The sequence below is a fragment of the Coregonus lavaretus genome (assembly GCF_964263955.1).
Source record: "Coregonus lavaretus genome assembly, chromosome: 1".
Lineage (NCBI taxonomy): Eukaryota > Metazoa > Chordata > Actinopteri > Salmoniformes > Salmonidae > Coregonus > Coregonus lavaretus.
This window is the reverse complement of record NC_139988.1, coordinates 57993025-58065113: the sequence shown is the minus strand read 5'-3', so window position 1 is coordinate 58065113 and position 72089 is coordinate 57993025. Positions and strand designations below refer to the sequence as shown.

At 44.2% G+C, this 72089-nt stretch overlaps 1 protein-coding gene across 2 annotated transcripts; it reads left to right on the top strand.

Moving 5' to 3' along the window:
- The first annotated feature begins 30167 nt into the window (after positions 1–30167).
- Positions 30168–53830, top strand: LOC311098759 (uncharacterized protein). 2 transcript variants are annotated; one of them, XM_084139323.1, is made up of 6 exons: positions 30168–30445; positions 34662–35125; positions 43384–43548; positions 45218–45342; positions 45663–49791; positions 49935–53830. In XM_084139323.1, exons 2-6 carry the CDS (start codon positions 34682–34684, stop codon positions 49944–49946), a joined length of 4875 nt encoding a protein of 1624 aa, XP_083995449.1. In that variant the 5' UTR covers positions 30168–30445; positions 34662–34681; the 3' UTR covers positions 49947–53830. The 2 variants fall into 2 exon arrangements, with proteins under 2 accessions (XP_083995449.1, XP_083995448.1); XM_084139322.1 differs by having other exon boundaries at positions 45663–53830.
- The last annotated feature ends 18259 nt before the right edge of the window (positions 53831–72089 follow it).

The window sequence follows — 72089 nt, the reverse complement described above, 5'->3', positions numbered from 1 at the left end:
GGAGACAAATGATATTTCAGAATGTGGGGGACATGTCCCCTGTCCCCCGTCCCCCCGTCCCCCGTCCCCCATCCCCAGTGAAAGTTAAGCCGCTGGGGAAAGGAAAACACAGGTAATGTTTTGTCTGCACTGTTTCCCCTTATCAGTGAACAATGTGTGGGGAAATAATTTAGATATGACTTAGCAGGATCAACAAGCTGCTTTGTGAGCTCAAGAGAGTTGGGTTAAGGGGGAGGGGAAGTAGATATTACAAATAGTTAACACATTGCATCATAATGTGTGCACACAACACCTGATCTCCGGCTAAGCTATTCGGTTTCTCTTACTGTTCTGGATAGATTTTGTATCCTACTCTGTTCTTTATGCTGTACACATGAAACATGACCTAATTAGACTGTTTGGGAGCATGTACAGTGCCTTCGGAAAGGATTCAGACCACTTTACTTTTTCCACATTTTGTTACGTTACAGCCTTATTCTGAAATTGATTAAATTGTTGTTGTTTTTTTCTCATCAATCTACACACAATACCCTATAATGACAAAGCAAAACTTACTTTAGTGCCTTATTGCAAACAGAATGCATGTTTTGGAATATTTTTATGCTGTACAGGCTTCCCTTTCACTCTGTCATTAATGTTAGTATTGTGGAGTAACTAACATGTTGTTAATCCATCCTCAGTTATCTCCTATCACAGCCATTAAACTCTGTAACTGTTTTAAAGTCACCATTGGCCACATGGGGAAATCCCTGAGCGGTTTCCTTCCTCTCCGGCAACTGAGTTAGGAAAGGCGCCTGATTCTTTGTAGTGATCCATCCAAAGTGGAATTGACAACTTCATCATGCTCAAAGGGATGTTCAATGTGTGCTTTCCTGAGGGACCTTACAGATAATTGTATGTGTGGGGTACAGAGATGGGGTAGTCGTTTAAAAATCATGTTAAACTCTATTGCATACAGAGTGAGTCAAAACTGTAACTGTAAACATTGTAAACATTTCTAAAAACATAATTCCACTTTCCATTATGGGGTATTGTGTGTAGATCAGTGACACAAAATCTCAATTTAATCCATTTTAATTCAGGGATATCCTCTGTCATAGGGGACCAACTGGTAGGATGACCTACTTCTCTTTTCTTCCTCTTTTGGATTGTCTTTGCTATATGAGAAGATGGCTACGGGCTGTTGGTGGGAGATGGTTGGGAGGCTTGTGTCACGACTTGCTCCGAAGCTGCCTCCCCTCCTTGTTTGGGCAGGCTTCGGCGTTCGTTGTCACCGGCCTTCTAGCCACTGCCGCTCCATATCTCATCATTCCATTTGTCTTGTCTTGTCAATTACACACACTTGGTTCATATTCCCTCATTAGTACGTGTTTAAGTGTTCCCTCTGCCCCCCTTGTCCTTGTGGGTGATTGTTCATTGTGAGGATTAGTAGCTCGGTTGAGCTCAGTATTTTGTATTGCCGGGGTATTTTCCCCGTGTGCATGTTTGTTCCTGTGCGCCTGTTTTGCGCACTGGACTGGTTACGCTGGATTACGGAATAAACTCTGTATACTGTGATTTACCCTCCTGCGCCTGACTCCTTCAAATTACGCATCACAGCTTGACCAAATCTGTACATTCAATTGTATTTCTCTTTTGTGATTTACCATGGGCTGGATCTGCTTGTATGACATTGTGTGGTGTTGACTGTGTTTGTTATACTTGTTTTGTTTGTTGATGTTCTTTTTTTAATCACAAAAAAAATACATTAGTACATCAGTACTGAGAGAATACAACTTTAGCAGTGTGCTAAAAGGGTACAGTGGTTACCTGCAATGTGACTTTAGCCTGCTCCTCTATACCCTTCCTTACACATTTTTCATGTTCTATGATCCTCTAAAGCCCCATTTCCATTGGCACTTTGAAGTCAACCCGGGTTGGGCTGGCCTTAGTGGGCTAGCTCGAATTGGGTTTCCGCTGCTTCCTGAAATTAGAAATGATCTCATGTTGCTAGGTAGCCCTGACTGTGCAGCTGCTAGGTAGCCATGACTGTGCAGCTGGCTTCGCTAATGTTGCTAGCTAGCTAGCAAGATGTTGAAGAATTTAATTCAACCTCACCATGCTGTAACTAACATTACCCCATACTCCTGCCACTGCCAGCCAGACTCAGAGCAGGTTTGATATGATGAAGCTAGCTAGCTTTCAATGAGACCTGGCCAGCTAAAATTCCTGCTAGCTAACTTTAGCTAGCTAGCTTTTTTCAACTCTGATTTGCTAGCTAACGTTAGGTAGCTAGCATTCTAGGGCTGACTGTTCTCATAAAAGTTTATTGTGTAGTGCAAAAATGAATGAAGGATCCAGCTGTGGTGGTAATTGTCTAACTACTGCAGTACTGCTTGTCCATGTGCTAGCAAACAGCAACAAGCCCTGACGAGCTAGCAAAACGTGGTGTCAGCATCCAGCAGTGATCAGCTGGTGGTTGCATACTAATCGACCTGGCACCAGTTTTGAAAATGGGCTGCGCTGGCCTGGGTTTCCCCACAACCGAGCTCGAATTTGAGAATTCCATTCCAGTCAGCTCGAATTTGGCCCTAATTTTAAGTGCCAGTGGAAACTGGCCTTTATTCAGCTTAACGAAGGCCTTCTGCTGCTATATAAACACACACACACAGACTCGCACACAGTCACGCACACACGCATACATTTTTTTTCCTGTTAATCTTGGAACTATTGACTCCAGTTGTTTCTTACCTCTCGCTGGCATCGCTAATGCTCTTTCTGGAGCTGCTCCACCTCCCCATTCAGGCTGAGGGAAAACCAGGGGTGCAACTTTGGTTTTAGAAGACACATATTTATTTTATTTTTATCTGGTTGGATAAACACTCCAAACAGCCTACCCGACCACTCGGAGGCGTCCGCATGTTCCTAAAGCACACCGTTGCCTCGATTTGTGTCACATTCCAATGATACATCTGGGGGAGACAAAAATGATATTTCAGAATGTGGGGGACATGTCCCCTGTCCCCCGTCCCCCCGTCCCCCGTCCCCCATCCCCAGTGAAAGTTAAGCCGCTGGGGAAAGGAAAACACAGGTAATGTTTTGTCTGCACTGTTTCCCCTTATCAGTGAACAATGTGTGGGGAAATAATTTAGATATGACTTAGCAGGATCAACAAGCTGCTTTGTGAGCTCAAGAGAGTTGGGTTAAGGGGGAGGGGAAGTAGATATTACAAATAGTTAACACATTGCATCATAATGTGTGCACACAACACCTGATCTCCGGCTAAGCTATTCGGTTTCTCTTACTGTTCTGGATAGATTTTGTATCCTACTCTGTTCTTTATGCTGTACACATGAAACATGACCTAATTAGACTGTTTGGGAGCATGTACAGTGCCTTCGGAAAGGATTCAGACCACTTTACTTTTTCCACATTTTGTTACGTTACAGCCTTATTCTGAAATTGATTAAATTGTTGTTGTTTTTTTCTCATCAATCTACACACAATACCCTATAATGACAAAGCAAAACTTACTTTAGTGCCTTATTGCAAACAGAATGCATGTTTTGGAATATTTTTATGCTGTACAGGCTTCCCTTTCACTCTGTCATTAATGTTAGTATTGTGGAGTAACTAACATGTTGTTAATCCATCCTCAGTTATCTCCTATCACAGCCATTAAACTCTGTAACTGTTTTAAAGTCACCATTGGCCACATGGGGAAATCCCTGAGCGGTTTCCTTCCTCTCCGGCAACTGAGTTAGGAAAGGCGCCTGATTCTTTGTAGTGATCCATCCAAAGTGGAATTGACAACTTCATCATGCTCAAAGGGATGTTCAATGTGTGCTTTCCTGAGGGACCTTACAGATAATTGTATGTGTGGGGTACAGAGATGGGGTAGTCGTTTAAAAATCATGTTAAACTCTATTGCATACAGAGTGAGTCAAAACTGTAACTGTAAACATTGTAAACATTTCTAAAAACATAATTCCACTTTCCATTATGGGGTATTGTGTGTAGATCAGTGACACAAAATCTCAATTTAATCCATTTTAATTCAGGGATATCCTCTGTCATAGGGGACCAACTGGTAGGATGACCTACTTCTCTTTTCTTCCTCTTTTGGATTGTCTTTGCTATATGAGAAGATGGCTACGGGCTGTTGGTGGGAGATGGTTGGGAGGCTTGTGTCACGACTTGCTCCGAAGCTGCCTCCCCTCCTTGTTTGGGCAGGCTTCGGCGTTCGTTGTCACCGGCCTTCTAGCCACTGCCGCTCCATATCTCATCATTCCATTTGTCTTGTCTTGTCAATTACACACACTTGGTTCATATTCCCTCATTAGTACGTGTTTAAGTGTTCCCTCTGCCCCCCTTGTCCTTGTGGGTGATTGTTCATTGTGAGGATTAGTAGCTCGGTTGAGCTCAGTATTTTGTATTGCCGGGGTATTTTCCCCGTGTGCATGTTTGTTCCTGTGCGCCTGTTTTGCGCACTGGACTGGTTACGCTGGATTACGGAATAAACTCTGTATACTGTGATTTACCCTCCTGCGCCTGACTCCTTCAAATTACGCATCACAGCTTGACCAAATCTGTACATTCAATTGTATTTCTCTTTTGTGATTTACCATGGGCTGGATCTGCTTGTATGACATTGTGTGGTGTTGACTGTGTTTGTTATACTTGTTTTGTTTGTTGATGTTCTTTTTTTAATCACAAAAAAAATACATTAGTACATCAGTACTGAGAGAATACAACTTTAGCAGTGTGCTAAAAGGGTACAGTGGTTACCTGCAATGTGACTTTAGCCTGCTCCTCTATACCCTTCCTTACACATTTTTCATGTTCTATGATCCTCTAAAGCCCCATTTCCATTGGCACTTTGAAGTCAACCCGGGTTGGGCTGGCCTTAGTGGGCTAGCTCGAATTGGGTTTCCGCTGCTTCCTGAAATTAGAAATGATCTCATGTTGCTAGGTAGCCCTGACTGTGCAGCTGCTAGGTAGCCATGACTGTGCAGCTGGCTTCGCTAATGTTGCTAGCTAGCTAGCAAGATGTTGAAGAATTTAATTCAACCTCACCATGCTGTAACTAACATTACCCCATACTCCTGCCACTGCCAGCCAGACTCAGAGCAGGTTTGATATGATGAAGCTAGCTAGCTTTCAATGAGACCTGGCCAGCTAAAATTCCTGCTAGCTAACTTTAGCTAGCTAGCTTTTTTCAACTCTGATTTGCTAGCTAACGTTAGGTAGCTAGCATTCTAGGGCTGACTGTTCTCATAAAAGTTTATTGTGTAGTGCAAAAATGAATGAAGGATCCAGCTGTGGTGGTAATTGTCTAACTACTGCAGTACTGCTTGTCCATGTGCTAGCAAACAGCAACAAGCCCTGACGAGCTAGCAAAACGTGGTGTCAGCATCCAGCAGTGATCAGCTGGTGGTTGCATACTAATCGAGCTGGCACCAGTTTTGAAAATGGGCTGCGCTGGCCTGGGTTTCCCCACAACCGAGCTCGAATTTGAGAATTCCATTCCAGTCAGCTCGAATTTGGCCCTAATTTTAAGTGCCAGTGGAAACTGGCCTTTATTCAGCTTAACGAAGGCCTTCTGCTGCTATATAAACACACACACACAGACTCGCACACAGTCACGCACACACGCATACATTTTTTTTCCTGTTAATCTTGGAACTATTGACTCCAGTTGTTTCTTACCTCTCTCTGGCATCGCTAATGCTCTTTCTGGAGCTGCTCCACCTCCCCATTCAGGCTGAGGGAAAACCAGGGGCGCAACTTTGGTTTTAGAAGACACATATTTATTTTATTTTTATCTGGTTGGATAAACACTCCAAACAGCCTACCCGACCACTCGGAGGCGTCCGCATGTTCCTAAAGCACACCGTTGCCTCGATTTGTGTCACATTCCAATGATACATCTGGGGGAGACAAAAATGCTATTTCAGAATGTGGGGGACATGTCCCCTGTCCCCCGTCCCCCCGTCCCCCGTCCCCCATCCCCAGTGAAAGTTAAGCCGCTGGGGAAAGGAAAACACAGGTAATGTTTTGTCTGCACTGTTTCCCCTTATCAGTGAACAATGTGTGGGGAAATAATTTAGATATGACTTAGCAGGATCAACAAGCTGCTTTGTGAGCTCAAGAGAGTTGGGTTAAGGGGGAGGGGAAGTAGATATTACAAATAGTTAACACATTGCATCATAATGTGTGCACACAACACCTGATCTCCGGCTAAGCTATTCGGTTTCTCTTACTGTTCTGGATAGATTTTGTATCCTACTCTGTTCTTTATGCTGTACACATGAAACATGACCTAATTAGACTGTTTGGGAGCATGTACAGTGCCTTCGGAAAGGATTCAGACCACTTTACTTTTTCCACATTTTGTTACGTTACAGCCTTATTCTGAAATTGATTAAATTGTTGTTGTTTTTTTCTCATCAATCTACACACAATACCCTATAATGACAAAGCAAAACTTACTTTAGTGCCTTATTGCAAACAGAATGCATGTTTTGGAATATTTTTATGCTGTACAGGCTTCCCTTTCACTCTGTCATTAATGTTAGTATTGTGGAGTAACTAACATGTTGTTAATCCATCCTCAGTTATCTTCTATCACAGCCATACCCCATACTCCTGCCACTGCCAGCCAGACTCAGAGCAGGTTTGATATGATGAAGCTAGCTAGCTTTCAATGAGACCTGGCCAGCTAAAATTCCTGCTAGCTAACTTTAGCTAGCTAGCTTTTTTCAACTCTGATTTGCTAGCTAACGTTAGGTAGCTAGCATTCTAGGGCTGACTGTTCTCATAAAAGTTTATTGTGTAGTGCAAAAATGAATGAAGGATCCAGCTATGGTGGTAATTGTCTAACTACTGCAGTACTGCTTGTCCATGTGCTAGCAAACAGCAACAAGCCCTGACGAGCTAGCAAAACGTGGTGTCAGCATCCAGCAGTGATCAGCTGGTGGTTGCATACTAATCGAGCTGGCACCAGTGTTATGTATGGTACAACGTGCTGTACGTCGTACTGTACGTTGTTATGGTTTACGACAGTGTGCTGCTTTACGGATGACTGGGTTGTCAGAATGTGTGGCACATGTCATTAAACGACAGAGTGATGTACAATGTGAAACTGTGCAGATGTCCGTTCTTCTACAGCTAGGCTAGATATAACATTGGCGACGAAGATGGCTGAATTCAGTTTACCACCGCCAGCACCATTCCTCGCCGTGCCTGGCGATCCTCCAGTCCCGTGGAATAACTGGCTTGAAAGTTTTAACACTTATCTCGAAGCTATGGACTTTTCTACAATCTCCGACAAGCGGAGGACAGCACTGCTCCGTCACTGCCTTGGTACAGAGGGACAGAGGATTTTCAGAGCGCTTGGATCGGCTCCTACATTCACTGCTGCAGTCAGCCTCCTACGGAACCACTTCGCCGGGAAAGAGCGAGTGCTCCTCCGACGCTACCGGCTACGGAAGAGACACCAACGGCCGGGTGAGTCCATTCAAAGCTACGTGGCTAATCTGAGGGATTTGGCTAGCTCTTGTAACTACGGGACACTTCAGGACGAGATCATCAGGGATCAGTTGATAGAGGGGACGTTATGTGAAAAGACAAGGGAGAAACTGCTTTTGGAATCGGATAATTTACAACTAGATGGAGCTATTAAAATAGCACTCCAGGTTGAAGCGGCGTTGGAATGCTCTTCTATGCTAACAGACAGCTCTGCAGCATACACTCGGCCCCCAGCCATTCTCACACAGCAGCTTCAGCCCGAGCAGGCGCACTACAACGATCACGTGCTGCGCACGCCCTCCCACGTCGATAGCTGCATGGACACAGACACCGGCATGCCCGTGCAGCAGGCACACAGACAAACAAACAGAAGTAGCTGTGGCAACTGTGGGGCTAGCTCTCACAATTCAAGGGCTTCAAACTGCCCAGCCCGTGGGAAAATATGAAAGAACTGTTCAAAATACAATCACTTTGCGAAAGTGTGTCGTTCTGCACCTGCTACTAGCTCCACCCAGAACAGGCCCTTCGTTTCATCTCACTCTCAACATGAACACACGGAAATCCGAACCGTCTCCACCAACCATGTGTCATTCAGGACATGCACTGTGCAGCTGGGTGAGGTGGGTTTGCCTTTGCTGCTGGATACTGGCGCTGCGGTGTCGTTGCTCAACCTTGCCACCTACTACAAGTTTTTCAGTCACCTACCACTCCAACAGCCCTCCACTGCCCTGTGTGGGTACGGTAGATCCAAGATAGACATTGTAGGCACCCTCCAGGTCCCAGTACACTACGGCACCAAACATCTGCCATCATTCACATTTCATGTTGCAAAGCGGGGTGCCAACCTCCTGGGCCTCGACCTCTTCACAGGCTTGGGATTCACACTGAGAGATGACAGTGGGTCAGCTATCTACCAGGTTACCTGCACATGGCAACAGAACTGGCCGACTCTGTTTGATGGACTGGGCTGCCTCACAGACTTTACTCACAGGCCCCTAGTGAATCCGGAAGTGACCCCAGTCATGCAGCCCCTGCGGCGCATTCCCTTTGCACTGCGTGATGACGTCACAAAAGATCTCCAGTCACAGTTGGATGCAGGCATCATTGAGCCAGTAAATGCTGCTCCCTGGATTTCAAACTTGGTCATTGCAACCAAAAAGTCAGGTGGAATCCGGACCTGTGTGGATCTCCGTGCTGTGAACAAGGCCGTTGTGTCACGGTTTCGGCCGAGGCTGCTCCTCCTCCTGGTTCGGGCAGGCTTCGGCGGTCGTCGTCCCCGGAGTACTAGCTGCCACCGATCGATGTTTCATGTTCGTTTGGTTTTGTCTTTATGTTGTACACCTGTGTCTTGTTAGTCCTCGTTAGTGTCCTATTTAGTTCTCGTTGGTTGTGTTTGTCTTTGTGTGTGATTGCTCATCTGTTTTCGTGTTGGAGCTACGTACTTCCCTCCAGTGTTTTGGAGAGGGTTTTCGCACATGTTAGTGCGCCGTTTGTTTGATGCCTGTGTGCGCCGTGATTGCGCCTTCAGGCTTATTGTGCTTATTTTCTACGTGATTATTGCACTAAAGTCTTTTGGACTGAGCTTCTGCGTCCTGCGCTTGATTCATGCACCACACCCACCTTCAGCACCCCTTGACAGAATCACACACCAGAATGGAATCAGCAGGATCTGCAGTTATGCCTGAGTCGCTCGAGGAGCATGTCCGCGGCCAAGATGACCAGATACGACAACTGGGGACCGCTCTACAGGACGTCATCAACACCTTGCACCGATGGGAGGCCAGCGGGGTACCCACGCCTCCACCTACTCTGCCAACCCCATCGGCCGGTCCACCAGTCCCAGGTCCGGAACCCAGGGGGATTCGGCTCTCGCTCCCGAGGGCGTATGACGGAACAGCTGCCGGGTGTCAGGGGTTCCTCCTGCAGGTGGAGCTCTACCTGGCCACTGTACACCCGGTGCCCTCGGGACACGAGAGCGTTTCCGCCCTCATCTCCTGTCTCACGGGCAAGGCGTTGGAGTGGGCTAACGCCGAGTGGAGGAAGATGGACGCCAACACCATCTCCTACGCCGAGTTCTCCCGTCGCTTCAAGGCCGTGTTCGACCATCCACCTGAGGGCAAAGCGGCGGGGGAGCGTCTAGTCCACTTGAGACAGGGGAGGAGGAGCGCACAGTCGTTTGCTCTAGAGTTCCGGACTCTAGCGGCGGACGCAGGGTGGAATGAACGGGCCCTCATTGACCATTTTCGATGTAGCCTACGGGAGGACGTTCAACGTGAGTTGGCCTGCAGGGATACCCATCTTACCTTCGACCAGTTGGTCGATATGTCCATCCGTCTGGACACCCTGCTGGCCACCCGTGGACGTCCCGAGGGGGGTCCGTCCATTCCGCCCTCCGGCACCTCCGAGCCGAGCCCTATGGAGCTCGGGGGTGCCGGCGCTAGAGAAAGGAGGAGGAGGAGCCCGAGGGGGCCTGTCTCCTGCACCAAGTGCGGTCGTGGAGGGCACACTGCGGCCAGGTGCTGGGGAGGGTTCTCCGGGGGAGAAGACAACAGGCCACGCACTGGGGGGGCCTCCCAGGTGAGTAGACGTCCCACTTACCCAGAGCTTTCTGTTGCGCACTTTTGTATACCTGTTTGTTTTCCACAGGTTGCACCTCATTCCCAGCATAAGGCGCTAGTAGATTCAGGCGCAGCTGGGAATTTTGTTGATCGGAAGTTTTGTATAGATTTAGGGATCCCTCTCCTACCTGTTGACAAACCTTTTCCCGTTCATGCCTTAGAAAGCCGCCCGTTGGGGTCGGGGTTGATTAGGGATATCACAGCACCACTTAGGATGTGTGCGCAGGGGGGTCATGAAGAGACTATACAGCTGTATCTGATCGACTCTCCTGCGTACCCAGTGGTGCTGGGAATTCCCTGGTTAAGCACCCATAACCCTGCTATTTCGTGGCAACAGAGGGCTCTCGATGGGTGGTCTGCTCAGTGCGAGGGGCGATGTCTGGGTGTTTCCGTGGGGGCGACTTCGGTGGAAAGTCCAAACCAAGTGCCCGCACTGCACATTCCGCCTGAATATGGGGATTTAGCTCTCGTGTTTAGCAAGACTAGGACGACGCAGTTGCCTCCTCATAGACAGGGGGATTGTGCGATTGATCTCCAGGCAGGAGCAGCGCTCCCACGGAGCCATGTGTATCCTTTGTCTCAAGAGGAGAGAAAAGCTATGGAGACTTACATAGCCGAATCTTTGAGACAGAGATACATTCGGCCCTCCACTTCTCCCGCCTCCTCAAGCTTCTTTTTTGTGAAAAAGAAAGATGGAGGGTTGCGCCCGTGCATTGATTACCGTGGTCTCAATCAGATTACTGTGAAATACAGTTATCCACTCCCTCTGATTGCGACCATGACGGAGTCATTGCATGGAGCGCGGTTTTTCACAAAACTGGATCTCAGGAGCGCGTATAACTTGGTGCGCATTAGGGAGGGCGACGAATGGAAGACAGCGTTTAGTACCACGTCAGGTCATTTCGAGTATCTTGTCATGCCATATGGGTTGATGAATGCTCCATCAGTCTTCCAATCCTTCGTAGATGACATTTTCCGGGATATGCAGGGACAAGGGGTGGTCGTGTACATTGATGGTATTCTGGTGTACTCGTCTACCCGAGCCGAGCATGTAACCCTGGTGCGTCGTGTATTGAGGAGGCTGTTGGAGCACGACCTATATGTCAAGGCAGAGAAATGTCTGTTTTTCCAGGAGTCGGTCTCCTTTTTGGGTTAACGGTTGTCCGCGTCAGGGGTGAGAATGGAGGTGGATCGTGTGTCCGCTGTGCGTAATTGGCAAACCCCAACCACTGTAAAAGAGGTGCAGCAGTTCTTGGGCTTTGCGAATTACTACCGGAGGTTTATCCGGGGTTTTGGACAGGTGGCAGCTCCCATCACGTCCCTTCTGAAAGGGGGTCCGGTGCGCCTGCAGTGGTCAGCTGATGCGGACAGGGCCTTTGGGAGACTGAAGGACCTGTTTACGTCGGCTCCGGTGCTGGCGCATCCGGATCCCGCATTACCCTTTCAGGTTGAGGTGGACGCCTCTGAGGCAGGTATAGGGGCCGTTCTCTCTCAACGGTCCGGCTCGCCACCTAAACTCCGCCCCTGTGCTTTTTACTCAAAAAAGCTCAGCCCGGCGGAGCGTAACTATGACGTTGGGGACAGGGAACTGTTAGCTGTAGTTCAAGCCCTTAAGGTGTGGAGGCATTGGCTTGAGGGGGCTCAACACCCTTTCCTCATTTTGACTGACCATCGGAACCTGGAGTACATCCGGGCAGCGAGGAGACTGAACCCTCGCCAGGCTCGATGGAGTATGTTTCTCACCAGGTTCGTATTTAAAATCACGTACATCCCTGGGTCCCAGAATGGTAAGGCAGATGCACTGTCCCGGCGGTATGACACGGAGGAGAGGTCCGTTGAGCCTACTCCCATACTACCGGAGTCTTGCCTTGTGGCACCGGTGGTGTGGGAGGTCGATGCCGAAATCGAGCAAGCGTTGCGTACCGACCCCAGCCCTCCACAGTGTCCTGAGGGTCGGAAGTACGTTCCGCTTGAGATTCGGGATCGACTCATTTACTGGGCTCACACGTCACCCTCCTCTGGACATCCGGCTATTGGCCGGACAGTGCATTGCCTTAGCACTAAATACTGGTGGCCTACTTTGGCTAGGGATGTGAGGGTTTATGTCTCCTCCTGCTCGGTGTGCGCCCAGTGTAAGGCGCCCCGACATCTGCCCAGGGGTAAGTTACAACCCCTGCCCGTTCCACAACGACCATGGTCCCACATCTCGGTGGATTTTGTGACAGACCTTCCCCTCTCTCAGGGGAATACCACCATCCTGGTCGTTGTGGACCGGTTCTCAAAGGCCTGTCGTCTTCTCCCTATGTCGGGTCTTCCTACTGCCCTACAGACTGCTGAGGCCCTATTTACCCACGTCTTCCGGCATTACGGGGTACCCGAGGATATAGTGTCTGATCGAGGCCCCCAGTTTACCTCCCGTGTTTGGAGAGCGTTCATGGAGCGTTTGGGGGTCTCGGTTAGCCTTACCTCAGGGTACCACCCGGAGAGTAACGGGCAGGTAGAACGTGTCAACCAGGATGTGGGTAGGTTTCTGAGGTCGTATTGCCAGGACCGGCCGGAGGAGTGGGCACGGTACATTCCCTGGGCCGAGATGGCCCAGAACTCTCTCCGCCACTCCTCTACCAACCTAACCCCCTTCCAATGTGTGTTAGGTTACCAGCCAGTTCTGGCACCGTGGCAGCAGAGCCAGATCGAGGCCCCTGCGGTGGATGATTGGATGAGGCGCTCGGAAGAGACGTGGAACGCTGCCCAAGTCCACCTGCAGCGGGCCGTCCTTCGTCACAAGGCGAGCGCCGATCTCCACCGCAGTGAGGGGCCGGTGTACGCACCTGGAGATCGAGTCTGGCTCTCTACCAGAAACCTACCCCTCCGCCTTCCCTGCCGGAAGCTGGGTCGGCGGTTTGTGGGGCCCTTTAAAGTCCTGAGAAGATTGAACGAGGTGTGTTATAGGTTACCTGTTGAGTATAAGAATATTAACCCCTCGTTCCATGTGTCTCTTCTCAGGCCGGTGGTAGCTGGTCCACTCCAGGACAATGAGATAGGAGAGACTCCTCCGCCCCCACTGGACATCGAGGGGGCTCCGGCGTACACCGTTCGGTCCATCTTGGACTCCAGACGCCGGATGGGGGGTCTCCAGTATCTCGTGGAGTGGGAGGGGTACAGTCCGGAGGAGCGGTGCTGGGTGCCGCGGAGGGACATCCTAGACCCATCTCTCCTGTCGGAGTTCCACCGGGACCATCCCGCGCGCCCTGCTCCGCGTCCTCCTGGTCGTCCCCGAGGCCGGGGTCGGCGCACGGCTGGAGCCTCGCGTCAAGGGGGGGGGTACTGTCACGGTTTCGGCCGAGGCTGCTCCTCCTCCTGGTTCGGGCAGGCTTCAGCGGTCGTCGTCCCCGGAATACTAGCTGCCACCGATCGATGTTTCATGTTCGTTTGGTTTTGTCTTTATGTTGTACACCTGTGTCTTGTTAGTCCTCGTTAGTGTCCTATTTAGTTCTCGTTGGTTGTGTTTGTCTTTGTGTGTGATTGCTCATCTGTTTTCGTGTTGGAGCTACGTACTTCCCTCCAGTGTTTTGGAGAGGGTTTTCGCACATGTTAGTGCGCCGTTTGTTTGACGCCTGTGTGCGCCGTGATTGCGCCTTCGGGCTTATTGTGCTTATTTTCTATGTTATTATTGCACTAAAGTCTTTTGGACTGAGCTTCTGCGTCCTGCGCTTGATTCATGCACCACACCCACCTTCAGCACCCCTTGACACGTTGTCCCGGATAAGTACCCCTTGCCTACAGCTGAGGAGCTGACCGCACAATTCCATGGCTCCACGATCTTCACGAAGCTTGACCTTCGTCAGGGTTATCTTCAGGTACCCCTCCATGCAGCTAGCAGAGACCTCACGGCCTTTGTCATACATGCTGGTGTGTTCAGATATACACGCATGCCTTTTGAACTTAGCTCCGCCCCCAGCTGCTTCCAGAAGGTGATGAGCACCATCCTCGCTGGAATACCTGGGGTGGCGGTCTATCTGGATGACATCGTGGTCCACGGCCCTGACCTCCACATCCATGATTATCGACTCCACAGAGTATTCAGTGCTCTACTGCGGAACAACCTGACCCTTAACGGTGGTAAGTGCACCTTTGCAGCTCCAGCCGTCGAGTTTGTGGGCTTCCGCCTGTCGGCCAAAGGCATTGCCCCACTCATGTCGAACATTGAAGCCGTCCACCGGATCCCGGAACCGACCTCAGCCTCTCAGGTGGCCTCATTCTTGGGCATGACAGCTTACTACCTCCGGTTTCTGCCCCACTACTCGCAGACCACAGCGCCCCTTCGCCAATTCCTCAAGAAGGATGAGCCATGGGCCTGGACGGCGGCCTGCTCAGACGCGGTCCGCTCACTGAAGAGCCAGCTCACCACAGCCCCAGTCTTGGCTCACTTTGACCCCGTCTGCCACACCATTGTCACATGTGACGCCTCAGCTGGAGCACTAGGAGCTGTCCTCTCACAGCTGCAGAATGGCATTGAGAGGCCCGTCGCCTTCGCCTCAAGGGCCCTGAGCCCCACAGAACAACGGTACTCTGTGGGTGAACGAGAAGCACTGGCCTGTGTCTGGGCATGCGAAAGGTGGCACCTCTACCTATATGGCCATCTGTTCACACTCCGAACCGACCACCAGTCCCTCACAACGCTACTGTCAGCATCAGGAACTGGCCACAAGCCACTTCGGCTGCACAGATGGGCCGACCGCCTCAGACAGTATGACTATCAGCTGAAGTTCACTCCGGGGAGGGATAACGTGGTGGCAGACCTCCTCTCACGCTCCTTTGACGCTCCTACTCCGACCGTCTTGCCAGACGACAACGAAACAGAGCTTGTACAAATGCTCTACGCTCCTCTTCAGTCAGTCGTCTCACTGGAGGAGCTGAAGCAAGCATCGGAACAGGATCCCACACTGTCTACCCTGCGCACCTACATACGCACTGGATGGCCAGCACATGTGCCGGAAGAGCTGGCGACTTTCGCCAGGGTGAAGCACGAACTTTCTTGCTGGGAAGAAGTCTGTGTCTCTCGAGGGTTTTGCACTGTGGTCCCGAGTGGCCTGCGTGCGCATGTTCTATCCATGGCGCACGAGGGTCACTTGGGCATAGTGAAGGTCAAACAGCGATGTCGAGACCTTGTGTGGTGGCCAGGCATCGACCACGACATTGAAGCCCTGGTCAGGGATTGTGCTGCATGCCTCCTCAGTGGGAAAACAGGACAGTCCGCCCCACCCCCCCAGCAGCCTCTCACATGGCCGTCCCACCCCTGGGAGCACATCCAACTGAACATCTGTGGCGAGATCCATGGACACGCAGTCCCTCACCATCAGCGCTTCCTGGTGGTGGTGTATGACCTCCACTCTAAGTGGCCAGAAGTGGTTCCTGTCGGAACTGTCACAGCATAGGCCATCGTGGACATCCTAGACAGCCTGTTCACAAGGTGGGGCCTACCCCTCACCCTTACCACGGACAATGGGCCCCAGCTAACCTCTGCCGAGTTCTCCTCATATCTCAGCAACAAGGGAATCAAACACATCCGCACGGCCTACTACAACCCACAAGCTAACGGAGGGGTGGAACGCTTCAACCAAACGCTGAAGAACGGCATCAGAGCGCACCTGGTCCAGGGGTGCACGTTCCAAACTGCTTTGAATCAAACGCTAATGCACTACAGAGCAAGCAAACATACAACAACACAGGTCTCCCCGGCATCCCTCATGCTAGGTCGTGAGATGGAACTGCCACTGGACAGACTCAGAACACAGAGAGTAGCAGAACCGGCGACTAGGCGCACCCAAGAACAGCAGGCAGTGACCAGACACCAAAGAGCAATGAAACAGCGTTTTGACAAGGCACACAGGGTGAAGAAGTCGATCATCCAAGTGTCAGACTGGGTCCGAGCCCGACGGCCTCAGCGGTGCAACAAAATGGCCTCATTCTGGTCGGACCCCTTGCAGGTCAGTCGACAACTGGGGCCCGCCACATTCATGATGAGCAATGGATCACGCTGGCACGCCTGCCCCTCAAGGAACACGAAGGCACACAAAACAGACATGCAGGCCAGAGACGCCACCGGATGGACCTCCTCCACCACTACCACCCGAGCCCCAGCCTCTGTGGGCTCCCCAAGGGCCAGAGCCACAAGCGGTGGCGGTTGAAGAAAGGCCTATGCGGGCACGAACTCGCCCTGCTTATCTGGGGGACTACTTAACCTCTTTTCATTCTTAGGCTCCGTTAGGTCTTAGTCAACCTCCAGGTTAATGGACTGAACTGGCTAGTTTGGAGAGTCCATCCGTTTAAGGGTTAATGTTTATTTCTTACAGGTATCACTCTAGGTTATTGCCCTATGGACATGTTATATATGGTACCAGTCCCTGGTTTTGGAAAGGGGGGGAAATGTTATGTATGGTACGACGTGCTGTACGTCGTACTGTACATTGTTATGGTTTACGACAGTGTGCTGCTTTACGGATGAATGGGTTGTGGCACATGTCATTAAACGACAGAGTGATGTACAATGTGAAACTGTGCAGATGTCCGTTCTTCTACAGCTAGGCTAGATATAACAACCAGTTTTGAAAATGGGCTGCGCTGGCCTGGGTTTCCCCACAACCGAGCTCGAATTTGAGAATTCCATTCCAGTCAGCTCAAATTTGGCCCTAATTTGAAGTGCCAGTGGAAACTGGGCTTTATTCAGCTTAGCGAAGGCCTTCTGCTGCTATATATACACACACACACAGACTCGCACACAGTCACGCACACACACATACATTTTTTTTCCTGTTAATCTTGGAACTATTGACTCCAGTTGTTTCTTACCTCTCTCTGGTATCGCTCATGCTCTTTCTGGAGCTGCTCCACCTCCCCATTCAGGCTGAGGGAAAACCAGGGGCGCAACTTTGGTTTTAGAAGACACATATTTATTTTATTTTTATCTGGTTGGATAAACACTCCAAACAGCCTACCCGACCGCTCGGAGGCGTCCGCATGGTCCTAAAGCACACCGTTGCCTCGATTTGTGTCACATTCCAATGATACATCTGGGGGAGACAAAAATGCTATTTCAGAATGTGGGGGACATGTCCCCTGTCCCCCCCCCCCCCCCGTCCCCCCCCGTCCCCCGTCCCCCATCCCCAGTGAAAGTTAAGCCCCTGGGGAAAGGAAAACACAGGTAATGTTTTGTCTGCACTGTTTCCCCTTATCAGTGAACAATGTGTGGGGAAATAATTTAGATATGACTTAGCAGGATCAACAAGCTGCTTTGTGAGCTCAAGAGAGTTGGGTTAAGGGGGAGGGGAAGTAGATATTACAAATAGTTAACACATTGCATCATAATGTGTGCACACAACATCTGATCTCCGGCTAAGCTATTCGGTTTCTCTTACTGTTCTGGATAGATTTTGTATCCTACTCGGTTCTTTATGCTGTACACATGAAACATGACCTAATTAGACTGTTTGGGAGCATGTACAGTGCCTTCGGAAAGTATTCAGACCACTTTACTTTTTCCACATTTTGTTACGTTACAGCCTTATTCTGAAATTGATTAAATTGTTGTTTTATTTCCTCATCAATCTACACACAATACCCTATAATGACAAAGCAAAAATAGGTTATGAATTTTTGCACATTTATCACATTTACATAAGTATTCAGACCCTTTACTCAGTTCTTTGTTGAAGCACGTTTGGCAGTGATTACAGCATTGAGTCTTCTTGGGTATGACGCTACAAGCTTGGCACACCTGTACTTGGGGAGTTTCTCCCATTCTTCTCTGCAGATCCTCTCAAGCTCTGTCAGGTTGGATGGGGAGGGTTGCTGCACAGCTATTTTCAGGTCTCTCCAGAGATGTTAGATCAGGTTCAAGTCCGGGCTCTTGCTGGGCCATTCAAGGACATTCAGACTTGTCCCGAAGCCACTTCTGCATTGTCTTGGCTGTGTGCTTAGGGTTGTTGTCCTGTTGGAAGGTGAACCTTCATCCCAGTCTGAGGTCCTAAGCGCTCTGGAGCAGGTTTTCATCAAGGATCTCTCTGTACTTTGCTCTGTTAATCTCTGCCTCAATCCTGACTAATCTCCCAGTCCCTGCTGCTGAAAAACATCCCCACAGCATGATGCTGCCACCACCATGCTTCACCGTATGGATGGTGCCAGGTTTCTTCCAGACGTGACGCTTGGCATTCAGGCCAAAGAGTTCAATCTTGGTTTCATCAGACCAGAGAATCTTGTTTCTCATGGTCTGAGAGTCTTAATGTGCCTTTTAGCAAACTCCAAGTGGGCTGTCATGTGCCTTTTTCTGAGGAGTGGCTTCCGTCTGGCCAATCTACCATAAAGGCCTGATTGGTGGAGTGCTGCAGAGATTGTTGTCCTTTTGGAAGATTCTCCCATCTCCACAGAGGAACTCTAGAGCTTTGACAGAGTGACCATCGGGTTCTTGGTCACCTCCCTGACCAAGGCCCTTCTCCCCCGATTGCTCAGTTTGGCTGGGCGGCCAGCTCTAGGAAGAGTCTTGGTGGTTGCAAACTTCTTCCATTTAAGAATGATGGAGGCCACTGTGTTCTTGGGGACCTTCAATGCTGCAGAAATGTTTTGGAACCCTTCCCCAGATCTGTGCCTCGACACAATCCTGTCTTGGAGCTCTACGGACAATTCCTTTGACCTCATGGCTTGGTGTTTGCTCTGACATGCACTGTCAACTGTGGGACCTTATATAGACAGCTGTGTGCCTTTCCAAATCATGTCCAATCAATTGAATTTACGACACAGGTGGACTGAACTCAATTTTGAGTCTCATAGCAAAGCGTCTGAATACTTATGTAAAATAGGTATATCTGTTTTTATTTTTATACATTTGCTAAAACTGTTTTCGCTTTGTCATTATGGGGTATTGTGTGTAGATTGCTCAGGATTTTATTTTATTTGATCCATTTTAGAATAAGGCTGTAATGTAATAAAATGTGGAAAAAGTCAATGGTTCTGAAAACTTTCGGGAGGCACTGTATGTTTTGAGAGTGCCAAACTCTATGAAATGTCTCTGTTTTGAGTGGGTGGGGTTCAACAGTTGGGCGTGACTCTTACCGGTCAGTTTCAGCCTCTTTCTGCTTTAGCTCCTCCTCCGTCCTACTCTGTTGCTCCGCCTTCATCTTCGTCAGCAAGGAGTCGGTGGCACTCAGATCCCAGTTCTGTAAAGTGGCAATCACAGCCTCCCGAGAAGCCACCTGGAACATGCCAACAAACACATAAGCCCAAACAAGGCTTGTAAAACAGAAATACACAGACACCCTCTGTCGCTCTCTCACTTTCTCAAACACACACACACACAGATATAGAACCCTGATTATTGCATGCCTGCTCTGGAGTGCTGCCATCAACTGCGTGGGTCCTCGGTTCTGCCCCCAGCTGAACTGCTCCAAGATGGCCCCCAAAAAGGAGCTATGTAGATTGGCGTCCGTCCAAACAAACCCTATAAAAAAACACACTACCTGACATACTTCTGCAATTGCTTAGGCCATAGGCGTGGACACCTAACTCCAATATTCAGAAGTTGTTTGCCTGCTGGAGGAAGTTTGTGGATGACCTATGCTCCCCAAAGAAAGGGTTAAAGTCATGCTTGTTCTATACATTTTTTGTCAATTACTCATGTCTTCATTACATGTCCCCACAGATCTTACAGATATCAGATATCAGAATTGCTAACACTTCCTCTGCCTCTCCATCAAACGCTGCTTGCAGAAGTTGCTCTTTCTTTTTTCTCTCGTCCTCCTCCTTCTTCCTTTCACGCTCTGCCTATTCCTGTTCTCTCCGTGCTAGTGCCACAAAAGACTGCAGGCCAATCAAAACACACTTAACAGGGCACAAAGACTTATAATTTTCAAAGACAATGACATCACATTGATTGTGCACTACAACACACTCATAGGCACACTCAAAGAAGAACAAACAAAGGAGGAGATCTGAGTCAACGGGTAACGCCAAGAGTTCTGTAACTCAGAATGTAACATTTCAAAATGTTGATATGCTTTATAAATCCAAACCTAACACCATCATTATCATATCTAATTAGCTAAAGCCTCTTTCTCAATGTGAGAAGGTAGGTAGCCTAGTGGTTAAAGCGTTGGGCAAGTAACTGAATGGTAGCTGGCTTGAATCCCCGTGCCAGCTTAATGAAAAATCTGTTGATGGGGCGCTTAACCCTTATTGCTCCTGTAAATCTCTCTGGCCAAGAGTGTCTGCTCAAATTTAAATTATCCATAAGGTCTTCGTATTTCTGTTTCTCCTTCTGTCTCCGGCCCCGCTCTCGCCTGGTCAGCAGGCCTTGACTGGCCCACTGGATGGTCACTGCAGCTAGCTTCTCTGGAGTCGGCTCTACATAAACATGCATACAGTTAGGAAAAACAAGTCCCTATTAATATGTATAAATATGAAATAGTGTGTATGGTATAGTTTGGCCTCAGTGCATACTTATTGTATTCTCTTTGTATGTCAATATTTATTTCTTCATTGCTTTTGTAACCAGGTACATTATTATTGAGAACACATTGTCTTTTACAATAACAACCTGACAAGAGCAACGCAGCAAAGCCATAGACTAACACAACACCCGTGCAGACAATAGAGCATGACCGCAGTATACATAAGATTGTACAGTCGACTTTACAGCCTAATCCGATCTGTACAGCACAAATATTTATTTTACCTGGAGGATTCAGTTCCTTTGTGCTGTTCAGTAGGGTGACCTTGACCTTTCTGTTATCATAATATCCCACATAGTCCTATGTGTTTATAAATGTTTAGAAGTTGATTTGTTGCATTTCTATAAAAAAAAGTGTTAAATGGTATTGAATTGAAATTAGAATACATACAAGGTATGTGTTTCATAGCACTTCATGAATATCATCAGAGGGCTCCAGACATAATTGCTAATTTGTTAACTAAAGTAGTATGGCAACAGTTGTCAAAACTATGAAACCTGCTCTATGGTATGTAGTGAGTCGACTATCTATGTACTAAAGTGAACGTCATTTTACATGTTCTACAGATCCTACTGCTCCCCTGTGTGCCTTGGGTGGTGCCTGCAGGAAACAATGAGGGATTGTTTTCAAGCTTCCACTTGAGTGAGTTGCATCACTTCCTTTGACCACATCAGACTCCCTTGGGTTTACGAAGAGACAGTTGTGTAATTTAGGCACAAGGAATGTTTCCATTCTTCTGAACTCCAGAGGGGACTTTGAATGTGTGATTGCACTGTCCCAGGCAAGAAGAACACAGACGATCCTAGATTAGAATCATATTTCTACTGGTCGAGATGAGATGAGCGTGCTTAACTGGTTTTCTCATAAATCATGTTTAATAAACAGAGTGCATTCTGTTCTGCCCCAGGTGGGACACAAGCCACCAAGCTTCAGCACAACAACACATAATGCAACCGTCTTAGCCAAAAGAGCAATAGAATATAGTCTATCACGCCTTGAACGACAGTAGCTTTTAAGATCTTAGGGAAGGTATGATGCCACCAATGTACTCCAGCCAACATGCTACAGGCGAGTTTCACTGCTACTACACAAGCATTATGCACACAGATCTCAATTTAGGAATAGGGCCTAGGTGTATGTGGACATTCAAATCAGCACTTCTTTACATTGTTGCAATGGAAGTAAGATAAAGGTAAATTGCCCAATTGACTCATTTGGATTGTAAGAATGAGTAATACAGAGCAGTACTTTTCCTTGGTGGTTGCACAGTCTTGGCACTGGCAGAGGGGGTGTTTTCTCATGCCTTGGCAGCAGCTTTGCCTGTGGACTGGCCACCCTGGGTCGCCCCGGTGCTCTGTCTGCGCTGTGGGGATACACCTTCCAGAGCACAAACAAAGAGGGGAAATTACATTACACATCAAAAGAAAGATAAACACAACACATCTCTATGTACAGAAGGCTAGGCTATCACATTTAATGGAATGGTTACTAAAAACAAAACACAGGCCTGTTTACTTTGTGTTCAAAATGGGCTGAGGATATTGGTAACTAAATTATATAGTCTGTAATTGTTTTGCATCTTCCCTTCAGACCACAACCTTTTGCTAAGGCCTAAAACATTTTTGTCACATTCAGAAACAGATCGACATCGGCTGACTGCTTTAAACCTCCCGTGCTATGCATGTCTTGCATACCTGACTTTGATTATTGGACTGCTCCCTTTGACGGTGCCAGTTTTCCCTGGGCTTTTAGTACCGCGTGAACTCATATCTTGTCAAAATAATAGCTAGAGGAACCAATCTAGGAGCCCATAACTGCAGTACAATTAGCCAGGGGCGGACTGGCTGGTCCATTTTTAGCCAAGGGGGCCTGTCTAACTAGTTTTTTTTGTGTGTGTAAAATTATAATTATCTGGCTAATAATGGGGGCCTCAAGGGAAAAAATGGGCCAGTGTGAGGGCATCGAGGAAAATAATGGGCCGGTGTGGAGGCCTCAAGGAAAGAAATGCCAGGGGCTATTTCTGGTACCAGTCTGCCCCTGCAATTAGCCAAAAAGAGATGGTGGTTTCAAACCTCTCCAACTAGCTGTTGGTGTTGGATTCACTTCCTGAAAGCTTGCTGGTTACCATGGTAACACCTGTGCGGATGGATGCAGTAAAGAAGTCAATGGAACGCAGACTGTGGGGGATAGAAGGACGCCGGATTGGTGCACATTCAACAAATCTGATCTAACAAAGTGTTTATTCGTCAAATCCGTCATGATTGATTTATTGTAACAGACCCACATGTGGTTACTAAAGTCCAATTTGGATGTATTTGGCTGTTTTCGCTACATAACATTTAGAAGTAGTACATTTTCAGGTTTGGAAGAAGTGACTGCTAAACTCCCGTTCGTATAAGCTGATAGCATAGCTAGCATAGAGAAACCGGTGGTGGTAGTCAAAGCAGTTTTTTAAAGGGATAATCCATCCCAAACCACACATTTCTATGATTAACAGTGTTAAATAACACTTATATGTGAACAATGTTTCATTTTGTCAATATAACAAAATTGGTGGCAACGTGAAAATCATTGTGGAAATATGTTGCAGCTCAAGTCGACTACAAAACCCACAATGCAATGCTCTCGCTGGGCTGGCTGGCTCGATGAGATAGACTGCTAAATTGATAGTGCGGTTTGTTTAGGTGTTTTTACAGCTAGCTACTTCACATTCTGATATTGACTTTGGTATTATCACAGATAGAACAATGAGACAGATATTTCACCGGATGTATAAATGTGAAGCATCCGGTTGGCGTTTCCACTCACTACCAAATATGGTAGTGCGAGGAAGCCCAGTGGCCGGCAGTGGGAGAAGATGGAACGTTCCCAAAACTACAATCTGTTACGAACAGAGTGGACTAACTTTTGTAGACGTTACCCTTTGCCAAAGTTATAAACATTTGCGTTGTTTAGAAGGAGTGCAAAGGAGAATTGAGATATTTACATTTACATTTTAGTCATTTAGCAGACGGTCTTATCCAGAACGACTTACAGTTAGTTAGTGCATACATTATTTTTTTTTCATACTCCCTGTGGGAATCGAACCCACAACCCTGGCGTTGCAAACGCCATGCTCTATCAACTGAGCTACATCCCTGCCGGCCATTCCCTCCCCTAACCTGGACGACGCTGGGCCAATTGCGCGCCGCCCCATGGGTCTCCCGGTCGCGGCCGGCTACGACAGAGCCTGGATTGCACGATATTGCACGCGCAATACTGCGTTGCAGTTCTTAACACTCTCAAACTGGTGCGCCTGGCGCCTACTACCATATCCTGTTAAAAGATACTTCAATATTTTGTCTTGCCCATTCACCCTCTGAATGGCACACATACACAATCCATGTCTCAATTGTCTCAAGGCTTAAAATCCTTCTTTAACCCATATCCTCCACTTCATCTACACTGATTGAAGTGGATTTAACAAGTGACATCAATAAGGGATCATAGCTTTCACCTGGATTCACCTGGTCAGTCTGTCATGAAAGAGCAGGTGTTCCTAATATTTTCTACACTCAGTGTATGTCACCAGTAGTAGCCTAAATGTACTGTTAATCCCTATCATTTGGTTACATTAATTTATGTTAATGCATGTATTAATTACAGTCATTTACCATTCTCATTCTCAGAGTGGAAATGTTGTTTGCAGAGTTCACAGCCTGCTACACTTGTGAGAAACACGTTTTGGTTTATTACATTACCATAATTTACGAGTTATAAACATTTTAAATTGTCTTTTGTTTGGAGTTTTATATGTGAGCAGTGAGCATGTACAGTACCAGTCAAAAGTTTGGACACACTTATTCATTCATTTTTACTATTTTCTACATTGTAGAATAATAGTGAAGACATCAAAACTATGAAATATCACATATGGAATCATGTAGTAACCAAAAAAGTGTTAAACAAATCAAAATATATTTTATATTTGAGATTCTTCAAATAGCCACCCTTTGCCTTGATGACAGCTTTGCACACTCTTGGCATTCTCTCAACCAGCTTCATGAGGAAGTCAACTGGAATACATTTCAATTAACAGGTGTGCCTTCTTAAAAATTAATTTGTGTAATTTATTTCCTTCTTAATGCATTTGAGCCAATCAGTTGTGTTGTGACAAGGTAGTGGGGTATACAGAAGTTATCCCTTTTTGGTGAAATACCAAGTCCATATTATGGCAAGAACAGCTCAAATAAATAAAGAGAAACGACAGTCCATCATTACTTTAAGACATGAAGTCAATACGGAACATTTCAATAACTTTTAAAGTTTCTTCAAGTGCAGTCACAAAAACCATCAAGCGCTATGATGAAACTGGCGCTCATGAGGACCGCCACAGGAATGGAAGACCCAGAGTTACCTCTGCTGTAGAGGATAAGTTCATTAGAGTTACCAGCCTCAGAAATTGCAGCCCAAATAAATGCTTCACAAAGTTCAAGTAACAGACACATCTCAACATCAACTGTTCAGAGGAGACTGTGTGAATCAGGCCTTCATGGTCGAATTGCTGCAAAGAAACCACTACTAAAGGACACCAATAATAAGAAGAGACTTGCTTGGGCGAAGAAACACAAGCAATGGACATTAGACCTGTGGAAATGTGTTCTTTGGTCTGGAGTCCAAATTTGAGATTTTTGGTTCCAACCGCTATGTCTTTGTGAGACACAGTGTGGGTGAACGGATCATCTCTGCATGTGTATTTCCCACCGTAAAGCATGGAGGAGGAGGTGTTATGGTGTAGGGGTGCTTTGCTGGTGACACTGTCTGTGATTTATTTAGAATTCAAGGCACACTTAACCAGTATGGCTACCACAGCATGCTGCAGCGATACGCCATCCCATCTGGTTTGGGCTTAGTGGGACTATAATTTGTTTTTCAAGAGGATAATGACCCAACACACCTCCAGGCTAAGGGCTATTTGACCAAGAAGGAGAGTGATGGAGGGCTGCATCAGATGACCTGGCCTCCACAATTCCCCGACCTCAACCCAATTGAGATGGTTTGGAATGAGTCGGACCGCAGAGTGAAGGAAAAGCAGCCAATAAGTGCTCAGCATATGTGGGAACTCCTTCAAGACTGTTGGAAAAGCATTCCTCATGAAGCTGATTGAGAGAATGCCAAGAGTGTGCAAAACTGTCATCAAGGCAAAAGGTGGCTATTTAAAGAATCCAAATATAAAATATATTTTGATTTGTTTAACACTTTTATGGTTACTACATGAAAAAATAGGAAAAATAAAGAAAAACTCTTGAATGAGTAGGTGTGTACAAACTTTTGACTGGTAGTGTATGTGTCTGTCTGGTTTCTCTGTCCTGATCATGTAGCTCGCACGTCTGAGCACGCATAGAAGTACCTGGCCTGCTGCGCGCAAATGTAGGAAAGTGCCCATTTGGGGATGTCTGATATCTCACCACATCCACCCCTAATAAGCTTCTCAGTCATTTTTTCTTCACCTCACCAAGTAAATCAACAGTTTTTTTTTGTACGTCCATTGTGAATAATAGGCTAATAGTTCCTCACAGTATTTGAGAAATCTTTCCAACACTCTTCCGGCCTTGATAATCACCAAGCCTCAGTGTGAAAGAGCAAAATATCATGATCTGATGACCGAGGTAAAGTAGGTTTTATATCAGATATTCAACAGCCATTCGCTGTTAAATCTCCTGTTAGCAGTAACTTTTGCTAACAAGTGCTAATTATTCTAAAAAGGCCTACTTTTACAACCTTTGATTTGTATAAAAAGTTTAGTGTTGATTTGATAAAAATAATGAAATCATATAAAAATGCATTTACATCTTTTGTTCACAATAACTTTTTCATTGATTGTAATAGAAACATCAAAACAAGTACTCATTATTCTAAAAAGGACTGGCCTACTTTTTTAACCTTTGATTTGTATCAATATGAATGTGTTGATTTTATAGAAATAATCTAATCATATACAAATGCATTTAAATCACTTATTCTCAATCCGTTTTTCATGGATTGTCATACATTTACATTTTAGTCACTTAGCAGACACTCTTATCCAGAGCGACTTACAGGAGCAAGTAGGGTTAAGTGCCTTGCTCAAGGGCACATCAACTGATTTTTCACCTAGTAGGCTCGGGGATTAGAACCAGCGACCTTCTGGTTATTGGCATAACGCTCTTAACCACTAAGCTACCTGCCGCCCCTAACAAAAAATTATTCAAACCAACTGACGCTAGCCATCACCGCCATACAAGTTTCGGCTTTACTTGTATGGTGTTACAGAATTACCTGCTGGTGACTCTTAGCACACCATCTCACAGCCCTCTCTCAGAAACAAAATACTGTGTGTAACTGGCCCTTCCCACCTCTGGCCCGAACCAAACCGATTGGTTGCTAGGGACCAGGTTGCCAGGTGCCTTATCACACCGTGGGGTCAGCCAATCACAGGCAGTCATCTTGGGTTCCAGATCCCCAATTCCTGCCACCCCCTCTCAGTCTTCTTCAAGCAGCTGCAGTCTCTCTGCATCAAGCTCCTACACCTCTTCCCTACCCAACACAACTGGACTCACATATCCTGACATGTGGGATAGTGTTTGTGTATATTACTACTGGTTGTTCAGTACAATATTAGCTTTTAATTTTATACAGTTCTTTACCATTTGTTTCTGCTCTATCCTGTAAGGTTCTGTATCTGTGCATTCTTTCCCTGGTGTATTAATTTGGTATGTGAAAATTCATTGCCTCTATTTTCTCCTGTTACAGAACCACAACCATTCTACTTTCCATGTCTGCCTATGTATGTTAATAAAGTATCCCTGTGTGTAACTCTGAGGTTGAATCATTCCCCATCTCCTCTGATCAGGGGGCAGTGCTAGCGGGTCACAAAATACGGAGAGCCAGGTCGCTCTTTCAAATGGTGTGTAATTACTGAGCACAATGGTGTGCAATTATTGATGTACATAATTACAGGATGTATAGGTCCCCTTGTCTGTCCAGTACCCTGACCAATGTTTTGTTTCAATGTACTTATGGAGACAACACTGTTCATGCCAAAATAAAACCACAACCCTGAAGACCTCCACCTGGCTGCCACATTGAAGCTCGCTCAGAACAAGCTGCAGAAGTCAAGATTAATTTGGATAAGTAGAAAATGCTGTATCCCACATGATACAAGTTGCACTAGACCAGGGTATCTATAATGGGATTTGGTTTGTTTGGTTGATGTGAGGACTGTTAATGATGTTTGCTGATTCTGATGTGCCGCTTGAAACATGAAATCTATTAAGTCATGTAACGGAAACCCAGTGCCTAAATTATGGTACAAATGCAAACCCTCAGCCCAGCTACATGTAAATACTGTACTGTAAGTAATGGGTATGTTATGGTTTCATCCACGTAGGTATGAGGTGAAGTCTCCCCTGTCCCCTCTCCGTCTGTCATGGTATGTTGCTACTCGCCTGTGGGCAGGGGCTCATTTCATAATAGAGGATTTGTGGGACTTTTACAGTTTATGAATTGATGTTCTCAAATGAATTACATGTTATTTCTGCTACTTACTGTATATGAATAGCTGTTCTTGGAAGATATTAAACTACTATATGAATTTGTTACTTTGAGGTTCTGATACTGTAAAAATTATTGTCAATTTCTCTCTGTGGACTATGGAAGAGGAGACATTTATATTTTCAAATGGAAGGGTCGTATTCCTGCCCTATAACCCCCTAGAGTCTAAGGGCCCAGTGCTGGGATTCTACTAAGCTAACATATTGAATTATTTTCAGTTGGTCATACCAAGGATCATTTAGTCATTCGATTTGGAATTTTAGGACCCCTGTAGGTATAAAAACAATATTTAAAAAATATATTTGATCAAACTTACTGCTATTATTCCATAGAAACATTTTGAATTACAGATTCATACATGGAAAAACAGATAGTCAAAAAATAAATCAAAAGGAAGTTTGTTTTGAAGTGTCTGTCCTATCTCTAACGTATATGTATATCTCTTGTGTTTGTGAGAGTCTCATCTTCCCATAGAGGGGTCATAATAGTTTGTAGCCCAAACCGTTCGGACGATACAGACGTTTTCGTGACAAGACTACATTTCCTAATGTCTCCTGGTCTGACAAACACCTCCGTAGCTCTGCTACCTTTCACCGCAGATGCGGGAGGCCGACATTGGCGGAAGCGATGGGTTGATTGGCGGATGCGGTGGGTTGAGACTTAGCCCATGAAAAAACCTGATGTCTCTAGCTTAAAAAACAGATTTTGATGGGGATTTTAGAATTATGCTATTTCGATTTCCGCATGGGAGCAGACATCGACTCTATCTTTTCAAATCAAGGGTCGTATTCCTGCCCTATAACAAAGAGTAACAAAACACTTCAGTGCATGAAAACATTGCAACTGTTAACTCCTACAGTGGCTTGTGAAAGTATTCATCCCCCTTGGCATTTTTCCTATTTTGTTGCCTTACAACCTGGAATTAAAATTGATTTTTGGGGGGTTTGTATCATTTGATTTACACAACATGCCTACCACTTTGAAGATGCAAAATATTTTTTCTTGTGAAACAAACAAGAAATAAGACAAATAAACTGAAAACTTGAGCATGCATAACAACAGCTGTCTATCCCAAGCTCAATAGGCTAGTTGATACAATGGTACAAGTTCTCTAGTGACAGCTTCATGCTGGACCCAGTTTATTGATTTTATACAATGTTGCACTTCACTAGCGATAGCTCAAGTCAATACAGATAGAAAGGGAGGCAGACAGGCTGAGTAGAGAAATGAATGCAATTGAAAGAACCTGAATTTTCATCTGTTTTTTTTATCAGGATATTTTCTAATGTTTTTATTTGTTGGATTTAGGCCTATATCTTTTACTTAGTTGATGATGGAAGTTATAGGGCTACGGCTGCACTGGCCTATCTCTGAGTTTCATGCGCTCATTTCTTTAGCCGCAAATGGATCAAGGTTTATCAATGTGTCTGGTGCTCCTGCATTACTTGAATTTTAACTTTTAGATTTGTATCATTTAAATTCAGATTTGTATGATTAACCAGGTGACAATGATTTTGAGAAACGAAAACATTATCATTGAAATGAAACTTCCACAAAAAATGCGCATATGAAAATCATAACTGCCATGCAGATCGGTAGAAATGGTAGGATAAATTGTAAGCTTTCCCAAACTTGAAACTCACTCGCCGACTATGGTATTTACTATAACAACCATTAAACAAATTCGCATGAAAAAACGTGCCCCCCTGTGGGAATTAAAAGCCCATCCAACTGATACGTTCTGGCGCCGGCCCTGATTATCGTTAACAGTTGACAAAGACTACTAAAACAATGACCTATATTTATACAGTCCTATCACCAGATTACTGTTCTGCAGGGAACGACACTAGACAGAGTTCAATGTACACCACATTCCTATGATATCCGAGTGTAGGAGGGGGAGGGCTGAAATCTCTGTGCTACAAAATAACTGGGAAAAATAGATCATTTGCAGTTGCGATCTGTAAAGTTGAGGCGGGGCAGAAGTCGTCAGCAATCTGTGAGACTGGCGTTTTTCTCATTTATGCAACTCTTCCGTTCTCCCTAACATGCCTCAAGCAAGCATGAAAATAAACAGGTTCTGCCGGGGTAGGTGATAAAGCCACGCAGCACGCGTCCAGCCCGGACTAGAATGCGTTACAGTCTCAGTGGAGAATACGTTTCGAGAGAAGGACTAAATAATAACAACAGCCTAAACTGAAACCATGGACGTATTAAATTCATGAAGAATCTCAGTTGAGCCATAAAGTGAGTTCTCAAATTTTCAGTAAACATATAGGAAGATAATGTGTAACATTTCTCTCTTAGTTAGTTGAATTTAAGCTATACTCTTTTTCAAATCAACATATTAATTTGTTCGTGGAATTTGTTTTTTGGATTTATACCTACTTTATTCAAACACAAAAATAGCAAAGTTATAGATATTTCCTAGAAAAAAACTATTATTTTAAGTGTATGTTAGTGTATGTTAGTAGTCTCATTATCCTCAGCATTTTTGCATTATGTTGGGCTTTTGAGAACTGTATTTCCACAGAGTTTCTAAACCCCGAGGCGCAACATCGCTAGACTTCCGGGAAAGCTTGCGAAACAGACGAAACAGACCAGACGGGGTTTGAGAAGTCAATGAGAGAAGTGAAAAATGATTCCTTAGTTGTTAATTTTCTCGTAATCTAAAGGCACAACCTAGATTCCAGCCAATGTCTTAAGTAGTTGAACATGTTATTACTCAAACCTCGTGAAAGTGACACACTGAAACGTTTATGCCTGTGTGGAAGGAGTGCCTTTGACGGCCTGCACATGCGCAGTTCGGCGCGAGACGTCTTAGATCCGATGACGTATTTTTACGCATTAGTTTTGCTAGCCAATGTCGCCATGACAGCGCCTACTAGCGTGATCAGGGATTCTATTGGAGAAGCAGTTTTAGCCTATCTTCATACTGTATGGTCTTTGGTATTTCTGTCTCTTTCTGTCTTTTTTTAGTGCCTAAATGAATTTGCAAATGGTGGAAGAATTGACTGTTGTGCCAGGGGGAGGAGCCACTCCCTAAGCCTTTTTACCCTGTGGCATATGTCCCCCTTTCCACTTTAAATTTGTTTTAGTGTTGGGTTACACAGGGACATGTATAAAGAAATATGAATATGTAAATGGTGACATATTTTGTTTAAGGCTGATTTTGCAAATATGGGCACTTTTGGATGTTAAATGTTTTAGAAAATGAAACCTCTTGAAACTGCTTTTTATCAATCTGAATATTTTTTTCACTCTGTCTGGAAACAAGATCTAATAGCGGCAGGGATGTAGCTCAGTTGGTAGAGCATGGCATTTGCAACGCCAGGGTTGTGGGTTCGATTCCAGTATATAAAAATGTATGCACTCACTAACTGTAAGTCGCTCTGGATAAGAGCGTCTGCTAAATGACTAAAATGTAAATGTAGTGGCTGAGACCATACTATTTAAGAATATACAGATTTTTATCGGTTCCCCCAAATACCCCAGGGGAAATGTCATTACCACCACGTCATCAAATTTGCTATTTTAGTTGAAAAGGAAATTACAGAAATTGTGCCAAGGGTATTTTATAAAACATTTCACATTATCATTTTTTTAATCATGTTTTTTTTCTTCTATTTGGAAGTTTTCTTAATTATATGTATTCATCATTGTCATGTCTAAATGTCCATATATGCCTTGATGATACTCAGAAACATGTATTTACCACATCAAAATCTTAATATTTTACATTATTTTCGGAATTATCTTAAGAATAAGCATATAAGGTTCACATATGGGAAAAATCATCAATATCAATTGTAATTTATACACCCTTTCTTCAAAAATATGTACCGCCATGGTAATGACTTAGCATTGTGGTAATGACAGAGTGGTGGAAATGACATTTCAGATAAAACAACTGATGAAAAATACCTTTAAACATTTTAATGTCACAGTTGTACATGTTTAATTTTATTGTACTGATGTCTGACATTGAAGACGTTTCCCAAGTTTGTTCTTCAAATTGGGTGTGAAGTCTTCCAGTAGAGTTTGAAGGATACCGTACACCTTTTCCTCTACAGTCAAATGGACATTAAACTTCTCTTTTGTTTTCTTCTCTCTCTCTTCTGACTTTCCACTCAAACCACCATGTTTGTTGTCCACCATCAAAGAGGAAGTCTGGAGATCTTTCTCTTTGCAAAGAGAGCACTCTCGATACATGCACTCTTTGGTCATCTTCTCGCAACACAAAGACCCAACCAATTCTTAAATGTTGCTGCTTTTAACCACTCCATGATATAACAACTGAAAGTTGGCATGTGTCCCTGTCTTTCACTGATGGATTGACAATCCAAAAGGGATGTCTTTTGGTGAACTTAGTGTACGACAGCTTGACCTCTGGTAATTCTATCTTGAACTTCTGTTGGAGTTTTGCCAGTATGTCATTCAGGTATTGCTTCTGCATTTTATTCTTGTGTCTTGTCATTGTTTCCCTTTTTCCTGTTGATGCTCGACTGTTATCATCACGTTCAAATAGCCTTTTTATTTAATCTTCTATTGCTGGGCTGATTGCATTCGAATGTTTCTGTCTTGAGTACTGCAGACAGGTTGGCCGTTTGTTGTTTGCCCGCATTGTCTTTGCAAAGAATCCAAATTATATTTGTGCCATTTTCACCATGCAATACTTTTTCAGTATTTTCCTAGCCAAAACCTTGGAGATCACTTGTTGGTCTTTTGCACTCTGTTGCTTCTGGTATTTCTCTCGCAGCTCTGAGATGATGGTGTTATGTTATTCTTCTAAGATTCTGTGGCTTTGACCGCATTTGGTGTTTTGTTTTTGTTCTGGGGGAATCCAAAGTCCGGATCTTCTCTGGCAATCTATCATATATTTTTTGTAATATTTTCTCAGTTTTCTTTCCGCGGCCTCCAACTTCATATTGGCCATACATAGATCTCTGTAGACTTTGGATCTGTTTTTTTTTTCACCTTTCTATGGCCTCTCTGTCTTGGGGTTTCCGAGTTTTAATAGGAGGGGGAATCCGGTGCCATTTGAGGGGCAGGCAGGTAATCATTCTGTATCTGTAAGACTTCAGTTGAGTGTAGTGGTGTGTTCCTTGACAGGTATGACTCCATAACCACTATTTTCTGGATAGTTGGTGTTCTGTTACTTTGGTTTATTTTCCCCCTTTTTTTCTCACTGGGAAAGTTGTGAGATGGGTTTCAGTTCACCACTTTCTTTTCTCTTAAGGTATCTTTCTTTTTGTTTCTTAAGATACTCTTGGTATTTTATAGGATCTTGTTTGATTTTGTTTATACATGTTGTTGTCCTCTCCTTGGTTGATTTAGGGGGCATCTTATATAAAAATAAAAATAATAATAATTAAAGTCAGTAAAAACCATAGTAAGTCACATAAATAGACATCAAAATCACACAATCATCCTAACATAATACAAAATGTAATGGCCTTATTTAGCAAATAAGTGTTCAATTTCAACTTAACCATGATCATATATGTAATTTGTGTGTTTTTTCAGGTCTTAAGTTAAGTAAAAATTAATGAACTAATACATTTTGTCATTACCACCACATTCTGTCCTTTCCATCACAGTTCATTATGTGGTGGTAATAACGTGTGGTGGGAATGACATTTTTACAGTATTTGGTCATAAATAGCAGGGATTCTAGCATGCTAAATCCAGTTGAACAACTAGCATACAATGTATCGTAAATACACAATCCTAAAAACAATTTTAAAAAATCTTAACATAATTTGATAACATTATAGCCTATTTGGTAATGACTTACAATAAAAATATGATCTTCTCAAGTTATATTTACCTTTATTTTTCTATAATTTCCCAGCATCAAAATTTGAATCTCCCTCCATGACATCCACATGCTCCACTGTCACTATTCATATCCATTCATATCCATGGTAACCAAGTACACAAACTTTTAAAAAAACGTTATTATCATGTAATTTGCTTGTCATGGTGGTAATGACACAATACTTAGAGACGACTGTATTTTGTGTAAAAAAAAAAGTTACAAATGGCTTATGCACATCTAATATGTATATAGTTTCCATTTATTTGACTCTTTTTTTAAACAGGTGCATTAAATATTTTATAATTATTAAGACTTTTGTGAGTGTGATACATAGTAGAATGTCAAAAGTCTGGTGTGAGACAGGACAAAAACAGTGCAAAACAGTGAAATCCAGACATGAAATGCTTCAGAAAAGAAAAAAACATTGAAAGGTGATAAAAAAGTTGAAGGTTATTTTAGTCTCTACTTAATGGATGTGAAATAAAATAAAATCGAAATCTAACCCTGAGACACAAAAGGCCTGTATTTGCAAAATCACCCATAAATAAGCAGAATTGATCATAACCTACACATCTGCCACTGTATAACTTTGTTTCCATCCCTCCTCACTACCAAGTTCTCATATTGTGTCTACCCTCTCAGGTTCTTGCTCAGGAATCAGTATGGCGCACCGCTCTCAGTGTTCCTCAGACGGGGATAACCCCCTGGACCCCAAATACCTGCCTTCCCACTGCCGTGAGGAGTACCGGCTGGCCATTGACGCACTTGTGGAGGATGACCTGGAGGGCTATTATGAATTCCTCCAGAGTGCGGATGTGGTGGACTTCCTTTCCAGACAGGAAATTGAGGACATTAGGTGCACAGTGCAAGTTCCGTACCAGAGCACTCAGCCTGAGCTCCCGTATGTGGAGTCTGAGGGAGATGGCTCTTCAGACACATACTGGCCTGTCCACTCTGACTTTGAAGCACCTGGTCTTGACCTTGGCTGGCCACAACAGCATCACTTCATAGGCCCCACCGAGGTCACCACACTGGTTAACCCCTCTGAGCCAGATATGCCCAGCATCAAGGCGCAGGCTCGTCGACTTATCAAGAATGCTCAACAAGTATGTCGATCAGCTCCATATTATATTAACACTGATTATGTTGGGCAATATGGTGTGTAACAGAAAGGATATGCAATAGTACAATAGTAAATGTAGAATCAGGGGCGTAGTCGGTTTTTGAACAAGGGGGAGGGGGCAATTCTGGTGGGGTGTGGGGGTCCTCCCCTAGAATTTTTTTGCAAATTTGAATTTATTTTCCTGCATTTTAAAGGCCCAATGCAGTTGTTTTTGATCTCAATATAAAATAATTTCTGGGTAACAATTAAGTACTGTTGTGGAAATTCTTACACAGGGACACTCAAAGTCAATCTTAAATGAATAATTGTTTATTGTCAGCGCGCTGGAGAGGTTCCAACCAATTCAATGCACCATCGTACACATGTCAATCAGGAGCTCTGCTGGGGCAGTCCCAGCAGTTGTCTTACATACAGCTAGACAACGACAAGTTATATTTGCATGACTTAGCATAATTAATTCATCATTACCGTTTTGTTTCATTCATGTGACCGACCAATACTGGTTCATAACATGTGACAGACCTTACGAGGCTTCTTCTCTCTAAGCTAAGACCTTGAAACTGAGATATCTTTCATCCTCAAAACAAAGGTCTGGGCCTACTGCCAAATTTCAGCTACTGATAGTGAGGATTCGTTCAGTCAGTCACTTGCATGAACACAGAAAATGGTTATTAGAAAAGCACATGAATAGAACACAGAAATTAGTTATTAAAAAAGCACAAATATAAAAAATGTCCAGCATATTCCCTCCTCTTATCACTTAATCTGTGATAATCATCAATACATTTTCATGTAAGCATTTAGATTTGAGCTTCTATATCAAAATACATAATTATAATAAATCATAATAAAGGTTATACTTCTATTAACGGAGTGAAATCAACACATAAAACCAGACACTTCATAATTTCAAGCCCTTCATTCTGGGTTATCATCAACAGTGGCAATGTATTCGGCGAGATCAGTCATATTAGAAGCATGATCTAGGACAAAAGTTCAACCTTCATCGCCAATGATTGCACAAGTGCCCCCTTGACCTGCCAAAAGATAGTAAGAGCCTCTCTGTTTTGCAGAGCCAATTTACGCAATTATTTTAGCATTGCCAATTTTCTCCATGTCTCTAGAGATCTCCCGAATTTGGTCTAGGGCACATGCATATTGAATTTCACAGGGAAGAGAGAGAACAAGTGTTATAACAGTTTCACACCAACCTTGATAAGAATGAGATTGGGGCAAGGTTAGCCCAAGCTACAGTCTAGTGTCTCTCCTCACAATTTAGGGACATAGCTCTGTCTCTAGAAGCCTCACCTTTCCAAATCATAATTATAACTATTGATAAATTATCCAACCCAAATTTAGAATGATAGTCCTTAGGGCTTCACGTTGGTTCTATCACTTTAATTTAAGACCCTCAACTTAACACACACCGATACTGGCAGAATGTACATTGACATACAGTATATTCATCTTATATTTCCAGCATTAACTATTCTCATCACGTGTGGTAATGACAGAGTGGTATCTCAATCCATTCTTAATCTAAATTGCTATAAATGTCGTAGTGTGCAGATCTCCACAATCAATCTGATACCCCAAATAAACAATTTTGGATAAGCCTAAATCAATTACGGGCACGGTTGACCCCCCACCTCCCTCCTGGCACTCATCCTTCTGGCGTTTCTTCATGTTCTTCTTCAGACAGTGTTTCAGTTCATCTTTTTAATGGCACATGTTCAAAGTGGATGGCCCTTGATAATGTCTCTCACCTGATCCGCCACTGTCCTTTACAGTCCATTATGTCTTGTCCATTTTCCTACCAGTACACCAACAGCATGAGAGAAGTTTGAACGGGATCTCTCTCCATGCTCACTCCACATGGACTCATGTCGCACTCCTGAGAGAAAAGGCATGAGAGAAAACACAGTCGATAGCTTCGACTGGATGCTCTGTACAGGTTGCTGGCTCGGTCTCAGGTCTCACGGTAGAAGTGGTGGACCATCGTGAACGCAGTTTTCTCCATTATTTCAGCCGGTTAGAGGGGGTGAGGTTCACACTGTTCTCGGCCTAATTATCTTCCATGCATCTAGATACCATCTGTGTTCACCTTCGTCGAGAGAGAGAGGACAGACCAGAACAACAGTTTAGTTTAGGGCATTTCTGATTCAGGAAATCCAGACAAATTATTTACTGTATGACTAATTATTACTACTACCAATATTCTTAACACAGATTTCTAAAACAAATGTCAAAGAGAATAACACACAGTTGATAATTTTTTATTTTTTTCAAATTGGCTTATACTCCCATATCATCTTGCCGATCTTTTTTTAATTTTTTTTATTTAACCTTTATTTAACCAGGTAAGCCAGTTGAGAACAAGTTCTCATTTACAACTGCGACCTGGCCAAGATAAAGCAAAGCAGTGCGATAAAAACAACAACACAGAGTTACATATGGGGTAAAACAAAACATAAAGTCGAAAATACAACAGAAAATATATATAGAGTGTGTGCAAATGTAGCAAGTTATGGAGGTAAGGCAATAAATAGGCTATAGTGCAAAATAATTACAATTAGTATTAACACTGGAATGATAGATGTGCAAGAGATTATGTGCAAATAGAGATACTGGGGTGCAAATGAGCAAAATAAATAACAATATGGGGATGAGGTAGTTGGGTGGGCTAATTTCAGATGGGCTGTGTACAGGTGCAGTGATCGGTAAGCTGCTCTGACAACTGACGCTTAAAGTTAGTGAGGGAGATAAGTGTCTCCAGCTTCAGAGATTTTTGTAATTTGTTCCAGTCATTGGCAGCAGAGAACTGGAAGGAATGACGGCCAAAGGAGGTGTTGGCTTTGGGGATGACCAGTGAAATATACCTGCTGGAGCGCATACTACGGGTGGGTGTTGCTATGGTGACCAATGAGCTAAGATAAGGCGAGGATTTGCCTAGCAGTGATTTATAGATGGCCTGGAGCCAGTGGGTTTGGTGACGAATATGTAGTGAGGACCAGCCAACAAGAGCGTACAGGTCACAGTGGTGGGTAGTATATGGGGCTTTGGTGACAAAACGGATGGCACTGTGATAGACTACATCCAATTTGCTGAGTAGAGTGTTGGAGGCTATTTTGTAAATGACATCGCCGAAGTCAAGGATCGGTAGGATAGTCAGTTTTACAAGGGCATGTTTGGCAGCATTAGTGAAGGAGGCTTTGTTTCGAAATAGGAGGCCGATTCTAGATTTAACTTTGGATTGGAGATTCTTAATGTGAGTCTGGAAGGAGAGTTTACAGTCTAACCAGACACCTAGGTATTTGTAGTTGTCCACATACTCTAGGTCAGACCCGTCGAGAGTAGTGATTCTAGTCGGGTGGGCGGGTGCCAGCAGCGTTCGATTGAAGAGCATGCATTTAGTTTTACTAGTGTTTAAGAGCAGTTGGAGGATACTGAAGGAGTGTTGTATGGCATTGAAGCTCGTTTGGAGGTTTGTTAACACAGTGTACAATGAAGGACCAGATGTATACAAAATGGTGTCGTCTGCATAGAGGTGGATCTGAGAGTCACCAGCAGCAAGAGCGACATCATTGATATACACGGAGAAAAGAGTTGGCCCAAGAATTGAACCCTGTGGCACCCCCATAGATCTCACCGCAGAGTTACAGCACCAGGGAGTTACAACTCTTGATAACTCAATAAGGAAATAATTGTATCCCATAAGGTAATGGTAAAATAGACTAGAGACAGTTGTCCCTCATTCAGGGGCAGCGCTCTCTCTCTGTCCTTCTCGTGGTCCAAATCACACATAGGACTTTTGATAAATTATAAACTTCTTCAAATTAATAGTGTTTACATAGCCTATTTAAATCTCACCCAGTGTCTCTAGTCTTTCTCGTGAGGGTGATCAGGCCTCACCAGAAAGTCAGATCAGAGGACAGAGGTCATTCAACCCCATTAAGTGAGTGTTTGTTTCCCTGTACCTCAGACATTATTTAAAGATATTTTAAACATTTCAAACATTTTGTGTATCAGGTTTACATTGGATTTTTCAGTACATTTCTTATCAAGAGATTGTACATGTGTGCAACCAAAACTCTGACAATAGAAACTTAGAAATAGAAATTTCATTTGTGTACAGCATCTTTTCTAATCCGTGAACCCTACCCCCAAAATAATACAAAATAAAAAGACCCCACACAATAAATCAAACAAGAGTATTAACCACTATAAAATATTAATTAACAGGTGGGTTGTGTGTGGGTGCTGGCGTGTGTGTGGTAAAAATCATAGGTTAAAAACAAACAAAATGTCCTTAATTTGGGAGCTCCCTTAACAGCTGGATCCGGGTACCTTTAACTGCTCTCCCAAGGCACTTGCCTTAGGAAGCCTTTCAAAGGGAGAGATACAGAATAATTGATAAACATGAAAAAAAGACTTGGTAGCGGACATTCCATCAGTCATATATAGAATTATACTTCAGACACATCAGATAATACAGTGTCTCGTCAAGCTGAATAGGCACTTTCTAAAGTAAACAATCCCAGATCCCCTCTCTTGCAATCATTGTCATTTTGACCTGTTGCGTTGACATACAATTCTGTACAAACATAAACTAGTCAAAATATGAAAAATGTTGTTTAACAAATCTGCTAGGACCTTCAAAAAGTTGGTGCTGGCTTATCAGCTCAGTACTTCAAACATTTACTTGGATCTACTTCATTCTGGACACAATTCCACGTAATGGGAAAAGATGATTGTTTTAGATTACATTACCTTCTTACTTAAATCACTGGTGCTACCCAGACTATAGAATTGATTAATAATAATTGGAAATTGTCAAAAATGTGTCTTATTCAATTATTCATACCTCTGTCCCAAATTTCCCCACTGTCTCTCTTACCCCCACTGTGTCCCTTACAACTAGTTGGAGTACAGTGTGTACTGGCAGCTATCTATTGTTCCACAGGAAGCTTATCTCTTAACCCAAACACCAGATAGCTTAAACATGAGAGCAGTGGACCAGGCCTTGAAGAGTGAGCAGCCTCTAATTTAAGTTGCAATGCTCAATAACAGTACCTTACTGTAATAGTTTTCCATTAAAGTGGTCAAAAATTAAATATGTTTTGTTGTTGCAAAAAACATTTCTCAAGCAAGAATGTCACTAGGACTGTCTGGGAGTGGTCTGAGTGGGGGTGGTGGAAGGGCATCAAAGTGGTGCATTAACCACAGTGTAAATCAATCCACCAGAGCAGAAGGGCCTAATGGGAGGGAAATATAACCTAACCTGAAAACTAGCTGTTAATTGCAGAGAGGTTTGGAACTGGTCTATTAACTTATATCGTAACTCCACCCATGCAAAACCTGCTGATTAAAACGTCCTGTGTTGATTTTATTTTCAACCAGCAACTATCAGGAAATAACAGTTGAAATGTTCAGCTGTTATACAATATGATACAACATTTGATATGATACATATTTTTGACTGCACTGGGCCTTTAACAAGATTTGCCATTACTCATGGATTCTCTGGAAGGTTTGTAGAAAACATAGTAAAATAAAGGAAATAAAACATTTAGTGGTGTTTTAAGGACAACATAGGAAATATAATGGGTGTGAAAATGTTTACCAATTAAATTTCATCCTCAAAGCATTATTTTCCCTCAAAATTAAATGAAGTTTATGTGGTTGGCTTGCCACTTTATATATACAAAAGATTAAACATGAAAAACCCTTGTTTGTTTTTTGAGGTGCACATGAAGAGGACTATTCCAATATGCTCTGTTGGTCAATATTCTCAACATGTGCAATATATTTTTTGCAGATATCTTGTACCAATCTGTCTGTATAGGCTTTTATCCATAACAAGGCCCAGGCATAAAACAAGCCTTGGTAAGTCTTATCTCTGCCAGAACGGCCGAGAGCCTTCTGTAGCGTGAAGCAGCTTGATGTACAAGTACCCCCCCTGGACAGGATGCTAGTCTGTCACAGGGCCTTACCCCCATCCATCTGCTTAATGCTGAGTGTCAAGCAGAGAGGCATCAGGTCAAATTATCAACTAGGCATCAAACCCCCAACCTTTCAAGTCCAAGGCAGTTATTTCAAAATATTATCAGCATACTTTCTATCTGGTTTTAGACATTCAATAAGGGATGCACCAATGTGGATATTGTGGGCCGACACCGATATCATATTTTATTTTACATTTTATGGCCATTCTAGCACAGATAGAAACTGCAACCAAGTTTCTATGTTCATAAGGCTAATAAGAAAATATGTGAAATTATTTGATTATATTTTTTACTTGCATCACAAAGTGACTGAAATCCATTCAAAATATTTTTGAAAGTTCACAAAAACATCACAGAAGATCATCAGGTAGCAATTTTGTGTCTAGAAAATAAGATCTTCATTGCTTTCAATTGCGGTTACGTCACTGTCCCTTCTGACGAGACCTGCACGGCTTGTGAGCATCATAGAAGGAACAGAATACATGTGTTCCTGTGAGTCGTAGCTTTCAGTGATGGGGTCATAATAGCTGATAGCTCTAACCGTTCAAAAGTTGAGCTAAATTTGTAGGAACATTCTTGGGGGAAAGCATTTGCCCCCTTTCTGATGTTCAACATTTTTGCATATTCTTTATATTGAATGTTATCAGATCTTCAACCAAAACCTAATATTAGATAAAGGGAACCTGAGTTTACAAATAACAAATTAAATATATACTTATTTGTATTTATTAAATTAACAAAGTTATGCAACACCCAATTCCCCTGTGTGAAAAAGTAATTGCCCCCTTACACTCAATAACTGGTTGTGCCACCTTTAGCTGCAATGACTGCAACCAAATGCTTCCTGTAGTTGTTGGTCAGTCTCTCACATCTCTCACATGAACTGCTCGTTTCAAGTCCTGCCACAACATCTCAATTGGGATTAGGTCTGGACTTTGACTAGGCCATTCCAAAACTTCAAATGTGTTGCTTTTTAGCCATTTTCATGTAGACTTGATTGTGTGTTTTGAATTATAGTCTTGCTGCATGACCCAGCTGCAATTCAGCTCACAGATGGATGGCCTGACATTCTCCTGTAGAATTCTCTGAAACAGAGCAGAATTCATGGTTCCTTCTATTAAGGCAAGTCGTCCAGGTCCTGATATCCAATTGGTAGTTACAGTCTTGTCCCATCACTGCAACTGCCATACGGACTCGGGAGAGGTGAAGGTCGAGAGCCATGCGTCCTCCGAAACACGACCCTACCAAGCCGCACTGCTTCTTGACACACTGCTCGCTTAACCCGGAAGCCAGCCGCACCAATGGTCGGAGGAAACACCGTCCAACTGGCGACCGTGTCAGCGTGCATGCGCCCGCCACAGGAGTCGCTGAGGAGCACAGGAGCACGATGGGACAAGGACATCCCGGCCAGCCAAACCCTCCCCTAACCCAGACGACGCTGGGCCAATTGTGCGCTGCCTTATGGGTCTCCCGGTTGCAGCCGGCTGCGACACAGCCCGGGATCGAACCCGGATCTGTAGTGACGCCTCTAGCACTGCGATGCAATGCCTTAGACCGCTGCGCCACTTGGGAGGCCTGGTATAAGGTTCTTAATGTGAAATGCAGTGTTTGGTTTTCACCAAGCATAATGGGACCCATGTCGTCCAAAAAGTTATACTTTTGACTCATCTGTCCATAGAACATTCTTCCAAGAGTCTTGATGATCATCCAGGTGCTTCCAGGTGCTTTTTTAGTAAACTTGAGTCAACTTTTTGGACAAGATGGGTCCCATTATGTCTGCCGAAAACCAAAACAGCGATGTGAGAGACTGATCAACAACTCATTGCAGCTAAAGGTGGCACAACCAGTTATTGTGTGTAAGAGGGCAATTACTTTATCACACAGGGGAATTGGGTGTTACATAACTTTGTTAATTAAATAAATATTTATTTTATAATAAATATATTTTTTGTTATTTGTAAACTCAGGTTCCCTTTATCTAATATTAGGTTTTGGTTGAAGATCTGATAACATTCAGTATAAAAAACTATGCAAAAATAGAGAAAATCAGAAAGGCGGCAAATACTTTTTCACGGCACTGCATATGCCGACTACGCCTATGTGTAGAATAACTGCACAGCATGTGTGTATAATGCCTCACTATTGCATGCTTTAACATTTGAAGTGAATGTAGGCCTAATCATAATGTTAGACAGACATTTTTGTGTCTGATAGTGAGCTCTGTTGTCCTCTCCAGGTGATCGCTGTGGTAATGGACACCTTTACAGATGTGGACATCTTTGCTGATATTCTGGATGCTGCCATGCGAAATGTTGCCGTGTATATCATTCTGGATGAACAGAATGCACACCACTTTACTACCATGGCTTCCAACTGCCAGGTCAATCTGGAGAGCATTCAAGTGAGTCTATGAAGTGGTGCAATATCTTGACAATATGTGCTGGAGTTTTCCTATTAAGACACGTTTATCATTTTGTCTTTGATGCTTGATGAATTTGGGGGCATTTTCCCTTATAAGGCTTTCCTCTGGAAGTTCATATTCAGGAAGGAACTTAAACGGAAAGGAAACTAGAGGTCAAATAGTTTGACCCGTACCGAAATGGACCTGGGGCTTTCCCACCCGGACCCGATATGCATAAATACATTTTTTCAATATACACTACCGGTCAAAAGTTTTAGAACACCTACTCAATCAAGGGTTTTTCTTTATTTTTACTATTTTCTACATTGTAGAATAATAGTGAAGACATCGAAACTATGAAATAACACATATGGAGTGTGCAAAGCTGTTATCAAGGCAAAGGGTGGCTATTTGAAGAATCTCAAATATGAAATATATTTTGATTTGTTTAACACTTTTTTGGTTACTACATGTGTTATTTCATAGTTGTGATGTCTTCACTATTATTCGACAATGTAGAAAATAGTAAAAATAAAGAAAAAACCCTTCAATGAGTAGGTGTTCTAAAACTTTTGACTGGTAGTGTAGATACCCGTTCTGAACGGACCCGAGGACAACTAGACCCATTCCGTATAGACCTGGTCGAATCCAGACCCGGTCCGGTCAGCAGTAAATCAGCAGAAAAGTCATTTTTTAAGCTACTTTATTAACCAGAGCTGATAAAGCACAAGAAGAGGGAGAGCGGTGCGGGGGAGGGGCCGTACTGGGAGCGAGTGACTCTGCGAGCAGGGAGGAGGGAGGGAGAGATGAGAGACAGCAACCAACCAAGTCGACTCGTGCTATAGTAGATTAATAGCTTCAATAGCTAGGTTATTTATCATCAAATATGATTACGTAGAACCTGTCTTGACTGCATCAAACCAGGAGAAGCTAGCTAAGATAGCTAACGTTAGCTAGCTAGGCTAATTGAGGCTGCCGTGCATGTGCTTTCTCATCCTACAGTTACAAATAACAACAACTCCATTCAGAATATTAAGTAGCAGCCTACCTGTTGGCTCTTGGTCATTGTAGCATATCCTTCTTTAACTATTAATTCCATAATTTTCTTTGATTAGATATCTCCTAACTTTTGCCACACATGGAGGCTCTATGGCTGTAGTCTATTGCCTCTTTGATGACTTATGATTGGCCAACAACAAGCTACACATGCCACGCTCCACTCTCCTGAAAAGCAACATTAGCAGCATAAATTATTTTTAAAAATCTATCTCGCTCGACTGCAGCTGTTCGCGTTCGTATCTGTACGGGCCCTTCCTGACAAGTCAGTTAAAATTGCACATAACCGAAACCCGTGGCAATCTTATCAGATCCAACCCAGACCCATGACATTATTTATAATTCTGGAACCGGGCCCGCTTCGGTCCTGGATCGGGTCTCGGGTATTCGGGTACAGGTGGATCTGTGAAGACCAATAAAGGAAACCTGTAGGCTAGGGAGATTAATAGCTCTGCCTCTCAACTGTGAACATGAAGACCCACTGCCTCTTCCCTCATTTGTTCCCATTCAGTCAGTGAACAACAACTACTCAATTTCAATCATTATTTATATGGAACCAATTCAGTACTTTTTGGAGAACATCTAATGAGAACATAATGTTTTTATCTTGCAGTTCATGCGTGTCAGAACTGTGTCAGGCATCACCTATCGCTGTCGCTCTGGAAAGTCCTTCAAGGGTCAGATGCTGGATCGTTTCTTACTAACAGACTGCAGGGCTGTCCTGAGTGGAAACTATAGGTGAGGGTTAAAAAATGAAGAATGTGGTACAAAGTGTTTTAAAATTGTACAAATGTTGCATGATTTCTCAAGCAGACCTGACATTAGTCATGTGGATTTAAAAAACAGTACATTAAGTTTTTCTTACACCTGTGTAGTAACAAATACATAACATTATTGTTGCATAGTAATGGAGTTAAGAGTTCCTTATTCCATATTAATATATATATATATATATATATATATATATATATATATATATATATATATATATATATATATATATATATGTTGCTTCATTATGCTGTGTAATGAAATTAAATTCATCTCTCTGCCCACAGCTTCATGTGGTCTTTTGAGAAGATTCACCGTTGCATGGCTCACCTCTTTCTTGGACAGCTTGTGACTACTTTTGATGAGGAGTTCCGGATCCTGTTTGCACAGTCCCAACCTTTGGTACCAGAAAATGTCCTTATTCCAGTGCCAGACTACAGCAGTTTATCTGACAGCCAATACAGCACTGACAGGACACCATTGTTCAGAGATCCCAGAAAGTTCCTGCCCATAGAGAGCTCTCGTCCTGAAGAATGGGCTAGACATTCCTTTGATGACCGCATGGATATGGTTCGGAAAAGGATGCCCCCTGGAAGGCGCGAGCCCATCCACAGGTCACTAGATCAGGATCCACTAGATATGTACAGAAACAAGTACTCCTCACAGCAATTTAGAATAGAGCAGCAGTCGAACACAATGGAGTTTGCTGGCTCTAAAAGGCACAGTTATGCAGAGGGCACTTATGCCAGACACTCCTCCTCTCAATTCATGCAGCACCAAGCCATGCACAACTTTGAGGAGGGTATGGCAACCCAGAGCAGGAAGATACATAGGGAACAGCATCACTACCAGAGAACAGGGCCAGAGCCAGGTTATTGTGGCTACGATGAATTCAGGGACCAAGCGTACCCTCCGATGGATCAGTATTCTGAGTCTGGGTACCCACATGGAATAGAGATAGAGCCACCAGACAACTATGACCCTGTACTGAATTATTTGTCATCATCGAACCTTGCTGTGGAGATGGGACATGGCTCATACAAATTATCACATCCAGGACAGGGTCCCTTTTGTCATTCAAACGCAAAAAGACTGAGCGTGGGCCAGCCTTATGCCTGTCAGACCTCCCCAACACAACAAAACCCGTCTGAACATAAACAGTTTTTTGTCGGGTCTGGTTCGGACCGCAAAACACAGGATCCCAGTGCAAAGCAGGGGATGCGAGATTGGAGAATCAGCTCATACCTCAGTGCATATGATGATGCCGGAGAAGAAGACATTTCACAGCCTATTGGAAATGACCCCTTTGAAGAGCCCCTTAATCCCTCACAAGGAATATTATTTGCTCCACTGCTATCAGATCCCAAGTTTAATGCCAAAGAGTTACCCAAGATTGCAGGGCACAGGTTAAACAAGACCACACGCTCAGAACATTCAAGAACACCAGATATTATTGTTAGCATGGCAACAGATGAAGGCGACAAATCAGAGGAGATGGATATAAAAGAGCCCAAAAGAGAAGAGTCATTCCGTAGGAGGTTCAACCCTGCTATCCAAAGGACCTCTAGGCTAAGATCTTCACTGATCTTCAGCTCACAACTAGAACAGCATATCTCTCAAGAACTGAACCTTACCTCAGGCCAACATTGCGAGGAAACTGCCAATGAGGAAGATGACCAATCTAGATTATCCTTGACCGCTCAGATTTTGGGAAAACGAAGATCCATAACAAGAGAACCTTTTGAATGGAGATTTAATAAGCCAGCAACAGTTGATAATTCAACCATAGAGTCTTTGAAATCTGAGGACATCACTACTGATGCCGGTGATAAGGAATTGCCAAAGAATCCTCCTGTGGGCACCGACATGGCTTCTTCAAAGGAACAACCTAAACCTGACCATGAAGAACAAACCAAAACGGGACAATCTGCACACCCATCCAAATCTGCTCAAATTGAGCAACCCAAAACCATACAAACAGCACACCTGCCATCTTCATTGAGCAATACATCCTATATAGATATGAATGATCCAGACAGTAGGTTCAAGTTTTTTAAAGAGTTGGCTGCCAAACGAAAAGCTGCAAAGGCTGCAGAGTCTGAGAGCAGCGCTGAAAAAGCTCCTCTAAATCCAGTGACTCCATTTGACTTGAAAACAAAGGACCCAGTCACAAGTGTAGAAGCTACTTTTCCAGTGGCTCCACTAAATCAAGCAGATAAATCCACCAAAAAGCCAGCTACATCAACAGAGACCCTACTTAAACCAGAAGATACTTCAACCAAAAAGCCAGCAACATCAACAGAGCCCCCTCCTAATCCAGCAGATACTTCCACCAAAAAGCCAGCTACATCAACACAGGCCTCATCAGAAACACTGGAGACCTCACCAGTCTCACAGGAGAACAAAACATCCATGGCAACACATGGCTCATTAGATCTTGATGTCAAAGACCATGCTTCTAAAAATAAAGAACAGGAAGACCTTAATCTTCCCAAAACTGAGAAGATTGAGTTGAAGAACAGTCAGAACCAAAGTGTGTCTAAAGTTAACCCTAGAGATACAAGTGCATTTCTTAAGCACACCTCAAAAGAGTGTATCTTTAACATCGCCCCAAAGGATTTTAGTTTATATAAACTATCACCAAAGGAACCAAAGTCATCAAATCCTGCTTCAAAGGAGCTGATCCCATCTTTTCCACTCACCCTAACAGAAGCTAGCTCATCTTTATCTCAGACACCAACGAGTTCCAGTTTAACTAATCTCACTTCATTTAAACATGCAGCAAAAGATTTGAGCTCAGCCCTTACCCCCACCCTTAAGGAGTCCAGTTCATCTAACCCCCCGTCAAAGCAGCAATTACCATCCTCTAAACCAGTCACAATAGAGTCCAATATACCTCTGAGCCCCACCCAATTCAAATCAAGTGTCTCTTCTCATCCCATTCCATCAAAATCCAGCACCTCCGTTCATACCATCCCATTGCAATCAAGTCCCCCCACTATTCCTGGTCCAGTTGAGCCAGTTGTGTCTCCCAAACCTGACAAAACTGATTCCAAGGAATCTCTCAGCCCTACCCCAATGCAATCTTGCTCGTCCTCAATCCTTGCCCCTGCAACAGAACTTAGCCTCCTGCCAAGCCCTACCCAAACAAAATCCAGTTCCTTACCTATGTCCACCTTAATTGGGTCCACTTCATCAACACCAATGGAGTCTAACACCTCTCCCAATCCCTCCACAAAGGAGTCATTGTTTACAATTGCCACAACTGAGTTGAAGTCACCCTCTCCAAAGACCAACCCAATAAATTCCCACTCCTCTCCTAGTCCTGGCCAAGATGAGTTGGTTTTGTCCCCCAAACCCTCCAAAACAGCATCCAACTCCTCTCCAAAGCCCACCACAGCAGAGTACAATGACTCTCCCAACTCCTCACTTCCATCGGCAAAGCATGTCACGGAACAAACTGACAAATCTCCTATCCTAACACCAACACAATCTAGTTATTCTTCCAATCCAACAACAAGAGAACCCAACCCTCTTCCTAACAACACCTCAACAGAACCAGGTGCATCTCCTGACCCTACCCCAACAGATTCAAGTGCATCTTCTAACCCTACCCAAACAAAATCACATTCCTCCCCTATGTCTGCTTCAGGTGGATCTGTTTTGTGCCCCAAGCCTGGCCAAACAAAATCTATCACTTCTCCAAACCTCACCCCAACAGAATATTGTTCCTCTCCTAATCATACCCCAACTGAGCCTACCTCACCATTCAAACCTGTCCTTGTGGAATCCAGCCCATCAAGTAACTCAAACCCAACTGAATCCACTGCCTCTCATGACACTGTCCCAGCTCCATCCGTCATTGTGGATAACAGTAAGGAGGACAAACTAAGTAACCTTATCAAGGAGCAAAAAGCTGGAAGTTCTCCTGATGCTAAATGTGAGAAGAAAGCAGGTGATGCTGAGACAATGAGCAAAACTGGTCCTGGAGAATCCGCCTCCCATGGACCTCAGAGTCCTGATGAGACCAAAGAGAGTAGCAGCACTATAAAACCAGAGAGCCCTACAGATCAAACCAATCCCATATCACCCCCAGTGAAGCAAGCTAAAGTAAGCCAGTCCCACTACCATTCATCTACTGCCAATGTACTCTCTAGCAGCAACCTAAGAGATGACACAAAGCTCCTTTTAGAGCAGATTTCTGCTAACAGCCAGAGCCGGACAGAACTCACTAAAGAATCTGCTGTCACTGATGATGCCAAACAGGATGAGGCTGACCGGGGTGTTAGTGGTAAGGAGAAAGCATCGGCCCAAGGACAGAGCAAAGGCCCGACTAGAACTTCTCAGGAGCGGGAGAAGCTACTTCAGAGAATTGAGAGCATGCGGAAGGAGAGGAAAGTATACAGCCGCTTTGAGGTAAAGTACCATACTGTATCAATAGGCCAGTAGCAATTTAACAAAATACAATTTTAAGGTACCTACTGTATTATGTTTTCACTCACACCTGCTTTCCTTCATGTGAGCTCATGTTTTCTGCTTATTATTCTGTATTTTGATAGATGGCGCCTTAACCAGGGATCGGAAGAATGAGTGAGTATGGAGAAAGACCATCGCTCCCCAAAAGACTCAAATCACAGGTCGGAAAGGCACAGCTAGCTAACCAACAGAGAGATATTATTCTCAGGTTTCTATATTAGAGGGTTTCTCCGAATGGACTATCTGCATGTAAAGGATTAAGGTTTTTGGGAACATGAACAGAAACTTGACTAAGTTGACTAAGTTTACCAACATGGACTACTGTATAAGTAAGCAGGGACTCTACAGTGTGGACAATGGACTACTGCTATCTACAAGGTGGGACTGAAACATACAATCTCATCAGCTAAATACACAACTAAATGTGCAATATATTTGAAAATGATTGTGTTCATAGACACACCGGACACACAGGTATTGTTGACTGTATGGGTCAAATGCAATGTAATATCTGTTACTCTCTGGGTTGTTTAATTATTGTCTGTTTGAGGATATGTTTTATATTCTAACAGCCATTTCAAAATACTAAAATTAGAATCACCATTAATCATCATAGAAAATGTAATCATCATAAACAGTGCAAGTATAGCTTTCAAATAGTTAATGGACCACTTTTTTCATTGGGAATGCTTTAGTAGGTTAGTAGGTGTAACAAATCATGATGACAATGTGCTAGATAAAACAAATACAGGTAACTGCCAAAATAAAGGAAACACTTGAGTAAATGAGGGATATAAAGTATATTGAAAGCAGGTGCTTCCACACAGGTGTGGTTCCTGAGTTAATTAAGTGATTAACATCCCATCATGCTTTGGGTCATGTATAGAAATGCTGGGCCTGCCATTATTTTGGATACTATTGCTATACCCCTATAGGATGACAATGCCCCCATCCATAGGGCACAAGGGCACTGAATGGTTTGATGAGCATGAAAACGATGTAAACCACAAGCCATGGCCGTCTCAGTCACCAGATCTCAACCCAATTTAACACTTATGGGAGATTCTGGAGTGGCGCCTGAGACAGCATCTTCCACCACCATCAACAAAACACCAAATGATGGAATTTCTCGTGGAAGAATGGTGTTGCATCCCTCCAATAGAGTTCAAGACACTTGCAGAATGTATGTCAAGGTGCATTGAAGCTGTTCTGGCTCGTGGTGGCCCAACGCCCTATTAAAAAACATTATGTTGGTGTTTCTTTTATTTTGGCAGTTACCTGTATATGCATGAATAATCATGTTTATTTGCACAAAAATGTTAATGCCATGGGACATTGCTATATCCATTTTGGACTTTCAAAAGTATGTGGGCACCTGCTCATCGAACATAATTCCAAATCATGGGCATTAATATGGAGTTGGTCCCCCCTTTGCTGCTATAACAGCCTCCACTCTTCTGGGAAGGCTTTCCACTAGATTTTGGAACATTGCTGCGGGGACTTGCTTCTATTCAGCCACAAGAGCATTTGTGAAGTCGGGCACTGATGTTGGGCGATTAGGCCTGGCTCGCAGTCGGCGTTCCAATTCATCCAAAAGGTGTTCGATGGGGTTGAGGTCAGGGCTCTGTGCAGACCAGTCAAGTTCTTCCACACCGATCTCGACAAACCATTTCTGTATGGATCTCGCTTTGTACAAGGAGGCATTATCATGCTGAAACAGGAAAGGGCCTTCCCCAAACTGTTGCCACAAAGTTGGAAGCACAGAATCGTCTAGAATGTCATTGTATTCTGTAGTGTTAAGATTTCCCTTCACTGGAATAAAGGGCTTAACCATGAAAAACAGCCCCAGACCATTATTCCTCCTCCACCAAACTTTACAGTTGGCATTATGCATTCGGCAGGTAGCGTTCTCCTGGCATCTGCCGAACCCAGATTTGTCCGTCGGACTCCCAGATGGTGAAGCAGGATTCATCACTCCAGATAACGCGTTTCCACTGCTCCAGAGACCAATGGTGGAGAGCTTTACACCACTCCAGACGATGCTTGGCATTGCACATGGTGATCTTACGTTTGTGTGCGGCCGCTCGGCCATGGAAACCCATTTCATGAAGCGCCCGACGAACAGTTCTTATGCTGACGTTCCTTCCAGAGGCAGTTTGGAACTCTGTAGTGAGTGAAGATTTGTACATGCTCAGCACTCGGAGGTCCCGTTCTGTGAGCTTGTGTGGCCTACCACTTTGTGGCTGATCCGTTGTTGCTCCTAGACGTTTCCACTTCACAATAACAGCACTTACAGGTGACCGGGGCAGCTCTAGCAGGGCAGACATTTTATACATCTGTCAGCAACAGGTGTGGCTGAAAAAGCCGAATACACTAATTTGAAGGGGTGGCCACATACTTCTGGCCATGTAGTGTATATATACAGTGCATTCGGAAAGCATTCAGACCCCTTGACTTTTTCCACATTTTGTTACGTTACAGCCTTATTCTAAAATGGATAAAATAATTGTTTCCCCTCATCAATCTACACACAGTACCCTATGATGACAAAGCAAAAACAGGTTTGTAGACATTTTTGCAAATGTATTAAAAATAAAGAACAGAAATATCATATTTACATAAGTATTCAGACCCTTTGCAATGAGACACGAAATTGAGCTCTGGTGCATCCTGTTTACATTGAACTTCCTTGAGATGTTTCTACAACTTGATTGGAGTCCACCAGTGGTAAATTCAATTGATTGGACATGATTTGGAAAGGAACACACCTGTCTATAGAAGGTCCCACAGTTGACAGTGCATATCAGAGCAAAAACTAAGCCATGAGGTCGAAGGAATTGTCCGTAGAGCTCCGAGACAGGATTATGTCGAGGCACAGATCTGGGGGAGGGTACCAAAAAATGTCTGCAGCATTGAAGGTCCTCAAGAACACAGTGGCCTCCATCATTCTTAAATAGAAGAAGTTTGGAACCACCAAGACTCTTCCTAGAGCTGGCCGCCCGGCCAAACTGAGCAATCGGGGGAGAAGGGCCTTGGTCAGGGAGGTGACCAAGAACCTGATGGGAGCTCCAGAGATGGGAGAAATCTCTCATGAGCTTAGTTTATCTGTCGTACCCCATCAGAACTCAAAATATACGCTTGTTTTACTGCATTGTTTACTCCATTGTTTGTAAACGAAACGATGCAATTGTGAACAAACACTGCATAGCCTCAAAACATTGTTAAAACTATGTTGATATCATGGATGGTCAGTTCTTGCATCCATAGTTCTGTCTCGGAATTTGAGAGTGGTTAAATTTCTCCAACCCCATCCCTCAGCTGTGTACCAAAAACAGTGGCGGGGTGTCGGCTTTGTTGTTGTTTGAACTGCATATTGCCCCTTTAACCATTGCACAACAGCATGGCATGCTGTTTTTCAGTTCTATCACTTACTTATCTTCATATCCGTTGACCCTCTCTATGTCTCAGTAGGAAAGCATTCATTATGGTTAATCATGTATATGTAATGCTTTCAATGCCAAAGTCTGAAAATGTCATGAAAATGTCATTTCTAACCTGCTCAATCCACTGCTTACAGTATGTACACTGACATGTATTTTGAGCTTTAATGTTACATGAGATTCCTTACTGGTTGAACTAGTTTTAAGGCTCTGAATGTGCAATACTGTTTTCATCAGTATTTGCATGAGTTATTATTTGAATTAATTAGTTAAACTGTGTTGGATGTCATTGTTTTGCATGTTAAGCTCTGTGCTCTGCAAGCTAGTTTCATAGCTAGTTTTATACTTTTACAGTGTCTTTACTGGCTTCATAAGGTAGAATCCCTCATAGAAAGCACAAACAATATCACTTATGTCTGAGCTGCTGATACACAGTCAGCTATTGTATAGTCCCCGGGTTACTCTGTCTATTATTTAGATATACTCTGTATAAATGAAATAAGCTAAATAAAGTGTGTAAATGAACACCATTTGCTTGATAGTGTTGTCTGTTTCATTTTTTGGGGAAATAAACTGTTTGATTTGTTTTCATGTTTCACAAAAAGACTGGAATAACCATGTGCTTTTTACCTATTGAGGGAGAGGAGGACACGTTTACATGCAGAATTGGGCTCTTGCACACCCGGAGGTCAAAATAGAATTAGTAGCCTACTTGGCTCTTCACTTGGACTGAGGAATGTTTCATTCATAAAGGAGAAAGGATTAGTGGTTCAGGTTTGCTCTGTCTTTGCTCCAAACTTAAATTCAGCTGGTGGCTTAAATGCACAATCTTTGTCAGGACTTTACATTTTACATTTTAGTCATTTAGCAGACGCTCTTATCCAGAAAGACTTACAGTTAGTGAGTGCATACATATTTTTTTTTTCTTACTTCATTGTTGAAAATAGTATTTTCAGTAACATGGGACAAACCCTAAATGGCAATTTGGATACTGTGGCTCCAGACCTGTTTGACCGCAGCAAGGGATCATTGCTGCGAAAAGGTAACACAACAACGTTTTGGGCTATTCCTATCTCACGTATTCATCATAACAGTCAGACTATGAGCTCCCCTAGGTGTCGCCATTTCAAAATGTCCCAGTTCAAAACAGTTTCTACGACCTGATTATAGTGTTTTACATTTCAATGAGCTTACTCTCATTCCTTTTGTGGCTTCACAGGAACAGTTGGAGTCTGGAGAAATCTGTTTACCAACGCCCAGAGTGAAAGGTTTGACAGGATCTACAAGGAGGGGATGAAAGGTTTCCCTTTGGAGTCCCTTTGGGATCTATGAACTGTGAATTGTAACAGGCCTACTGTTGATAAATAACTAAGAACTTGCAATGTTGAAAAATACAGTGAGGGAAAAAAGTATTTGATCCCCTGCTGAGTTTGTATGTTTGCCCACTGACAAAGAAATGATCAGTCTATAATTTTAATGGTAGGTTTATTTGAACAATGAGAGACAGAATAACAACAACAAAATCCAGAAAAACGCATGTCAAAAATGTTATAAATTGATTTGCATTTTAATGAGGGAAATAAGTATTTGACCCCCTCTCAATCAGAAAGATTTCTGGCTCCCAGGTGTCTTTTATACAGGTAACGAGCTGAGATTAGGAGCACACTCTTAAAGGGAGTGCTCCTAATCTCAGTTTGTTACCTGTATAAAAGACACCTGTCCACAGAAGCAATCAATCAATCAGATTCCAAACTCTTCACCATGGCCAAGACCAAAGAGCTCTCCAAGGATGTCAGGGACAAGATTGTAGACCTACACACGGCTGGAATTGGCTACAAGACCATCGCCAAGCAGCTTGGTGAGAAGGTGACAACAGTTGCTGCGATTATTCGCAAATGGAAGAAACACAAAATAACTGTGAATCTCCCTCTGCCTGGGGCTCCATGCAAGATCTCACCTTGTGGAGTTGCAATGATCATGAGAACGGTGAGGAATCAGCCCAGAACTACACGGGAGGATCCTGTGAATGATCTCAAGGCAGCTGGGACCTTAGTCACCAAGAAAACAATTGGTAACACACTACGCCGTGAAGGACTGAAATCCTGCAGCACCCGCAAGGTCCCCCTGCTCAAGAAAGCACATATACAGGGCCTATCTGAAGTTTGCCAATGAACATCTGAATGATTCAGAGGAGAACTGGGTGAAAGTGTTGTGGTCAGATGAGACCAAAATGGAGCTCTTTGGCATCAACTCAACTCGCCGTGTTTGGAGGAGGAGGAATGCTGCCTATGACCCCAAGGACACCATCCCCACCGTCAAACATGGAGGTGGAAACATTATGCTTTGGGGGTGTTTTTCTGCTAAGGGGACAGGACAACTTCACTGCACCAAAGGGACGATGGACGGGGCCATGTACTGTCAAATCTTGTGTGAGAACCTCCTTCCCTCAGCCAGGGCATTGCAAATGGGTCGTGGATGGGTATTCCAGCATGACAATGACCCAAAACACACGGCCAAGGCAACAAAGGAGTGGCTCAAGAAGAAGCACATTAAGGTCCTGGAGTGGCCTAGCCAGTCTCCAGACCTTAATCCCATAGAAAATATGTGGAGGGAGCTGAAGGTTCGAGTTGCCAAACATCAGCCTCGAAACCTTAATGACTTGGAGAAGATCTACATAGAGGAGTTGAACAAAATCCCTCCTGAGATGTGTGTAAACCTGGTGGCCAACTACAAGAAATGTCTGACCTCTGTGATTGCCAGCAAGGGTTTTGCCACCAAGTACTAAGTCATGTTTTGCAGAGGGGTCAAATACTTATTTCCCTCATTAAAATGCAAATCAATTTATAACATTTTTGACATGCGTTTTTTTGGATTTTTGTTGTTGTTATTCTGTCTCTCACTGTTCAAATAAACCTACCATTAAAATTATAGACTGATCATGTCTTTGTCAGTGGGCAAACGTACAAAATCAGCAGGGGATCAAATACTTTTTTCCCTCACTGTATATATATATAAGAGATAGATGGGAGGTGTTGAATGGAGCTGAAGGATGGGACTAATAACAACAACTAATAACAACAAGATAACTAATGTAAAGCATACTGTGTCCATAATAAGTATATAGGTTATAGGTTGAGAGCTTTTGTGAAAGAGCACAGTTAAAAAGATATGGCATACAGAAGGAAACCAGATGGACATCATGAAAATGATCGGAGGAAGTTCAGGAGTAAAAACAAACAAAATATAATTATTGTAGAATTTAACTGTGTCCATAAAATGTATATAGTATGTATGGGCTGGAAGTAGAGGCCTAAGCGTTGTTGTTCCCTAGTTTACTCCAATTGGGGAAGGGGTGGTGGGGTTGGAAAGTAATAAAGGGAAATATAATTTTAAAAAGGATATGTGTGTGTGTATGGATGTATATATATATATATGTATGTATGTATATATATGTGTGTGTATATATATATAATATATTTGCGAGAAAAAAACATATGGGGGATTGGAAGTGATGCAGACAATTACATTGATGGAAGTTACAATCTATCTGAAATATTAAAGCTGATCTATCCCTTAAAAAAAAAGAGAAAAAAAAAGAGCTTGCAATGTACATGGTCAGCTACAGTGGGGAAAAAAAGTATTTAGTCAGCCACCAATTGTGCAAGTTCTCCCACTTAAAAAGATGAGAGAGGCCTGTAATTTTCATCATAGGTACACGTCAACTATGACAGACAAAATGAGAAAAGAAAATCCAGAAAATCACATTGTAGGATGTTTTATGAATTTATTTGCAAATTATGGTGGAAAATAAGTATTTGGTCAATAACAAAAGTTTCTGAATACTTTGTTATATACCCTTTGTTGGCAATGACACAGGTCAAACGTTTTCTGTAAGTCTTCACAAGGTTTTCACACACTGTTGCTGGTATTTTGGCCCATTCCTCCATGCAGATCTCCTCTAGAGCAGTGATGTTTTGGGGCTGTCGCTGGGCAACACAGACTTTCAACTCCCTCCAAAGATTTTCTATGGGGTTGAGATCTGGAGACTGGCTAGGCCACTCCAGGACCTTGAAATGCTTCTTACGAAGCCACTCCTTCATTGCCTGGGCGGTGTGTTTGGGATCATTGTCATGCTGAAAGACCCAGCCACGTTTCATCTTCAATGCCCTTGCTGATGGAAGGAGGTTTTCACTCAAAATCTCACGATACATGGCCCCATTCATTCTTTCCTTTACACGGATCAGTCGTCCTGGTCCCTTTGCAGAAAAACAGCCCCAAAGCATGATGTTTCCACCCCCATGCTTCACAGTAGGTATGGTGTTCTTTGGATGAAACTCAGCATTCTTTGTCCTCCAAACACGACGAGTTGAGTTTTTACCAAAAAGTTATATTTTGGTTTCATCTGACCATATGACATTCTCCCAATCCTCTTCTGGATCATCCAAATGCACTCTAGCAAACTTCAGACGGGCCTGGACATGTACTGGCTTAAGCAGGGGGACACGTCTGGCACTGCAGGATTTGAGTCCCTAGTGTGTTACTGATGGTAGGCTTTGTTACTTTGGTCCCAGCTCTCTGCAGGTCATTCACTAGGTCCCCCCGTGTGGTTCTGGGATTTTTGCTCACCGTTCTTGTGATCATTTTGACCCCACGGGGTGAGATCTTGCGTGGAGCCCCAGATCGAGGGAGATTATCAGTGGTCTTGTATGTCTTCCATTTCCTAATAATTGCTCCCACAGTTGATTTCTTCAAACCAAGCTGCTTACCTATTGCAGATTCAGTCTTCCCAGCCTGGTGCAGGTCTACAATTTTGTTTCTGGTGTCCTTTGACAGCTCTTTGGTCTTGGCCATAGTGGAGTTTGGAGTGTGACTGTTTGAGGTTGTGGACAGGTGTCTTTTATACTGATAACAAGTTCAAACAGGTACCATTAATACAGGTAACGAGTGGAGGACAGAGGAGCCTCTTAAAGAAGAAGTTACAGGTCTGTGAGAGCCAGAAGTCTTGCTTGTTTGTAGGTGACCAAATACTTGTTTTCCACCATAATTTTTTAATAAATTCATAAAAAATCCTACAATGTGATTTTCTGGATTTTTTTTTCCTCAATTTGTCTGTCATAGTTGACGTGTACCTATGATGAAAAGTACAGGCCTCTCTCATCGTTTTAAGTGGGAGAACTTGCACAATTGGTGGCTGACTAAATACTTATTTTCCCCACTGTATATCCGCGAGTGCTCTGACCGAAAAGTCTATTTTGGTCAACAAATGAGTTAAGCAACTGAAAATCCCTTTGTGTTCTTATAAACAGATCTCATGATTTATTTCCATAACAGAACTCCTAGAGTGAAACAAATTGATTAGCTACAGCACTGAGCAAATCTTTTATTTCTGTACAAATGTGCTGTGTATTTGTAATGTAGGCTATTACATGAGACATACTAACAAGGTGTTCTAAACCCATTATGTATCTTAGCAAACACCAGAGACATAATAATAACACATTATGTTTCCATTACTCATGCTACTTTTTATGCTAATTAATCATCCTTTGACATCACTAAACCAAATCAGTGTATGTGAACTCACCGACCAATCACATGCCAGGTTTGACTGATTCTGAAAGAAGAAAACCCCAAATGTCACCAGCAACAGTGGGCCCCTTGTCTAGGAATGTGCTTTTGTAACCCTTCTACTGTCAAATGTCTTAATAAGTCGATGCTGAATCGAAATCTATATTAAAAACCCCTTCTTTCTCAAAACATTTTATACTACACCAGATGGGAAAGCAGCACCTGTAGTTTTCTCGTACAGTTTGTGCCAATGCCAGATTCAGTGTTTGTTTTGTTTATTCCTCTTAGTGTTTGCTAGTATTTCTATTATAGAAATAGTATCAATCTATCAATCTAGTGTCAATCTATCATAGTTCATCATGATTGCAAAAGTGACAATAGTTTACCATATCACAGCTTTCAGCTGGTATGCCTTTATCATGATTAAGTCCATGGCTGCTATGGATGGGGAGATGTTACCACTCAGTATGGTGGTGTCACGGATTCTGCCGAGGCTGCTCCTCCTCCTTGCTCGGGCAGGCTTCGGCGTTCGTCGTCCCCGGAGTACTAGCTACTGCCGTTCGATGTTATCTGTGTTTGTTTAGTTTTGTCTGTATTGTTTTCACCTGTTCGTCATTATGTTAATTGTTTCCCTTATAATTACCCCTGTCTCTCATCTGTACTTTGTGTGTGATTGTTTTCCCCTTCACGGTTGTCTATTTTGTGAGCGGGTTATTTCCTCCCTGCGTGGAGTTATTTTCTGTGTCCTTTTGGATCCTTTTCGTATTAAAAGTACGTATCCGAGAGTTCTGTGTCCTGCGCCTGACTTCGTTTACCGCATCTCACAGACAGTCGTGACAGAATCACACACCTTACCATGGAGTCAGCAGGAGCGACGGCACCGACTGGATCACTCGAGGAGCGCGTGCTACAACAGGCAGCGATGCTCCAAAATATTGGTGCCGCTATGGATAACGTTATGAACACTTTGGGACGATGGGAGAGAGGAGGTTTGCCCACACCTCCTCCAACGATACCACCGCCATCGGCTACTCCTATCGTCTCACATCCGGAGTCCAGTGGGATTCGGCTCTCGCTCCCAAGGGCTTATGATGGCACCGCAGCCGGGTGTCAGGGTTTCCTGCTCCAGGTGGAACTTTACCTGGCAACCATTCACCCGGCACCCTCGGGATACGAGAGCGTGTCCACCCTCATCTCCTGTCTGTCCGGCAAGGCACTGGAGTGGGCCAACACCGAGTGGGGAGGGATAGACGCCGCTACTGTGAACTATGCAGAGTTCACCCGCCGCTTCAGGGCAGTGTTCGATCATCCCCCGGAGGGGAAGGCTGCGGGTGAGCGTCTATTCCACCTCAGACAGGGGAGGAGGAGCGCGCAGGAATTCGCACTGGACTTCCGGACTCTGGCTGCCAATTCGGGATGGAATGAGAGGGCCCTCATCGACCACTACAGATGCAGCCTGAGGGAGGACGTTCGTCGAGAGCTGGCCTGCAGGGACACCAACCTAAGCTTCGATCAGCTGGTGGACATGTCGATTTGCTTGTATACCCTGTTGGCTACCCGCGGACGTCCAGCGCTGGGGCCGTCCATTCCATCCCCCAGCACCTCCGAGCTGAGCCCTATGGAGCTCGGGGGTGCTGGTAGTAGGGAGGCCAGGAAGGAGGCTGTCCCCTGCACCAACTGTGGCCGCCGAGGACACACGGCGGTTCGGTGCTGGGGAGGGTCTCCTCGAATTTGAGGCAGCAGGCAGCGCACTGATGAGTCATTCCCGGTGAGTAAGGTCCCAACTCACCCAGAGCTCTCTGCTGTTCATATGTGTATCCAAGTGATGTTTCCAGAAGTTTCTTCTTACTCCCAGCATAAGGCGCTAGTCGATTCAGGCGCAGCTGGGAATTTTATCGATCGCCATTTCTCATATAAGTTAGGGATCCCTATATTACCAGTCGATGTGCCCTTCCCTATCCATGCCCTAGATAGCCGGCCTTTGGGGTCGGGATTGATTAGGGAGGTCACAGCGCCACTGAAGATGAAAACGCAGAAGGGTCATGAGGAGACTATACAGTTGTATTTAATTGACTCTCCTGCATTTCCAGTGGTGTTGGGACTTCCCTGGTTAATATCTCATGACCCCAACATTTCATGGCAACAGAGGGCTCTCAAGGGATGGTCTGATCAGTGTGTGGGGCGGTGTGTAGGTGTTTCCGTAGGGGCAACGACGGTGGAGAGTCCGAACCAAATGCCCACAATGCACATTCCTCCTGAGTATGCCGATTTGGCAAGCGCCTTCTGTAAGAAGAAGGCGACTCAATTACCACCTCATCGACAGGGGGATTGTGCGATAGACCTCCAGCTTGGCGCGGCGCTCCCTCGCAGCCATGTGTATCCTCTGTCTCAGGAGGAGACGGCTGCTATGGAGACATACGTTGCCGAATCCTTGAGACAGGGATACATACGGCCTTCCACTTCTCCTGCGTCCTCAAGTTTCTTTTTTGTGAAGAAGAAGGATGGGGGTTTACGCCCGTGTATTGATCACCGTGGTCTCAATCAGATCACTATTAAATACAGCTATCCTCTCCCCCTGATTGCTAGTATGACGGAGTCATTACACGGGGCGCGCTTCTTCACAAAATTGGATCTCAGGAGCGCTTACAACCTGGTGCGCATTCGGGAGGGAAATGAGTGGAAAACAGCCTTCAGTACCACCTCGGGTCACTATGAGTACCTCGTCATGCCATACGGTCTAATGAATGCTCCTTCAGTCTTCCAATCATTTGTAGACGAGATTTTCCGGGATTTGCATGTGCAGGGGGTAGTGGTGTATATTGATGACATTCTGATATACTCCGCTACACGTACCGAGCATGTGTCCCTGGTACGTCGGGTGCTGGGTAGACTGTTGGAGCATGATCTGTATGTGAAGGCAGAGGAATGTCTGTTTTTCCAGGAGTCAGTCTCCTTCCTGGGACACCGGTTGTCTGCGTCAGGGGTGGAGATGGAGATTGACCGCGTTTCAGCCGTGGGTAATTGGCAGACTCCAACTACAGTAAAGGAGGTGCAGCGGTTTTTGGGTTTTGCCAATTACTACCGGAGGTTTATCCGGGGTTTTGGACAGGTAGCGGCTCCCATTACCTCCCTGCTAAAGGGGGACCCGGTGCGTTTGCAGTGGTCGGCTGAGGCGGACAGGGCGTTTAGTCATTTGAAGGACCTGTTCACCTCAGCTCCGGTGCTGGCACATCCGGATCCCTCTTTGGTGTTCCAAGTCGAGGTGGATGCGTCCGAGGCGGGGATCGGTGCTATACTGTCTCAGCGCTCGGGCACGCCTCCAAAACTCTGCCCCTGTGCTTTCTATTCTAAGAAGCTCAGTCCGGCGGAGCGCAATTATGACGTGGGGGACAGGGAGCTGTGGTCCAGGCCCTGAAGGTGTGGAGACATTGGCTTGAGGGGGCTAACCACCCTTTTCTCATTCTGACTGACCATCGTAACCTGGAGTACATCCGGGCAGCGAAGAGACTGAACCCTCGTCAGGCTAGGTGGGCCATGTTTCTGGCCCGGTTTGTCTTTAAGATCACGTATATCCCCGGGTCACAGAACGTTAAGGCAGACGCCCTGTCCCGACGATATGACACAGAGGAGAGGTCCATTGAGCCCACTCCCATACTACCGGAGTCTTGTCTCGTGGCACATGTGGTGTGGGAGGTCGACACGGAAATCGAGCGGGCATTACGTACCGACCCTTCTCCCCCAGAGTGTCCAGAGGGACGGAGGTACGTGCCACTCAAGGTCCGTGACCGACTGATTTATTGGGCTCACACGTCACCCTCCTCTGGTCATCCTGGTATTGGTCGGACGGTGCACTGTCTTAGCGGGAAGTACTGGTGGCCCACCTTAGCTAAGGACGTGAGAGTTTACGTTTCTTCCTGCTCGGTGTGCGCCCAGTGTAAGGCGCCTAGACACCTGCCCAGGGGGAAGTTACAACCTCTCCCCGTTCCACAACGGCCGTGGTCTCACCTGTCGGTGGATTTTGTCACGGACCTTCCCCCCTCCCAGGGGAATACCACGATCTTGGTCGTTGTGGATCGGTTTTCTAAGGCCTGCCGTCTCATCCATATGCCAGGTCTTCCTACAGCCCTACAAACGGTCGAAGCCCTGTTTACTCACGTTTTCCGGCACTACAGGGTGCCTGAGGATATAGTGTCTGATCGGGGTCCCCAGTTCACCTCTAGAGTGTGGAGGGCGTTTATGGAACGTTTGGGGGTCTCGATCAGCCTTACCTCGGGTTTTCACCCTGAGAGTAATGGGCAGATGGAGAGAGTAAACCAAGATGTGGGTAGGTTTCTGAGGTCCTACTGCCAGGACCGGCAGGAGGAGTGGTCGGGGTATATTCCCTGGGCAGAGATAGCCCAAAACTCACTCCGCCACTTCTCCACTAATCTCACTCCTTTCCAGTGTGTGTTGGGCTATCAGCCGGTTCTGGCACCCTGGCATCAGAGCCAGATCGAGGCTCCTGCGGTGGATGAATGGTTTCGGCGCTCGGAGGAGACATGGAACGTTGCGCACGTCCATCTGCAGCGGGCCATCAGACGGCAAAAGGCGAGCGCCGATCGCCACCGCAGTGAGGGTCCGGTTTATGCACCGGGAGATCGGGTCTGGCTCTCGACCAGAAACCTGCCCCTTCACCTGCCCTGCCGGAAGCTGGGCCGGCGGTTTGTGGGGCCATTTAAAGTCCTGAGGAGATTGAACAAGGTATGTTATAGGTTACAGCTGCCTGTTAATTATCGCATTAACCCCTCGTTCCATGTGTCTCTCCTCAGGCCGGTGGTAGCTGGTCCACTCCAGGAGAATGAGGTACGAGAGGCCCCTCCGCCCCCACTAGACATCGAAGGGGCTCCGGCGTACTCAGTCCGTTCCATCGTGGATTCGAGGCGTCGGATGGGGGGTCTGCAGTATCTTGTGGAGTGGGAGGGGTACGGTCTGGAGGAACGGTGCTGGGTCCCTAGGAGGGACATCCTAGATCCCTCCCTGTTGACAGAGTTCCACCGGAGTCACCCAACTCGCCCTGCTCCGCGTCCTCCTGGCCGTCCCCGAGGCCGGGGTCGGCGCACGGTTGGAGCTGCGCGTCAAGGGGGGGGTACTGTCACAGATTCTGCCGAGGCTGCTCCTCTTCCTTGCTCGGGCAGGCTTCGGCGTTCGTCATCCCCGGAGTACTAGCTACTGCCGTTCGATGTTATCGGTGTTTGTTTAGTTTTGTCTGTATTGTTTACACCTGTTCGTCATTATGTTAATTGTTTCCTTTATAATTACCCCTGTCTGTCATCTGTACTTTGTGTGTGATTGTTTTCCCCTTCACGGTTGTCTATTTTCTGAGCGGGTTATTTCCTGCCCTGTGGAGTTATTTTCTGTGTCCTTTTGGATCATTTTCGTATTAAAAGTACGTATCCGAGAGTTCTGTGTCCTGCGCCTGACTTCGTTTACCGCATCTCACAGACAGTCGTGACAGGTGGAACCTGGAAGTACCTTACTTCCCTCAACCTGGTGAGCTTATTTGGCATTTTGATTACATTTGGGAGTTGGATTTTAATAGATTGAATGGTACTTCAAAATCAACAACATTAATGCCCAAATTTGATTGTGAATTGAATTGATTTGGGATAGTTGGATGGAATTGGTTATGCTGTATGGGTTGTGATTTGATCTGAACAATAAAGTAACTGCCCAGTGAAAATCTCACTTTTAAAAGTTCATATTCTGTTACCTCATACCCAAATAATGTTATTGACTCATCCTACAATCGTATTTGTGGCCAAAGCATAAGTTGGAGAAGAAACACTTCAAAACCCCCCTTCAAACTTACAGTGCTATGAAAAAGTATTTGCCCCCTTTCTAATTTTCTCTACTTTTGCATATTTATGATACTGAATGTTATCAGATCTTCAACCAAAACCTAATATTAGATAAAGGGAACATAAGTGAACAAATAACACAACAATTACATATTTATTACATAAACGAAGTTATGCAACACCCAATTCCCCTGTTTGGTTTTCGCCAGGCATTAGTGGAACCATGTCGTCCAGTTATACTTTTGAATAATCTGTCCATAGAACGTTCTTCCAAGAGTCTTGATGATCATCCAGGTGCTTTTTGGCAAACTTGAGTCAACTTTTTGGAAGAAATGGGTCCCATTATGCCTGGCGAAAACCAAACTCTGCATTCCACAGTAAGAACATCATACCAAAGGTCAATTATGGTGGTGGTGGTGTGATGGTTTGGGGATGCTTTGCTGGCTCAGGACCTGGACAACTTGCCTTAATAGAAGGAACCATGAATTCTGCTCTGTATCAGAGAATTCTACAGGAGAATGTCAGACCATCCGTCTGTGAGCTGAAGCTGAAGCACAGCTGGGTCACGCAGCAAGACAATGATCCAAAACACACAATCAAGTCTACATGAAAATAGCTAAAAAGCAACAAATTGGAAGTTTTGGAATGGCCTAGTCAAAGTCCAGACCTAATCCCAATTGAGATGTTGTGGCAGGACTTGAAACGAGCAGTTCATGCTTGAAAACCCACACGTCACTGAGTTAAAGCAGTTCTGCATGGAAGAGTGGGCCAAAATTCCTCCACAGCGACATGAGAGACTGATCAACAACTACAGGAAGCATTTGGTTGGAGTCATTGCAGCTAAAGGTGGCACAAGCAGTTATTGAGTGTAAGGGGGCAATTACTTTTTCACACAGGGGAATTGGGTGTTGCATAACTTCGTTTATGAAATAAATGAAATAAATATGTAATTGTTGTGTTATTTGTTCACTTATGTTCCCTTTATCTAATATTAGGTTTTGGTTGAAGATCTGATAATATTCAGTATCACAAATATGCAAAAGTAGAGAAAATTAGATAGGGGGCAAACACTTTTTCATAGCACTATATATCTCAAACAGACGTTTCAAAAGTCATTGCTATTCCCTCATATACAGTACATTCGGAAAGTATTCAGACCCCTTCACTTTTTCCACATTTTGTTACGTTACAGTCTTATTCTAAAATTGATTAAATGAATTGTTTTCCTCATCAATCTACACACAAGACCCCATAATGACAAAGCGAAAAGAGGTTTAGAAATTCTTGCTAATTTATAAAAAACAGAATTTATTAAAACAGAAATACCTTATTTACATAAGTATTCAGACCCTTTTCTATGAGACTCAAAATTGAGCTCAGGTGCATCCTGTTTCCATTGATCATCCTTGAGATGTTTCTACAACTTGATTGGAGTCCACCTGTGGTCAATTCAATTGATTGGACATGATTTGGAAAGGCACACAGCTGTCTATATAAAGTCCCACAGTTGACAGTTTATGTCAGAGCAAAAACCAAGCCATGAGATCGAAGGAATTGTCCGTAGAGCTCCGAGACAGGATTGTGTCGAGACACAGATCTGGGGAAGGGTACCAAAACATTTCTGCAGCATTGAAGTTCCCCAAGAACAGTGACCTCCATCATTCTTAAATGGAAGAAGTTTGTAACCACCAAGACTCTTCCTAGAGCTGGCCGCCCGGCCAAACTGAGCAATCAGGGGAGAAAGGCCTTGGTCAGGGAGGTGACCAAGAACCCAATGGTCACTCTGACAGAGCTCCAGAGTTCCTCTGTGGAGATGGGAGAACCTTCCATAAGGACAACCATCTCTGCAGCACTCCACCAATCAGGCCTTTATGGTAGAGTGGCCAGAAGGAAGCCACTCCTCAGTAAAAGGCACATGACAGCCCGTTTGGAGTTTGCCAAAAGGCACCTAAAGGACTCTTGGCCCCGTGTAGCTCAGTTGGTAAAGCATGGCGCTTGCAACGCCAGGGTTGTGGGTTCGATTCCCATGGGGGGCCAGTATGAAAAAAAAAAAAAGGGTATGCACTCACTAACTGTAAGTCGCTCTGGATAAGAGCGTCTGCTAAATGACTAAAATGTAAATGACTCTCAGACCATGAGAAACAAGATTCTCTGGTCTGATGAAACATAGATTGAACTCTTTGGCCTGAATGCCAAGTGTCACGTCTGGAGGAAACCAGGCACCGCTCATCACCTGGCCAATACCATCCCTACGGTGAAGCATTGTGGTGGCAGCATCATGCTGTGGGGATGTTTTTCAGCGGCAGGGACTGGGAGACTAGTCATTATGGGGTATTGTGTGTAGACATTATGAGGGAAAAAAACAATTTAATCAATTTTAGAATAAGGCTGTATGTCACACCCTGGTTCTGGGACTCTGTTATGTTGAGCCAGGGTGTGTAGTTTCTATGTGTTTGTGTTCTAGGTTCTTTATCTAGCTCATGTGTTTCTGTGTTGGCCGGGGTGGTTCTCAATCAGAGGCAACGAGTGTCAGCTGTTGCTTGTTGTCTCTGATTGGGAACCCTACTTAGGCAGCCTGTTTTGCCACAGTGTTTGTGGGATCTTGTTCCGTGTATGGTTTGTGTCTGTTACCAAGGACGTCACGTATCGTTTTGTTGTTTTGTTTCGTGTGGTGAATCAAATAAAGTATGTTCTCATTCCACGCTGAGCATTGGTCCACTGTGTTCGACGAACGTGACACTGTAACGTAACAAAAGGTGTAAAAAGTGAAGGGATCTGAATATTTTCCGAATGCACTTTAGGATGATGTCATCCTCCTGAGGAGGATGAGCTGGCCAATCAGCGGTCTACTTGCATTAATATTTTTTATGACCAGTATATGACCACTGTGACGAGGTGTGAGAGAAGGAGTCAGGCGCAGGTGGTAAAATACCAAAGTCCAAAGTTTAATTTGTTTGCATAAATCAAACGCCTCAAGCGTCAAACGAAACTGTACAAGGGAAAACATCCACCTTGGCAATAACACAGTGAAATGTAGCTCAACCGAGCTACACGCTCTCACAACAAAACAATCACTCACAAAGACAAGGGGAACAGAGGGAACACTTATACACATACTAATTAGGGGAATGAGCACCAGGTGTGTGTGATTGTTTATTGTGTGTGATTGTTTATTGTGGAGGTTAGAGAAGCTCGGTGGAGCTCCTTGTATTTTGTATCCCCAGGATATTTCCCCATGAGCCTTGTTGTTTCCAGTGCGCCTGTTTTGCGCAATGGAGTGTTTTGACGCATTACTGCGTAACTCTGTGTTTTCGGAATAAATCCTGTTATTCTGTGATTTACCCTCCTGCGCCTGACTCCTTCGAAATCACTCATCACATGTACGTATATATTCATGATACATGTAACAAACAACCATTTTCTGTATGCAATATTTAAGTTATTGCAGTGGTGTTATTTTGGATGGTTGTGGTGAATGATCTTCAGACAGGGAAAAACCCAGCCAAGGGTCTTAACAACTGGGAATAACTAATATTTTATGTCCTCGTCTTCCCTGTAGGAATGGTGAGAAGGCGTGATTGAAATACTGTGAAATATTGTGATTTGATATACAGTACCACCAACTTGGAATCTCCCTTATCAGAGGGAGATAGTATACAGTATCTCATCCTACTAGATTTACTGCCGTCTTTCTTTAACTTCACAGTGCTTTTCTGGATGATTTTTGCCTATGACAGGTAGCTTGTCTACCCAGAATTGCTAGATGTCTTCTTTCCTCTCTGAATGAACCATGCTAGGGTCAGTACATTTAAATTACAGACATCATCATTGTGAATGTAGAAGTTGGCTGTTAAAAAAGTGCATATTGCAACTTTGTAAGTATCTACAATGTTTTTTGTAGCACACCATTGTTATGCCTATCTTACTTGGGGAGATACTGCTTCAACCTCATGTACCAAAAATGGCTTAGTTTCATACAAACTATGCAAACGCAGCGACAGAGTGTCGTTTTCACACATAGTTCTACATACATTTGTGTGGCTCAGATTTAGGAACGGACCGTATAAGAGGCTCCATCGCTCTATATATAATTGCACATATACATACATACATACATACATACCTATATATATACACTGCTCAAAAAAATTAAGGGAACACTTAAACAACACATCCTAGATCTGAATGAATGAAATAATCTTATAAAATACTTTTTTCTTTACATAGTTGAATGTGCTGACAACAAAATCACACAACAATTATCAATGGAAATCAAATGTATCAACCCATGGAGGTCTGGATTTGGAGTCACCCTCAAAATTAAAGTAGAAAACCACACTACAGGCTGATCCAACTTTGATGTAATGTCCTTAAAACAAGTCAAAATGAGGCTCAGTAGTGTGTGTGGCCTCCACGTGCCTGTATGACCTCCCTACAACGCCTGGGCATGCTCCTGATGAGGTGGCGGATGGTCTCCTGTGGGATCTCCTCCCAGACATGGACTAAAGCATCCGACAACTCCTGGACAGTCTGTGGTGGATGGAGCGAGACATGATGTCCCAGATGTGCTCAATTGGATTCAGGTCTGGGGAACGGGCGGGCCGGTCCATAGCATCAATGCCTTCCTCTTGCAGGAACTGCTGACACACTCCAGCCACATGAGGTCTAGCATTGTCTTGCATTAGGAGGAACCCAGAGCCAACCGCACCAGTATATGGTCTCACAAGGGGTCTGAGGATCTCATCTCGGTACCTAATGGCAGTCAGGCTACCTCTGGCGAGCACATGGAGGGCTGTGCGGCCACCCAAAGAAATGCCACCCCACACCATGACTGACCCACCGCCAAACCGGTCATGCTGGAGGATGTTGCAGGCAGCAGAACGTTCTCCACGGCGTCTCCAGACTCTGTCACGTCTGTCACATGTGCTCAGTGTGAACCTGCTTTCATCTGTGAAGAGCACAGGGCGCCAGTGGCGAATTTGCCAATCTTGGTGTTCTCTGGCAAATGCCAAACGTCCTGCACGGTGTTGGGCTGTAAGCACAACCCCCACCTGTGGACGTCGGGCCCTCATACCACCCTCATGGAGTCTGTTTCTGACCGTTTGAGCAGACACATGCACATTTGTGGCCTGCTGGAGGTCATTTTGCAGGGCTCTGGTAGTGCTCCTCCTCCACAAAGGCGGAGGTAGCGGTCCTGCTGCTGGGTTATTGCCCTCCTACGGCCTCCTCCACGTCTCCTGATGTACTGGCCTGTCTCCTGGTAGCGCCTCCATGCTCTGGACACTACACTGACAGACACAGCAAACCTTCTTGCCACAGCTCGCATTGATGTGCCATCCTGGATGAGCTGCACTACCTGAGCCACTTGTGTGGGTTGTAGACTCCGTCTCATGCTACCACTAGAGTGAAAGCACCGCCAGCATTCAAAAGTGACCAAATCATCAGCCAGGAAGCATAGGAACTGAGAAGTGGTCTGTGGTCACCACTTGCAGAACCACTTCTTTATTGGGGGTGTCTTGCTAATTGCCTATAATTTCCACCTGTTGTCTATTCCATTTTCACAACAGCATGTGAAATGTATTGTCAATCAGTGTTGCTTCCTAAGTGGACAGTTTGATTTCACAGAAGTGTGATTGACTTGGAGTTACATTGTGTTGTTTAAGTGTTCCCTTTATTTTTGAGCAGTGTATATACACATACATATACATACACATATACATATCCTGTTTTTAAATAGATGTCCCTTTATGACTTTCCAACCCCACCACCCCTTCCCTAATTGGAGTAAACTAGTGAACAACAATGCTTAGGCCTCTACTTCTAGCTAATACATACTATATACATTTTATGGACACAGTCAATTTTACAATAATTATATTTTGTTTGTTTTTACTCCTGAACTTCCTCTACCCTCAACCTCTCCGAATCATTTTCATGATGTCCATCCAGGTTTGCTTCAATATGCCATATCTTTCTAACTGTGCTCTTTCACAAAAGCTCTCAACCTATAACCTATATACTTATTATGGACACAGTATGCTTTACATTAGTTATGTTGTTGTTATTAGTTGTTATTAGTCCCATCCTTCAACTTCATTCAACACCACCCATCTATCTCTTAACACCATCCATATTGGATTTCTATTTGCCATATATTTTTCAATTGTACTGTGATGTTTTACAAAAGTTCGGAACCTTTCTATTCTCATTGTTTCTACAGATTGTAAATTGAAAATAATTTTATATTATTATACTGTATTATTGATCGGTTGACTATGACTTTTCAGATCACCCAGTAGTGCTATCTGCAGGGTTAGCTCCAGGTAAATATTGCAATCCTTTAGCCATTCCTGGACCTGTGTCCGAAAACAAGCTACAAATGGACAGTACCAAAACAAATGATCTAATGATTCTGTCTCTTCGCAGCAAAATCTGCCGAGCTGGGAAGATTGTATCCCCCATATAAATAACATTCTATTGGTAGCAAGAATTGTATATAATAATTTTAATTGAAAAATTCAAAGTTTTGAATCCGGCGTCGTTTTGCGTATCAGTTCATAAACACTATGCCATGGAATCGGTACGTCAAAAATCTATTTCGTAATGTCATTTATTAATCAGATACAAATGTATGTACAGTTGAAGTCGGAAGTTTACATACACCTTAGCCAAATACATTTAAACTCAGTTTTTCACAATTCCTGACATTTAATCCTAGTAAAAATGTCCTGTCTTAGGTCAGTTAGGATCACCACTTTATTTTAAGATTGTGATATTTCAGAATAATAGTAGAGAGAATGATTTATTTAAGCTTTTATTTCTTTCATCACATTCCCAGTGGGTCAAAAGTTTACATACACTCAATCAGTATTTGGGAGCATTGCTTTTAAATTGTTTAACTTGGGACAATCCTCCTGACAGAGCTGGTGTAACTGAGTCAGGTTTGTAGGCCTCCTTGCTCGCACACGCTTTTTCAGTTCTGCCCACAAATGTTCTATAGGATTGAGGTCAGGGCTTTGTGATGGCCACTCCAATACCTTGACTTTGTTGTCCTTAAGCCATTTTGCCACAACTTTGGAAGTATGCTTGGGGTCATTGTCCATTTGGAAGACCCATTTGCAACCAAGCTTTAACTTCCTGACTGATGTCTTGAGATGTTGCTTCAATATATCCACATAATTTTCCTTCCTCATGATGCCATCTATTTTGTGAAGTGCACCAGTCCCTCCTGCAGCAAAGCACCCCACAGCATGATGCTGCCACCCCTGTGCTTCACGGTTGGGATGGTGTTCTTCGGCTTGCAAGCGACATCCTTTTTCCTCCAAACGTAACAATGGTCATTATGGCCAAACAGTTCTATTTTTGTTTCATCAGACCAGAGGACATTTCTCCA

Bases quoted from the DNA above. Each gene is read 5' to 3' on its own strand.
- LOC311098759 (XM_084139322.1), top strand. From the start codon at position 34,682: ATGGCGCACCGCTCTCAGTGTTCCTCAGACGGGGATAACCCCCTGGAC. The intron at 35,126-43,383 runs GTATGTCGATCA...TGTCCTCTCCAG, and splicing joins TTATCAAGAATGCTCAACAA to GTGATCGCTGTGGTAATGGA. The intron at 43,549-45,217 runs GTGAGTCTATGA...TTTATCTTGCAG, and splicing joins TCAATCTGGAGAGCATTCAA to TTCATGCGTGTCAGAACTGT.